This window comes from Rhodofomes roseus, assembly GCF_022264815.1.
Source record: "Rhodofomes roseus strain CIRM-BRFM 1785 chromosome Unknown C8Q71scaffold_37, whole genome shotgun sequence".
In the NCBI taxonomy this organism is placed as follows: Eukaryota; Fungi; Basidiomycota; class Agaricomycetes; order Polyporales; family Fomitopsidaceae; genus Rhodofomes; species Rhodofomes roseus.
This window is the reverse complement of record NW_025952993.1, coordinates 1-59,683: the sequence shown is the minus strand read 5'-3', so window position 1 is coordinate 59,683 and position 59,683 is coordinate 1. Positions and strand designations below refer to the sequence as shown.

Below are 59,683 nucleotides of genomic sequence, written 5' to 3'. Positions count from 1 at the left end.
GATTATGTAATGCTTTCTGATGTCTGTGGTTCAAACCCCCAATGTCCCCTTTTTTTGCCTTGATCTAAAACTAATCCAGCAGCTTAGAACTGCATACATGTATGCCTTAAACATGTAATACACTGACTTGGACAATGCATCTTTAGTGGATCAATAGTGTATCAAGGTACCCCTGTGATACACTGAGATCAAGCATGTCTTAAGTCAGTGCATTATAAGTGGATCAGTAGTGCATTAAGAATGCATCAAAAGACCTCTGTAATACACCAGGATTAGGCATATGAGCTGAGCAATGGATTAAGACTGCATTGAATTAGGATTAGATTAACAGGGGTACAAAAGTGTGTAAATCAGATCCAGGGTTTAATTCATTAATGAATGAAAGTAGATGCACTTAAACTGACATCACTGATCTGCGGCGAAAGCGCGCCTAGATGAAGAGAAGTTGCGAGGTTCGGTCTTCGAAGAAGGAAGGCGAAGGAGTTGTTCGTATTGGGTAGTGCGAACGGGGGCCATAGACGCGAAAGCTATGAGCTCGTCGGTCTTATCAGCCACTCTGGACATGAGGGCGGCGATGGTGCGAATGCTGTCTAAGGATAGGACCGTAGACCATGTGGGCGGGGCGTTGTGCATAACCGCCGCTATTTCATAGTCCGGTTCCTGAGGCAAGCTTGTAATGTGACGGTGGTACAGAAGACGCCGGTCGACGAAGTCCATGGGGAGCTCCTTCTCGTGGCCTGGCTGACGGAATCGTTGACCATCGTATTGAGTACGGAGTGACACCGTGAACTTGTGCGTGAAGAACTGCAGCTTGATTCCTTCGTACAGTTTCCACCAGTTCAACGAGTACATTTTCTGGGTATCGAAATCGAGGAGTTGCCACCATCGCTCGGCTCGTCCGGTGAATCGATCGGGAGCGGCGGCTCCCAGGTCCCTGGCCACGGACTCATTCTTCCTTGCTAGGTTGTTCATCTTGTGCAAGTAGATCAAGATCGTATTGAGACTTCCGTTCCATTCGGGGATGGAATCTCGAGAGATCTTTTGATCAAGACGTATACCAGTTTCCCTCGGGGCGGCGGTCTGTTGTATGACTATAGTGGGTCTGTATTCCGGAGCAGCTTGGGACGAGGTTGGCCCACCATAGGGAGGTTCTCCTCCCGGAGGTCCTCCGGAATTCCCGCTCGGAGGGTGACTCGGCGGACGACCAGAAGGGGAGCGACCATGGGGAGGAGTTCCTCCGCCATTGCCGTTTCCACCGTTGCCTCCTCCATCTCCTCCTCCAGGAGGGCCTCCAGGTCCCGAAGGGCCGCCTCGGGGGGGACCGCCTCCTTCGCGGTGAGACGAGTGTGAAGGAGATTCACGCGGGGATCCCTTTGGCGGTCCTTCGTCGTGATGGCTTGGGAAGTTCGACGCGGGAGGGACTTTTCCTCCTCGCGCAACGCTACCCGCTGAGCGAGATTCGTACACGAAGGTCTTAGTGCCCCCTGCCTCCTTCGACTGGTAAGTTTGCTCGTAGTGGAATGGAGGTAGGTGAGGAGGAACGTCGCGGAGAGAAGCAATGGGAGAAACCGTTCTCCAAGGAGGTCGAGGGGAGGAGGCCTGAGGCCGATCCGGGGGAAATACCGCGTCGTGTACGGCTTGAGCGTCCGCGGACTCTGGGAGAGCCACCGAGTGTCCGCGGAACCAATGACTTGAGGACCTGCGTTCCTTCGAGGGGCCATTTGAAGCGGACTCGTCCTTAGGATGATGCGGAGGGTCTTGAAACTGCACTCTACGTCCCGGGTCATCCGCTTCTGGGGGGACCGAGAAGTTAGGATTGGCGTGACTGGTTCGATGTGGGAAGCGAGGTCGCGTATCCACTGACGAGGGAAGTCGAACGCTCTCTTCCGGCTTGACCAGGGAAGGAGGCTCAGTGAAGGCCATGGACTGGGCGCGAGTGAGGTCACGTTCCACGCGTCCGGCAGAGGAGGATCGGGAAGACAAGATGTCGTCTTCGGCCATGGAGACGGAGGCTCCGTGAGCAACGGGCGTTACGAGCAGAGAGGAAGGGAGTCGACTGAATCGTTGATCGAAGGGGACCTGTTTGTTGGCTAATTCGGAGTCCAACCCCTGAGTCTTACCCAGACGCCTAAGCACCACTGATTGGTACTCGGGGGTCAGGTTAGGGTACACGTCCGGGTTGTCCAACCATTTATCGATCATTATCCGTTTAGAAGCCGAAGCTCGGACGTTTCGGCTGAAGTCCGAAGCAGTGGACCGAATGGAGTCGGGATAAGTCGTCCCAACGTGGAGGGCTCGCCTCTGGTGGATCAGAGCGATAGCTTTCGCACATCGATACTGGATGACTCGGAAGGAATCCCAGATGAGACCACGAGACGAGGATGATCTAAGTGCGCCCAAGAGGGAGTAAGCGTGATCCGCCTTCCAGAAACGGTTCTCGTTTTCGAGTTGTAACATCCGGGTCACCAGGGATTCGAGGCCGTCCACGATATAGTTGATACGGAGCAAAATCTTGGCGCGTACGTGAAATCGGGCGTCCTTGACTTCTTGTGTAGGCGCATCCAGTACATCGTCGTTGTCCAAGTCTTCAGCGAGGAAGAGGTTCGTTTCTTCGAAGAGAGTACGAAACCTTCCAGTCTCATCGGGAGCGCTCAGTTCTTCGAAAATGGTTTGAGCTTCCGCAGGCTTCCGTAGGTGGTCCTTGAATCGCCCTTTCCCGTCGACTAGGTCGCGAAGATGCACCTTATCGACAGCATTCTTGGCGGCTTGCTGGACTTCCTCCGTTGAGAAGGAGGGGTTGGTGGTGACCGACTCGGACGATGAAACCTTTGATCGCCAAGGAGTGGATGTAGCAATGGGAGGAGCGACCGGTCCTGTCGAGGAAGCCGCTCCAGTTCTTGGTGAGGAGAACCAACTCGGTGGCGGAGGGCCAGCCGAGAGTGGTGAGACGGGTGGGGAGTGCCGGGAGCTCCATCCCGGAGGCAGGGCCGTCTGAGAGCTATTGTCCGCAGGTCGAGGGAGCGGCGACTCCACGAGCGAGTGGGGTCTCGCGTCGCGGAGAGCAACCGGGGAGGAAGCAACTCGTGCTGAAAGTTCCTCCGGGACGGGGATCGTCCGCGGAGACTTCGGCAGTCCTGAGGGAAGAGCAGGTAACTTACTAGCGCTCTCCGTGTCTCGAACTTCCTCCGATTTGACGCTTCCCTTTCCGACTCGCGGCTCCGAGCTGGGGGTCGAGATTTGAGTAAACGGGGTGACGGACCCCGAGGGGACCACCGAGGGAGGTCGCGAGGGTCGGGAAACGTCACCGAGGAAGGATGTTCCAGCCGCTGGTGCGCGCATGGTCATAATGTCGGCCGGATGAAGGATAGGTAGGGGCTAGGGGTAGAGTAAAATCGATTAGACAGTGGACCGTTCCCCTGAGTGTCCACCAATGTGAGAGACGCTGGTTTCGTCAGCTCGCACTGGTAGGGAACGGGCTGTCTAAGCGAGGAGAACGTTGGTGGTCGCGACGCGACCGAGTCGTGAGAGGTCGTGAGGTCGTTCGCAGGCGAGGAGCCGGCGAGGAGCTGAGAGGACTAGAGAGGGCGAGGAGCCGTCGAGTCGCTCTAGCGGACGTGCGTGGGCGAGGAGCCCACGAGAAGCGGGTAGCCGAGCCTTGGCGAGGAGCCGGCGCGGGTTACGCTAACGTGCGTCGGCGAGGAGCCAACGAGAGGCTGGTCGTCAGTCTAAGGCGAGGAGCCGTTCAGACGAGCAAGCCGACGTGCGAGGGCGAGGAGCCCGCGAGATACAGTCGATCGAGCCTTGGCGAGGAGCCGGCGCGAGGATTGTGGACGTGCGCTGGCGAGGAGCCAACGAGTCGAGCGTGCTCGCGGCGAGGAGCCCGAGAGACGAGACAGCGAGGAGCTGCTCGGTTTGTCGAGGAGCGAGGAGCACTCTCGACGACAGCGAACTCCAGTTCGGACGGTGCGGGTATCACACGCGGACGAAGTGGTAGGAGTGTAAGAAGCTTAGCGTCTATTCGTTGCGCGTGCGCGAAGTGGCTGCACGCGCGCGCTTACAGTAATTACAGAGTAGAATACAGGAGTTAAATGTCCAGTAATTATGTACGTGCTACGAAGACGTGCGGCTCGCGATTACCGAAGGTGTTCTTGTAGATAGTAGTGTACGCGGACTTGACGCGTTCTACTGCATCCGTAACACCATGTCTCATGATTGCTTAGACCGTCTGCCACGCTGCACGCTGGACGGTGCGCGATTCAGAACTCAACGGCGGTCGTACATAGGCGGTGCCCAAGCCCTCGGCGCTCCCGGGCGTTCACAAGAAGTCATGCCAAACCTCTATCGGACAGTTCTGCGTCGAGCAGGAGTGTACGTACATGGGCCGTTCGCGTACAAAACATGTCGACACCACACCAACACAGCGCAGCACGACCTACACCCGTGCGGACTTCCCAACACACTCCTACCTCGACTCGCCCTCGTATCTCGACTCACAGCGGATTCTTACCTGTACCGCAAGACTCAAGTCACATCGAACGAGGCCTTTCACTGCGGAGCACTGCCATGTGGTGCTGGGAGCCGGTCCGCCATGACTCCTGTCCCACCCGCAAGCCATCAAACCGCCTGGGACGACCTGCAGCGAGTTCCCTGGTCAGCGACGTGGATTCCGAAGAAACGATCGACATCCCTCACCTGCACTCGTCGTCACATGAGCCCACGTCCGTCGCCCGCCGTCACCGCAGGGCGCGCTCTCCCGGTCAGCCCACCTGTGACGCACGGTTAGTACTTTGCATACGCAGCTCGCTCAGAGACAAGACTTACCGATGCTCTTCTGCGTCCTCAGCCCTCGTATTTGTACCTCGCTCGCCCGGGCTGCGTGTCAGCACGATGAGTCGCCGTGGCCCGTGCGCGATGTCTGTGGAAGCGAGCGCGCCGCCGCGCTGGCCCGGGCAGCGGCGCCCCACATCAGGAAAAGGGGGATTTCACTGACGGGTTCTGACGGTTGCTGATGCGCTAACCGAGAGTGACGCGAAATCATCAGATACCGTCAGCAGATAACATAGCCGTCAGACATGTCACACATAAGCTACATCTCATTGCTGAAGCACTGACGACTGAAGTGCTGACGACTGAAGTGCTGACGACTGAAGTGCTGACGACTGACATTCTGACTATGCTAATGTATAATGTGTGAATTCTAATACACATGTATTGTAGATGCTCGCCCGCCCGCCTGCTCACCCGCACATCGGGTGGCTACCGACGTAGAGTACGCTCACGCTCTTCCTCCTGAGAGAGCTCTACGCCGGCAGCGCAGCCGTACCCTCCCCCCTAGTCTACCCGATGCAAGGCTCAGCTCGCCTCTGGCATATGCCTGCCTGGATCACCTCACTCGCCACTCCCGCCCTCATCCCCGCCCCAGTATAGTTCGGCGCCAACACGCCCCGGGCCCTCCAACTCCTCGCCCCTCAAGTTCGCGTTCCATTCCCCCGAGTCACCGCGATCCAGTCCACGCTGGGCGCGCATGTCGCCTCTGTGGGGAATGTTCTCCCCAAGCGCGCGCGCAAACACTGTCCTACCCGTTCTCGTCGCCTGGCACGCAGAGCACGCAGTGCGCGCTTCCGTTCACGATGCCGTTCCCGGCGCACCCGCCACTCGCAACTTAGCGTGCACGGCGGGCGTCGAACAGGTTGATGTGGATCACAAGCGGGTTGAATTCCTTATGTCGCAGCACGGCGCTGTCGTGCCTGCGCAGACACTGATATCAGTTCCACAGATATGATGAGAGTACAGCTCACCGTCATTTTACACTCGCAATCTCGTCGTGCGGTCAGCGTGTTCTGCCCAGGTCTCCTCTCGCAAGGCCTCCACCCGTGCCACAATTTTCATCGCGGATGCGCTGACAATAAGCCGGGCGTGGCGGGCGAGGGCAGAGCGGGAGGGTGAGTGTGCATTGCGCGGGGAGACGAGGACAATTGCTGGCCTGCGTGGTGCAAGGAAGATCGAGACAGGCTGCCACGCCCAGGCAGGTCGCAGGTGCTTGTCCGTATCTGGCTCGCGCTGTCGATGCTTCTCCTTGTGCAGCGCGGGCGAGAGTGTGTACACACACTGCATCCTCAGCCTGCGCTTCCCCGCGTGCCGTGTTGCCATGCGTGTCAACAGTGTCGCACCCAGGGCTGGTGGGGAGCGTGGTGTCGTCAGCGGGGAATTGCGCGGGGTTAGACATGCGGCGGGGCCCGCGACGTACCCCCTGATATCACGCGCGAAGTTCTGACGGATGAAGACCGACACCGAGAGTTGAGGGCACGTCGTCAAAGCCAGGGCGCTCGAGGGCGAGGGAGAGGAACGGAAGGTCCATTGCCAGCAGTCACGCCCGAGGTTGGCGGCGAGGTATTGCCTTTGTCGGTGCCGGTGCCGGTGCTGAGGTAGATGGACAAATGGGCGGGGAGAGTGAGCCCAAGGATGCCGCTGTAGAGCGGGTCGAGTGTTTCCCCAATGACGGTCCACGGACGAGGCGGACGAGGTCGGCGAGAGCGTGGAAGGGTGGCAAGCGCGCGCGGCGTGTCGTGGCTCAGGCGCTTAGCACTCAACGCACTTCCTCCTCTACTGCACATCCGCCGCCCTCTCAACAGCGCTGCCCTCCCTCGCCTTTGCCCGACCGACCTCACCGCCATGTATACCAGCGAGTACGACTACCTCTTCAAGCTTCTCCTCATTGGCGACTCCGGTGTCGGCAAGGTAAGCCTCGTGCGCGTCCTTACGCAGTCGCCCTCAGAGTCACAGGTCACCGCCTCCACGTCGACATCCAAAACTTCGATACTGCGCAGAACATTGTACTGCGCACACACTGGACGCAACGGAACAGCAACACGGCGACACGGAACTGGAGGAGGTGGGGACATCGGAAGGTGCGTGCCGTTGTGCGCATAGACTGTGACGAGAGGTGAGTCTCTCTTTCACTGTCTTCTCATCTTCCCATTCACCTTCTCGCATCCTCTTACCCCAGCGTCCCACTCGCGACTGTGCGGGCTCTACATCCATAGCATTTGTCCGCCGCCGCCCTCTCCTCCTCACCGCCACTCCCCGCGACGCCCTCCTACGCACCGATGCTGTCATACCCGAATATCCCGCTGCCCGCCAGCACGCACCCGCCGACGTCCTGTCATGCCGCATCTGCCCTCGCGCACGTCCGCCGTCCGCCATCCTCCACCACGTCGCGTCGCTCTGCGTTTGTGCGCTATCGCGCGCGTCCGCCGACCAACATCCCCATCGCGTTGCATCACGCGCACCCGCACCGTCGCGCACCAGCCCGCGACGGGAGACTTCTGCGCGCTGGCGCTGGCCATTGACGCATCTCTCCAGTGCCTGGGAAACAAGATTCTGCTGAGGGGAGCAGGGGTGGGAATGGGATACCGAGGGCAAGTACGACGAGCAGGGTGTTGAGGGGTTGCTGTGGGCACGCAGGGCGAAGGCCCTGCGCGCAAACGTAACCAACGAGTGGACCGTGGGCAGGGATCGAGTGTGCGGGCGCAGGCGGGGTTCGAGCGCGGGCGCAGGCGGGCAGGGCAGACGGGTGGGAGGGCGGGCAGATAAGCACGACAACACACGCCGACCGCGGGTACGGTGGAGGCGGGCGAGCACACACATGCGACGACACACGGCGACCACAGCGCATAGTGGGCCCAAACAAGACCATGCCCTGCGGATGTCACGGGCAGGAAGACAAGGACCTGCGAGGACACAGACTGCGAGGGCGCGGATTGATGCACGGACGAGTGAGCACGCCAACAATGAGCACGACGGACAACAGCCCGACACGCAAACACTGCCGACGAGTACACCGAACGCGAACGGACAAGTCAAGTGGGAGCGGGAGCGGGCGAACAATGGGGCAGGGCGGACATGGACGAACACGTGCCCGTGGGGACGAGGTCGAGGCAAGCGTGGATGATGAGTGGGAGCAGGTGCGAACGAGTGTGGGCGAGAGTGGGCATGGACGAGCAGGCATCTGCCTATAGCACGCCTGCTCCTAGTACATCTGAATATATACTGTACACGCTCCTTGAATTGCACAGTGACCTGTTGACACAGCTCAGCCCGGTCATCATGATGCAGATACTATACTTGTGTGAATACTGACCGTAGGTGACGCGTTATATGTGAACTTGCTGATAGGTGACAACTGTCTGACGCAGCTGACGACATTGGTCCCACAATTCGGCCATCTTGCTGAAATGCGGCCCGCGTTGCTGATGCCTGATTCGGTGACGGAATGTGAAACTGGAATATCAGCAACGGTTACGGCCCGTCACGGCCCTTCACCGAAATCGCCGAAGTTCTGATGCAGGTGTGTGCTTGCGCGCGCGTCGGACGTGCGCCGTTGTTCTGCGAGATGCATGGTTTCATGCCGGGTTGTCTCGGGCGTACGCATTGATTGGAAGACCAGCCGCCGCCGCAAACTTGACACACTCGCCTCACGGGGACGCAGCTGCGAGAAGGACCCCTGCGCGGGCATGGGTGGTATGTGATCTCTCGACGGTCTCTCCACTGACCTCCCGCTCGACATAGATCAGCTTGTGAACGATGGTCAATGATGAACGAGTCGAACGCGCACATTGGATGTGCAGTACTGAACACGTTGGCCGGACCATGCCAGTGCGACGCGTCGCAGCGCAGCGTCGTACGATGTTGCGCAAACGTCTCCTTCCATGCGTCGCCACAAGCTCAGTGAATACAGTACTCGCCTCCGAGCCCGTCGTCCCCTGGAGCTCAGAACGCGAAGATCAATATTCACCAATCAAACATCCTCAATTTACGCTCTGCGCCGTTGCTCGCACAGAGCAGATACCCTCCACATGAAGAACCACGCTCCGGATCACGGATCGAGCCCAGTGGGCGCGACGAGGTGAGTGATACTGCAGTGTTCTGACACTGACGTTCCCCGTTATTCTTCGTTGGGCAGCAAGGTGCTGTGCGCGCGGCGAGCTGGGAGCCACGAGTCTGGACGATGACAAGCGCGAGGAGAGGGACCGAGTACTATTGCAGCAGTGGGCGTATGTCGCTCGAACCATTACCCATCGGCGTGTCGTTCGTGGGCATGCAATGGGATTGGCGGGGACGTGGTGACCGAAGGTGACGTGTCGGTGTCAGTGTTCACCGGACCGCATTGCGGTCGCGGTGAGTTGCTGCAGACAACTGGGCACGTCAAGCACGTTGCGCTCGAGGGCCGGACCGTGTAGATATAAGACATATGTACATAGCATCCCGATCTGTTGTCCAAAACATGACATGTCGAACTGGATGTCCGCGCGAGGGGCGATCTGAATGTGCGCCGCGTAGGTACAGAACACACGTACATAGAATCCCGGTGAATAGATGAATTGTGCTGTTCTACTACACATGACACGTCGAACAGCATGCGCCGCGCGAAGGAAAGACGACCTGGATCATGGCGTGCTCAAATGACATACACCGCAGTGTTTGTTGCAGCACCGGAGCGCGGCAAGGGAGACACGACGCCGTCCTCGTCCACGCTCAGACGTTGTGGGGAGACGCAAACGCAGCTTCCCGGTGTCTCTCGCAAGTCTCGAGGCGACCACATACCTCTAACCAGCACCTCCGCCTTCCAATCTTCCGCGTACGCCTTCGCCTGCCGTCGAGCTACTGCTGGCCACGTTTGTTCTGCGGGCACTGGTGATTATCCGGCCGCAAGGGACCCTCGTGCTACACGGTCGCGAATTTGGAGGAGGGAGTGTGCACCTGCACGTTGCAATCGCACGTCCTGTCGAGTCGCAAACGGAAGATGCGAGCACTCACCTGCTCAACCGCAGTGACAGCGCATCTGTGCCGTTTCCGACGGAGGGCGCATCCGTGCCGTTTCCGACGGAGGCACGCGGTCTCGTTTTCATTGGACAGAGGCGACGGGCAATGCAGTAACGAGCTCGTTGACTGAGCAAACGAGGAGGATACGACTCACTTTGTTGAAACGACGTTGAGCTGTGGAGGGTGCGAGTAAGCCAAGTCCGCGAGAAGGCTCACAGGGTGATGAAACAAACGCAATGATCGTTGTCGAGGGCTAGTGGACACCGAGTTTTGCGCTTTGTGTGGTTTGGCACTGACGAGCACGCGTACGCAAGCCAACGATGAAGTCAACGTCCAGTAACAAGAGACACCCCGAAGCGAGAGACGTACAAGGGAATTGGATGTCAACTAAAGAAACAACCGTACCGTAGACTCAGTCTCGCCGACGTCACGCGCAGGCCTCTTGCGTAGCCGTTGGAATTCGGTTCGTCCTCCATGCGTGCATGCTCAATTCTGTTCATTCTGTCATACATAGTAGGCTACATTCGGCACTACTCGTGCAGGTACACATTGTCTGATGCGACTGTGCGCACGAAACAAGTCGGACTCGTTCACAGGCGTGTCTTAGGCGATTGTAAGAATCGACAAGGGGCGAGATTCGGCCTTGCAGATTGATTCATCACACCCCCACGACATCGCTGCGAAGTGCCAGATAGGCTAGCCCAGGTCCGCAACGTTCACGAATGTGTTCGCCGTCGTGAGGGCATTCTCGCAGCAACTGTGGTCATCGTGTCAACACACGGCAGACGGTAGGATAGCCGTCTGCTGCATTCGCGAGCACGATACACGGAAGTACGCAGGCACCCCTAGCCGACGTGTAGAGTGAGATGATGCGGAGGCATGTATACGGTACGTCCGAGCGCAGCATCTGCACTCAGACACTCGGAAAACAGCCACAGCGGGTACTAGCCGAGTAACCCTCTCTTCGGACCTGCGCCGCGCCAGCGTGCCTCGGGCTTCTGGCTGCAGCGGGCCATACATCCGGAATGGAACTACAAACATTCCAGTTCGCCTGTCGTGTTGCATGGTATATGACGCATCCGGGAGACGACCCTACATCAATTGTGGTAGTCACTCACCAATATTACGGCCCTGGTTCAATGACCACATCTGCGCGCACCCCGATCGAGCCGTGCGATCGCATGTTGTTCGACGCAATCTGTCGAGCTCACAGACGCCCCGAGTGCGCGGTATCCCGTGTTGAACGTTGAAAGGCTGAGCATAGTTAAGGGCCCGACCGTCCGGCGCATAGGCTACAGTGACAGCTGTGCTCAGCCTGAGAGCGCACCGAGCGCGGAGAGTGTCGCATCGTTGAGACCGACTTCATATGCAAGTTGCAGAGCAAACGTAGGGATCACGCACTTGCACTTGAGCGTACTAGTGAGGCAGGACTCAGGAGCGGCGAGCCGCAATGTAGCAGTCAGCACCAGCAAGCCATTGCGAAGAGAGTGTCGACTAGAGAAATGAGCTGAATTTGTTTTCTTGCGAGGAAGAGATCCGAACGAGCGAGCAAAAGTGGAGGAATGAAGAGAGAGCAGCACTGTGGCTGAACTTCAAGTTCAACGCGCGTTGCGCCTCGCCGCGCTGAACCTGTGACCGTGCCGCCACCAACAGCGTCCAACGGAGGCCGCACGCTGTCCGTTGTGTCCACTTCAAACGCTGCTGCTTGCATACCGACACCAGCTCTCATGCACGCTCGCTTAGGGACTCGGGTCCCGCAGTATCAATGATATTCTACCGCGAGAATATGGCCTGTTCGAACGCTAATCGCGGACTCCACTTGCGCGGCCTCAGTGATACAGAGACTACTTCGACACTCGTTGTTCCGATGAATGCCATTGCGCTTTGTCTACATCTGTGTTTTGTTTCTACTATCCGGTCCTCACCATGGTCACAGCCCGGCGCATGCTCCATGCGACGGTGTCAATCGGCGAAGAAAAGGTTTATCGGTGCGATATCCGGTCAAGCCTACACGCATCGTGATTACTAGCCCTTGCCGAACTGTATGTACAGCTCGCTCATGTCCACTTTCAGCAGGCCACGTTACCATCACTCGCTCTAACACTTTGCTCGCGCAAATTTAGATTGTCTATGACGGGACGCATGCTATGGGCTTTCACATCCAATATTTCACGCAACAAGCAAAACGAAGACGCGGCTGCGGTTTGGTTGCGGAGGATGAGGAGGCGTATGGGCAGAATGAAGCTGGAGATGATAGATGAGGATCGCGAGTGTCTACTATGGTATGTGCTCCGTTCTACGCGTCTGTATCTGAGGAAGGCTGAGTGCTGATCTTCACACTACGACCTCGCCTGTAGCCCGCGACCGACACTCCCTCATTCGGCTCTGCCTACCCCCGTCCGTGTAACACTCCTGGCGGTACAACCAACCGACAGCGTGTCTCCCCGCCTGCGATCGCAAAGCAGGCATCAGCAAGGCAACTTTTGTGTGTGCTCCAACGACACTCACCAAGTCGACGTCGCACGCAGGGCCGATGAACACTGCGAAGTGCGATCTGGTCACTCATGTTCAGTGACGTCCGCGTCGCGGCCAGCGGGGATACAACGCACCTTCCCGTCAAGAGCTCGACACCATGGGCTCGTACGGTGGATGAGCTCATCTGTCAGATGCGGTTAGTAATCTCCCACTCGACCCAAGGACGCGACCCGCTGATGGTCACTCTGCGCATCCTCAGCATGGCCTTTATAGCTTGCTCGCGCATCAGTGCATTGTCGGCATTCAAATCACCGCCGCCTTTCGGGTGTCGCCTGTTCGTGCAATGTGCATCATGTCCGCGCGGAAGCGAGCGTGCGTGCCGCTGCGCATGTCAAGCATAGTAGCCTCGCCGGTGCCACAGCTCGAGACACGGGCGTAGTACGCCACGGCTCTGCTTTGTGCACGGCGCCATGCTACTGGCTCGATTGTGCAGTACGTGCGGTTTGATCGGAGAGAAGTGGTAATTGTTACGTTCCTCCCGAGCAGAGCTGGGAGAAGGAACAGCGTGGTTGTGCAGGAGCAATGTGTGCTGACTTGGGCATTGATTCAGGTCTGCCTGCGCAACCTCAATTCTCGATGAAGGATCCCTAGCGGCAAGCGGGTGCAAGGCCCAAGCACCACGATACACGAACATCCAAGCCAGACATATACTCTACGCAGGCAAGTGGAGCCAGTTGCGCTGCCTGGATGTATGATCAGGATGGGCGGCAACATTGTAGAGAGGATGCGGGCGACCTTCCATTCATCGTGATACGATCATTGCCTCCCATTGGTGACTCTCTTCCCCGTGTGATCATGAGCACTACGTTGCAGCTTACACGGACTTCTCATCTGTGAGCTGCTCATTGACGAGGCTGTCCCCAGAGTGCAAGCTTCCGCTGATGAGGATGTCCCTCTCAAGCAGCAAAGACAGCGCACATGTCTTGAGTGATGGGGTGAGTCCTGCCGCAGCGTTTCCCCGTTTGCTGCAGTGAATCGAGCGGCAAAAACTCGTGGGCAGCGGCTCGAGCAAGAAGCGAGCAGCGAGGTACAATTCCAGATGGACAACGGGGAAGGGTATGGCATCCGCTCTGAGTACACTCATTGAGCTATTGTTGAAGAGCATCAGTTGTACCGTCTCATACTTAGGACCTGCCCGATAAGATCATGGCTATGATTCTGTGGTGCGAGTAGGTTCCGGTGGCTATGATGATCACCACTTTCACCCCGCCACAGCAGGGATTGGCCACTAATCGGGTTGCAAGACACACAATCATCTCATATTCATATACCGGTTTTGGAATATGACATGCATGTTGACTCACGAATTGTGGCAACAGCTTGATATGCTAGTGGGTACCGGGTGTTCGTGGTTAGCCTGAGTGCATGTGCAAGCCGATTTATTCTGACGTGCAGCAGGTATCAACAGTATAAGTGTTGATGCACAGACTGGACGGACTCACTCATCCATACCCCCACTATGCCCCTCGGCTGCGCAACCGTCTAGCCATCTGCCCGCCGGTGACTGGCATTGCTCATCCGATCTCGGTGGCTTACTAGTCCCAGCCATCCAATTTCCGGCGTTGATTAGCCCGCTACGCGGTCAGCATAAAGTTCCTTCTCTAAGATTATGTATGTGTACTCACTGATGTCTTCCAGCCGCGCGCAATCGCTCCGTGAAGGTCACGTCGAAGAACAAAGTTGCGTGCAAGCTACTCGTGCTAGGCCAATAAGCTATACGTTCGCGGCGGTGAGTACCCGGGCTTTCCTGATATGGAAGTTGTTGACGCTCAGATGCTGTGGCACATTCAGCAACCGCAACGTCGACATGCTGTGCCCGAAGGTTTGGCCAAATTCCCGTGTGCTTCTCTGCTGTCTTAAGCAATGTCTAAGAGACATCTAGTTGGTTGAACGGGGATGTAGTACTACTGTAAGTGGGCCGCGTACTATATATGTCCATACAATCACTGACTGTCTTGACTTTGCGCGATGTCGTCTGTTCCCAGTGCGCGCACGGCGGTGCACGGCTGACCCGGGACTTTTGGTGTGTCTTCTATCTGTGGGAACAACATACAGTGTTCACAGGACGACCCCGCCATGACAGGTACGTCAATTGTAGCATGCGAAGAGTCAACGAACCACTGACCGTTATGGATAGTCCCGGAGGCTTGCTGTGTCGAAGCGCTGGGCGGCAACACGGTGAGCGGATTTTGCTGTGTGAAGCGTGAGTGACCAGCCACACATCGTCTCGGAGAGTACATACTCATGACTCTTCACTTAGCTTTGGTATATGGTCGTGCCTACGTAAATAATAGTATACTATGTGTTCTTCGAATTGTGTTACACGAGTTGTGAGCTGCGCAGGTCCCTAGCCTTGAGCGGTAGGTTGATTGTCGATGCGATAACAATGCCGTAAGCATCAGGATGACGGGTCGCTGCCGGCGAGATCTGCGCGGGACGTGTCTGAGGTATGGCATAATAGGTCACTGATCCCGCCCACTTATATGGCGCCTGTGCACGTCAATACACCGAGAAGACGAACCCACTAGGACAAAGGGCGACAAGTCATTCGATCCTCTCACTCTGTAAGTGGTCCCTGTGCTCGATGAACTTCTCTTTTGGTCGGCGGCAGCCCATACGAGGTATGCAGATGTCAGTATGATTTTCCATGCCTCTATTCATGTATTGTACTAGAAGTCAATCTGCCGTGACCAACTTGAAGTCTACATCAGGAAAATCCCATGTGAGAATCACAAGAAATTATCGAAAGTTTCAGGTAAAAATCGAGAATCAGGATCACTACTACATTATCTCGTTTATCTCAGATGAGCTTACCTCGAGATGTCGTCTGAGAAATAGCAACAATTATAGACAATGAACGCTCAATACAAGCACCTTTCACGCATTTGCACCTCATTTGTAGCTGATCTCATAGTGTTTCTCACTTATTATCCGGTCTATCTCTCATCTTTCTGTTATTCTGGGGATTTAGGAACATTGGATATATTGAATGTAACAGTACGACAATGTTCTTGTAGACTACGACTACTAGCGAGCCTGTACCTACATCCCTTCCCACTGGGTGTTGTTTGTCGAGCATGTTTGCACGCCGAGCAGTTGCCCTGCGTGGTCATGCTCGTCGTGCAGCGCCCGCGCCTGCTCATCCATACCCGTGCCCGCTGCATTCGTCCAACCCCACACTTGCCCCGCTCATCTGTTCATTCACGCCTGCACTCACTCCTACTCGGAGAGCCAGTTCCAGAGGGTATGTACATCCTCTTAGGCGGGAAGTCTTTGAGCGGCTCCCTGTACGTCCACCATCAGCAGAACTCACCACATACAGAAAGAGAACGAACATACACTTGTCACATCCTCACTACTCTTCTCCATCCGCCGACGCACCTGCCACTCCGCGCGGCGCGGGATCTATACATCGCGGCGCTCCTCGGGGTGCAGGCCCTTGAGCGACATGAAGGACTTGAACTCGGCGAGCTTCAGGCTGCACACGGACAGGTGGCCGTAGCGGCAGAGCGAGGTGAGCTGCTGCCCACAACTGTGTAGGCAAGTCAGCGTGGGTATCAAGAGCGAATGAGGATGGAGGGGAGGGGAGAGGAGGGAGGGGACGTACTGTTCCTGGAGAGAAAGTCGTCAAAGGGCGACATGCACCCGGGATGTCGTCCAGCGTCAGGTGCGCCTTGCGGAGGTACGCCTCCTCCGTCTCAAATTCTGTGTTTGACACGTTTGCTGTCTGACTTTGCGGTCGGCTTCAACAGCAGACGACTCGGGCTCGCACAGTGGGCGCCCGAGGTCAGTCTGCTGGTCCACGGCGGCTCCAGCGGGCGATAAGTGGGAGGGTGCGTGCTTCAGTTGGAGAAACGAAGCAGACGGGACGTATCATGATGGTCGACGATGGTCGGACAAAAGGGCTAGAGGTTCGCGTTGGGGCGGAGGCAAGTTGAAGGAGAAGGCAAGGAGGAGGGAGAGTCACACGGAATACATGACGTGGCGCCGAATTCGGGCTCGGCCGAGCAGTCATGTGACATGTTTCCCGCTGCAACGTTACTGGGTCGTTCTGAACTTCTCGTTCTCAGCCACAAAGTATGCAATGCACCTCCCATGTGCCCCCGCCCACCGCCGCCGCCAACGGACACGACAAGACGGTCGCGCGACGGTCGAGACACCGCCCGCCTCTCCCACGTTCAACCCGCACCACCGCATCCTCGCGTGCTGCGCGGCCGCCTGTCACAGACTACAGTGCCACGACCTGCGACAGTACTGCGCTGTCGTGTCCCCGCCGCTCCGTCACCGCGACGTACCGCCCGCCACCGCCCTCTGGTGAGTCGTCCCCGTCCCTTGTCCCTCTGCGCGTCGTACCCGCACCGCTCCTTCCCCGTTCGCGCGCCCTCTCCACCCTCTACATGCCGTGACGCGGCCTTGCCCCGCGCCCGCACCTCTCTCTTCCTCCCATCACCTTCCCTGCGTCACTCCCGCCATCCTCACTGCCGTCTCCGCACCTCTCCCGTCCTCCCATGCACGAACGCCATCGTCGCGGCCTCCGACTTCTCCGCGGCTACCCTCGCCTCTCGCACACCCTCGCTGCCTGCATCCTTACCTGCACTGCCGCCCTCGTTCGACTCGCGCCCAACACTGCTTCCGGCCTTGCGTGGGTTGGCATCTGCAGAGGCCTCCACTCATGGTCGTGACAATGGGTTCCACGACGAGGTGAGTGGCGAGACTGCACTGAGACACTGACTGTTTGTTCAGCGTGCCGGCACATCAAACATTCACTGGCAGCCTGCACGCACACCGAATGTCCAGCCCGCCCATGCTTCACGCGTCCAGCCCACCCATTCCTCACGACTCCAGCCCGTCCGCGCATCGCGCGGCGCATGTACGGACCACTCGCACACCCGACGTCTGGCTTGGCGCGTTCCAACAATATCCTCGCACACGTCGGACAGCTCGAACGGGCCTTCGTCTGTCTCGTGCGCCCCGGGTATGCCTCCACAGATGCAGCTCAAGCTCAGCATGCTCGATGAGCTCGCCGACGCTGCTCGTCCCGCCCACACACATCAGCTGTTGGCTCGCACGGTTCTGTGCCACCATCCTCATGGAGCCGTTTGTCTATCACTGGGTCGCTGCTCCTGACGGCGTGCAATCCAAACTGACCGTTTACTTATGCTGTTGTGGACCACGGCGAACGTGCCCCCCGCCTGCGCGCTTGCTGAGGTTGTTGTACATTACTATAGCTAATTATTGCAATCAAATTCTGTTGGCTCTCGTTCACATGGTTAGCATGCCCGAGTACTGGATGATAATCTCGTGTGATAGTGTCTCCCTCAGCATTTTCGGCGAAAAACTGCTTTGCAGCAGCTTGGACTGAGATTTGGCCTGATTACTAACGTGTTCTTGGGTGCACCGAGATTTCTCACTAATGTTCTCAAGTTTGAAGGTGATTCTCAACACTATGTATAACAATGTTCGAATTAGCACGAATCGCGCGCGCTTTCCACATTATTGGAATTTCTGGTGAAATTTGGTCAAATGCTCAAAGGGGGTTTTCCTGATGCTACTCGCTGCCTACTGCGGCTGAACTCCCATCGTGCAGCACCTCTTTCGCGGTGCAGTGTGGAGAAGCACACCGGGCCGAAGCAACAAGCCTTTGACTGCCTCAGTTCAGTTCGACGACCCGGTACGACAATGTAGGTATAGATCACCGTCCGGCGAGCGACAAGTTGTCACGGCCATGCAGGCAGGTACGTGGCTGATAGTGGCTCAAGTGTATCATCACGCTGACGTACCCGTTGTAGTGATCCGCTTTCCGCAAGCAACGGGCGCCGCCCGCTGTCCCGCTCTTGTACTATGTGCGTACTAGAAGGTCACCCTCACAGGTAAGTCTATGACGGTCAATCGCTCATTTGCATGTACTCACCGATCTGTGTCTGCGTGCAGTTTTTGCTGCACCTATAGCCCACTGCTCCGATTCCGCAACTCGATCGGTATATGTATATATCGGCGCCCCGTGAGCGCAGTTCAAGGCCGTCGCCCTCAGTCGGGGACTCCACAGCGAGAACGGCGATGTATATACAGAACGTCGTCCGGCGAGTGAGGTACTGCGGCTATCATGCTACGAGGTACTATCGTGTTCATTGCGAACCCATAGTACACCCCTCGAGTCGGCCGTGTTCGACAATGTATATACAGATCTTCGTCCCGCGAGCAGGGTGTTTGCAATGGTGCGGTGACAGTTGCGTTTGCGTGCACATGGATGACGGCTGACAATGCTCTGCAGGAACATCACTACCGCGCCATCTACAGCTCGGCGATTGCACACATCGCGGCGAACCGCGATCGATCTTGTCGTGTTCGGCGATGTATGTATATATCGACATCCCGCGAGCGGTGTCTTCATGAGGTAGGTGATCATCGCTGTAGCTCATGCTGCATACTGACAGCTGAATCCGATGGCCAGGAACGTCAATAGCGAGACCACTTCGCACGTCGACTCACTACAAGCTGCGCGTGCCGAGCTCATTGACGTCCGAGGCTGCGCTTCGCAACGGCCAACTCGCGACTCGGATGTGGTTGTCCCCGATCGGCAATGAGTATATGTATCGACGCCCCGCGAGCGGCATCACGGTGGACTGATGGGCAGCTGCTTCAGCGAGACAAGGGTAGCAGCACGGCCCGACTCGAGGAAGGTTCGTTATGCCATTTCCTGCGGTCTGCCTGCGCTGACTAACCATGGGCACATCATCTGGCGAGTTGGCTCGCAGCCGTACTCGTCAGCAGCCTTGCCAACCTCAAGGCGTCGGGCGGGACGTCTTCCCGCGAGAACATCGCAAGCTCTGCACATGGACAGAAGGTGCGTCGGAGGACTTGGCTCTTCGACGCTGGCACTGACTCTGTGCACGCGTCATGCGTCGGGATTCTATGGTTCGAGTTGTCAGTGTCCGAACGGCGGATGCTGCTGCGACTGTGGTACGTTGCTCGTCGTCTCTCTTTTACGGGCGAGGCTCACGGTGGCGCACACAGGGTTCAGGGGCAAGTATGTACTTGCCATACGCGTGCGGGAGACACTCGCCTCGAATGGGACGTGGGCCGAGCGAGGCATATGGCAAGGCTCAGGCTCTGCAACGTGCGCGGCAATTCACCCATGTATCGACGTCCCGCGAGCGGCGCGTACGACAATACGCCGACGTAACAACGTCCCGCGAGCGTGACATGCAGTTGGCAGACGAGCGGCCTTTGCAAGCTCGCCGCTGTCAGGGGCGGCTACTAACATGCGGTGAGTCGTCCCTTCGCGTGTTCACAGCCAGCAGCGGGTTAATTGCATGCATTGACACGGTCTATGTACAGGTACAGGCTCATCTGCGGACGGTAGTGACGGACTCACCTCAAGGGGTGTTCCCCTTTTTTTTGTTCTTGTCCAGACATGTACATACCGAGACCCGTTTTGCGAATGCACGAAAAGTACCCGAACCTCATAAACCGCGAGCTCCCTACGGGGAGGCGAATCTATGGCCAAAAAAACACCTTTTCTTTGCGGACTTGGGGCGCTTTCGCGTTTTTTGCCTTTCCCCAGCCAATCTCCGCCCCCCGTCGTAAGCAGCCGTCAATTCCCTGCGACGATCCCGCCCGTCCTCGCACGCCGCACTATCGGCCATCTCCAACGTACCATTTCTCTCGCTCTTCTCCTTCTTCGCGCGTTTCTTGTCCTTCTTCTGCTTCACGGTCGACAGACACCTTAGAAATGCCTCCTTCACCTGGTCATTGTGTCCGACCAGCTGGAACCCGTAACATCGCACGAGTAAGTGCCCATCCTGATACGCATCGCGCAGCGTCTGCATGATCGACGTCATCGTCTGCATGCTCGACCGCTGAATCGCTCCGCCGAGGACTCGCGGTGTCTGCTGCACGAGGCTATTGAACATCGTCTTCTACATCACTGTCAGAACCACGCAAAAGGAGGATCATCGCATGACACGGTACTCACGCTCTTCGACTTGTCGAGCTTGCACAGTTCGTCAAGCCGCATGATGGACATGCCCGTGCACTGGTAGGTCCCGCAGTAGTGCCAGGCGCCGCCCGCGGAGAAGCACATGTCGCGCGTCTCGCGGACGCGCGGCCACGCTTTGCATGTCTTGCGCTCCGCGGGCTCAGCCCTGGACGTGCCAAAGTTCCAGCGCTGGGCGGGGTACAGCACGACGCAGCGACTGAGGTCTTCGTACGGCGTCCAGATGGTCATGTCCGACATGCACTTCAGTACCTTCCCGGAGTAGCTGCAACAGTCGAATCAGCTCGAAGCTTGCCTGAGACGAGAACAAGATGCGTACGATACGCTGGATAGGGCCTAGTCATGATCAGTGATTGGTACTGAGATGTGATAACGAGGCTTACCAGTGTAAGTGCTTGCCATACCGCCTTCCCAGACACACTGACGAAGAGTTGTTCGAATTCCACAGGTGGGTCCGGTACGATCTTGTAGGGATCGGTCTGAAGGAACTCATTGATCTCGAACTGACAACCATCACAACGTGCGTCAGCCACTGCAGTCGTGCTCGTTGGACATACGGCACTCACGTCGCGGATCGACATGTTAGCCATCGAGGGCATATCAAGGTCATCGCCGTCTTCTCCCGGGCCACTCTCGGGGAGCTCGTCGTCGGACTTGGCATCTTCGGATCCGGATCCGTCTTCAGACTCTGAGTCGGACAACGTCTGGGCTTGTGTGGATGTGCGGGCCTGAGTGTAATCCTGGCGGCGGGATCAGACGCGTCGTCTTCTTGTATGTAGACAACTTACCGGTAGACGTGGAAGTCTGGCAGCCGGTGCCTTTCTCTTTGCCGGAAGCCTGGCTAGTTTGCGGACTTGCGTCGATGGAGGCGGCAATACGGGGTTTGACTGCCACGAGACGGATGTGTCAGATCTTGTAAGTGACTTTATTGTAACGAGACTTGCCGTTCGTGCTGCATTCGGGTCGATATTGTCTCGGATGCTTAGACGTTCGAGACCCTTTTGCGCTTCGTCATAGTTCTGCATGAGCGCGACTCGAAATCAGTCTCGGGAAGTCGACTAGTCCACGGGCGCACTCGCCGTACATGTTGAACATCAAGCTTCCGTTTCCTGCCTCGGTCTGGCATGACGTTACAGTCAAGATACCTAGATAATGTAGAGTCTGATGAGTGTGGTAAAGGCACGAGATGTTGGTAGAGCAGACTGGCAGGAGAGCTGTACATACCGGCGATTACAATTAGTGTGACTGGCAGAGCAAGGCTGGAGGTCAGTTACAATATTGATAAGGCTAGTCGTACGCTGACAAGGCGTACCAATTTGCTCAGAACGTCGCGCAACCTCAGGTTCGCATCCGCCTGAGCCTGTGAACAGCTGGTCGGTCTCGCTCAGGCAAACAAAGACAAGGATCGCCAGTGAATCGCAAATTAGCAGTGTAATAGCAGTGATCCACGTTCAATCATAGTCTCGCCACACTCGTGCGAGGGGTTTGTGTCGAACCTACGTTCAGTCAAGCCTTCGGCCGCCAACGTTCGAGCGAGTGGATCGAGATCGATTACGTCAGCCGTATTAGTGCCGGAGAGTGCCGGGAGCCATTCTAATTGAAGCGCAGGCGCTTGGCAGGCGCGCTCTTGCTCAAACCAGCTCAACTTGCCTCAAGTTCAGACCAACTTCACGTTTATCGTCGCGTCTTGCAGCAAAATGAGATCTACCTCGAACTCGGCAGGGGCAGCTACTAGGATGTTTTCTTGGTGACTCGTTTATCACTCGTGTTCGACCTTGCAGCTGAACGGGAGATGCAGTTGAATTCTCAGCAACCAATACCGACCGACCGCAGTCGGTCTGTGAAGCTTGAGGCAGGGCACAGGTCACCGCGCGAAGCCATTGCGATGCCATACCTTGCCATAACGCCCAGTATCTGGCTTTTCACAAATGAACGCAATTGTTACCGTCTAGTCCCAGGTGTTTCGTGCTGCCCAGTGTCTAACTGCTCCTGCAGGCCACAACAGCCTCGCACCACCCATGCAATGTCACCTACACGCATACAGTATCACTGCTATCTTGCTTCCTGCACTATACCCGGCGGGGAAGCCTATGTCGTATCCAGTGAGCCGTGTTTCCGTCTGGGCTGCTTGCCATGCTAAAGCGGTCATATCATATTCTGGCAGCACGATACATACAGTTCGGGAAGTAATAGTATTGCTTTCGCGACGGCGGACACCTCAAACTCGCCCGGCACCGCGAGACATGACTTGCAGGAACGCGCTATGTATTGAATGCGCAGCCAAGGCAGCGGTCTGGTGAGTCGTGGACGGTAAGTCCGTCAGGTGCTTGCTATGATCTCAGGCCCTTTACTTCATCAATCTCATTCGACCAGGGACGAGTGCGCCGGCGTGGCAATACGGTTGCATGCGCAAACTACACGGGAAATGCAGCTTACACGCTGCTTTGCGCAGACATTTGCCAAGCCCGGTATCGATGGATTCGTCCAGATACACGGCATTGTCAAGTTGCGGATGGTCTTCCATTCAGGTTCGACTGAGCGCGTGGTCTCCTGCCTCCCAGACGTTACGATAGCGAAGGATGACTTCAACCCGATAAGACCACGAACGCGGATGGAACGCTCGCTTGGAGGTACAACACTCATCCAGGACGGTGCGTCTGTACCGACCCTCTCTTCCGCGTTTTCTAACGTTGATTGACGATACCATTAACATAGCTACATATCCGAATCGTCCTCCACCATGCTTTCCCAATGGGTCAGTCTCCGATGGACGTTCCGCAACAAGAAAAAGACCGTGCTGCCCACGGAGGTATGCGAGCAGATCATCGATCTCATATATTGCGACTCGCCGGTTCCGATGGACCAGGAGACCGCCCGTGCGTTGAAGTCTTGCCAGCTCGTCTGCAAAGCGTGGTCCTACCGGAGCCGACACTACTTGCTACATACAATCATCGTCCGGGACGAGGCTGAGCTCCAGGCCATTTCCAGGGCGCTCTCGAGAAGTCGCGACCGCGCCGCTCGCGTTAGACAGCTCATTCTTGCGGTCAACCGACAGTCGGGGGTGCCGCTGGTCAGGGTCTTCTCGCTCACGCTGGTTCGACGGCTGCCCAATGTCAAGCATCTCTGTTTGCGGGGCATGGCGTCCCGCGACGGGCTACCGCGTCTTTCGTCCCAGATCCATCTCAAAGCGCTCACCATGCTCTCCTACTTCACCTCATTGAGCAGCCTAACCCTCCAAGACGTCACCTTCCCTTCCATCACCATACTCATTCGCATCTGTGCAGCCCTACACGCGTTGAAGACCCTTGAGTGCCAGGAGATCCATTTTGTCGATTGGTGCAACGTGTATATCCCTACCCGCCCTGCGTCTGTGTCTACGCTGGTCATCCGGCGCCAGCAGAAGCGTATTGGACACCTTCTCGCTGCTCTCGGGAACCTGACAACACTCGTATGCGACGGAGGACACGAACTCGAACACGACTACGCAGACGTCGTCAGACCGCCCGCCCCTCTTCGGCTACATAGCCTTCTTCTGCGGGGCATCTTGCTCTCTCCCGCGCTGGTGAACATGATGACCGCCATGATCGAGTTTGACCACTTGCGCACCCTCATGCTCGACGCGCACATGCGAGAGCTCACTGTCGTCCAGACGCTGTGCGATGCAGCAGGCCGCAGCCTTCGACATCTTGCCGTGAACGTCGATCTCGGAACTTGGCAAGAGTATGAAGGTAACAAGCGTCCGTAGCCTCCTAATGGATTACTACTGACGGTGTGTCGTCACTTTAGGCCCGTTCCCCGCCTTCGAAGCGAACGAGATGTTGCAGACGCTCAGGATTGCGTGTCGTCCTCGCGAGCTTTTGGTCACTATGATCTCCCATCTCTGCATACCCTCCCTTGAACAACTTACGATATGCATCTCGTCCCAACACGCCATGGATCTCGGCTTCGACGAGCTCGACCTGCCTTCTCTGGATGAAGTTGTTTCTTGCGCGAAGTTCGCACCGAAGCGTGTCGTCTTCGAGCTAGGATACAGCATCGCCGAAACTGAGCTTCAGGAACTGGAGACGGAACTTTGTGCTTACATGCCGAACGCAGGTGGCCGAGGTGCGGTACGGGTTAGACAAGGTTCGTACCTTTGCTGGTCTTTGGAGCACGCACTGACTGCCAGTACAGCTGCTATTGGTCTGGCATGGTGGGAGAGGGTTGGACAGCTTGTTGAGTAGCCGTGAGGGTGCTTGATTTGCGGTGCGTATGCTCTTCAAAGCAACCGTCTTCATCGCGCATGATGGCGGATGTCGGTCGTAGTAAGTTGCGCTGAAATCGGTTCTTCAATGAATATGAGCGGCATTCATTTCGCCTTTCTACATGGACATCGTCATAGCGATTTCTACGCTGTACATCATTGCACGACGTTCTGTTGGATTTGTTAGGGACGGACACTTTTGAGCATTGTCGTGGATGGTACTGTTGGATCGGCGCGACATGTATTGACTTCAGTAAAGAAAGGAGACATGCCTGGGGTCAACGTAGGAGAAGCAATGTGCCGTATATATAAGCTAGAGGTGCGGACTTGACAATGAATGAACCTCGGCGGCATCAAATTCCCAAAAGGGGTAGGTCCCACCACGCCACCTGCGAGTTGTGGCGTAGGGACGGTCACCGGGCCCGTAGGCTGCATTGACTCTGCCGCTGTGTCTAAGTTATCTCACTATAGCTTCACCTACACTGGTACAACTCCGAGAGCCGACCCACATGTCTAATGCCGTGGAATCTGCAAAGCTATCCTTGAGCCCGAACGCGAAGGGAAAGGCGAAAGAGAAGGACAAGCGGCAGAAAGGTGCGAACAAGCCTCAGACAGAGCGACTCAAGACCATAGTGCGCCGCTTGCCTCCGAATCTACCAGAGGACATCTTCTGGCACAGTGTGCAGCAATGGGTCACCGACGAGACAGCGCAGTGGAAGGCTTACTATCAGGGGAAGTTCAGGAAGCGGTGAGCATACCACGATTGTATCGTGCGCGTGTGTGGGATGCCAATCCTGTGTCCAGATTGAACAAGGAGAACATCTCTTCTCGTGCCTATATCGCGTTCAGAAACGAAGAGCAACTGGCGATCTTCAGCAGGGACTACGACGGTCATGTCTTCCGAGATAAAGCAGGTACGCTTGGGCGACTTCGCTTACCGGCTGGGACTCATATCTGTGGCTCTAGGGAACGAGTCCATCGCTGTTGTAGAGTTCGCTCCGTATCAGAAGATCCCGTCTGAGAAGAAGAAAGTAGACAACAGAGTGGGCACGATTGAGAAAGGTACGTATGTGTGAATCACACGGAGAGCGATGTTCATCCGTTCCGCAGACGAGGATTTCCTATCGTTCATGAAGTCGTTGGAGGAAGGAGGTTCTAAGCCAGTCGATGGAGAGACTCTCGAAACTCTGAGTGCGTCCCATCCTAGATCATCCATCGCGCAGACACGCTGATACCTCGCGCAGTCGCAGCCTCGCAACCGCCCCCACAACCCACCACGACACCCCTCCTCGAAGCCCTAAAGGCAGAGAAGTCCGCGCAGAAGGACAAAGAAGCTATCCTCCGCGCCCACGCGCACTACAAAGACCCCTCCGTCGTGGCCTCCGCGAAGAAGGACGACAAGAAGAAGGCCGCAGCGGGCGGCGGGGCGAAGCCCGCGCCCGCAGAACAGCCTCTCGGAAAGAAGGCCAAGAAGGCAGCCGCGAAAGCAGCTCAGCAACCCGCAGGCCCGTCGTCCGCCCCAGGGACGAAGGCGTCCGCGCCCACAAACGCGCCAGCGCAGGCGAAGCAAGCGCAAGTTCAACAGGCAGGCTCGCCGACGAAGACACCCAGGCCTCCACGGGAACGCCAGCCCAGGCCCTCTCCCGCCTCATCCGCAGCCCCTACCCCTGCCACCCAGCCTGGCGCGGACGCATCCGCATCGACGTCCAGTGATCCAGCAGCCCCGTCCTCCAGCCGACGACGCCCCGTCCTCGGGCTCGGTTCGCGCCAGTTCGAGGCGGCGCTCAGCGGCGCGGGCGTCAGCGGGCGACCTCCGCGGCGCGCACACGCCGCAGACAAGGACAAGGATAAGGGCGCCGCAGACGCGCCGACCGCCCCTGGCGACGCCCCGAGCACTGGCAAGACGAAGGAGGAGAAACGCGGGCCTCGCGCGGCCCCCGCGCCGCCGACCATCTTGCAGCGGGACGCGCCGAAGATCTTGACGCGGGATGGGGCGGCTGGAAGTGGTGGTGCGTCCGGTACGGAGGGCGCTGCTCCGGAGGAGGCACCTGGGGGATCTGGGGGTAGAGGTGGGAGGCGCGGTAGGGGACGAGGCCGCGGCGGTCCTCGCGGAGGAGCTCCTTGAAGGAGACGCAGTGAAGGTAGTCGCAACCGTTCGCTCATCGCTGAGTGCAGGGACGGCAGACACCGAGCATCCCTGAGGCTATACGCCTCGCCGCTTTCGAAACCCTCGATATGGACACAAGGATGGGGCCCTCGTGCCGGGTCGCCCGCGGCGAGACGAACTGGCACGAAGCGTCTCACTCTGTGTTCGCGTTGATGTAAGTCACTACGAGGTCGTCATTAATCGGCCCTTGGTTCACCATCACCATTGTCCGCTCCATATGGGCATGTCTATGTATATACGATAGCTGTCCGTCGTGTAATATTACAGTTGGAGAATACAATACAGAGCATCGGACGAGTGAAGCAGAGGACGTATCAGAGTGCAGTTCCACGCTCGAAACTCGCGCGAATCTCCGCTGTGTACTTGTCGTAGTACCGTGCAATCTTGACAGCGTAATGTGAGCAGGCGGGTCACAGAGAATGAGGATGCGTCGTACCTTCTTGTTGAACACACGGTTCCGCTCGTTGATGTAGGTAATGTCGCCCTCGTCCTCGTTGTTCCGCTTCCGCGAAAACTTGCTCTTCTTGTCAATACTACAACGCGTGTGAGTAGCATCGATGGAGGAGGATGAACGCGACGCACTCTTTGTTGATCTTGGAAACCACCCTATCAATAGCTTCCTCGCTCGGCTTGTTGTCCGCGTAGAGCAAGCTGTTCGCGTCGCGATAGAGGTTCTCAGCAGCAATCCGCTGCTGCTCGCTGGTAGGTGCGACCTGGACAGCAGCGTCAGCGCGGCTAGTCAATATTCGAACCACTAGGGCACTCACCTGCAAAGACGACCCTTGTCTCGGGTCGAACTGTGTCAGCGCAGAAGAGCTACCTCCCGCCTTAGCCAGCGTTCCCGGCGCCAGACCCAACGCAAGTTCCTTCTGCTTGTTGTACGCAGCAAGGTCAGGCTTGATATGGTCCAGGTCCTTCTTATACCGCTTCCGCGCGGCATCCGCGTCGTCTACCAACAGGACGTCAGAACCGGTCCACCTGCGATGCTGAACACCCGCGGACATCGCACGGCCAGAGATGCAACGTACTGTGGAACTCGAAGTCTGCCCTCCGCGTCTTGCGCGCCTGCTTCTTCTCCCACTCGTCGTTCTCCTCAATGGTCCACTCCCAGTTCTTGGACCGCTCGACGTCCTCGCCGCGCTCCTCCGCGTCCGCCTTGAGGCGCAGCGTCTCGGCGAGCTTGCGCTGTCGTTCGAGCCGTACAGCGTCGCGTGCCGTGGTCTTCGCCCTTGCGCTCTCTTCCACTACGGATGCGCGGTTCGCCATGGCGGCTGTATGCTACGCTCCGAGTACTAGAGTTAGATCACCCGACAGAACAACATGGGAGAGCTGCTCACCATCTTCTTGCGTAGCTGCTCAAGCTTCGCTTTCCGCTCGTCCATTGAGAGCTTGCTGCCCTCCTGTTCCTCGTCCGCCGGTGTCTCCGTGTCTGTCATCTTCTCGACGAAGTCTTCAGCTGCCTCCGCCACTTTATGTAGCGTGCTGCTGCTGGCTTTGGTTTGTGATGCCATTCTTTGCGATGCGGGAGCGATGTGGGAAGAGAGTGATAGACAATGGTGCTAGTAGTAGTACAGAACACAGCGGCAGAGTCAAAGCAGCGCGGCGGCCAGCGCCACAACTTGCAGGTGGCGTGGTGGGTCCTACCCCTTTTGGGAATTTGATGCCGCCGGGGCTTCCAGTACGTACTTGCTTACTTCCGGATCCCAGGCTATCCCAGGCGGTCAGGTTCATTCAAGTCCACACCTCTGACTTATATATACGGCACATTGCTTCTTCTACGTTGACACCAGGCTTGGCTTCTTTCTTTACTGAAGTCAATACATGTCGCGCCCATCCAGTACCATTCACGACAATGCTCACGCCCAGGTCATCGCAGAATCCGACGACTCAGATATCATGGACGAAGTGGTTCGGGCTCTCAGCATCGAACTCAAGAGAGCACGAGTGGAGTCGGATCGACTTCGCGCGGAGAAGGACAAGCTGCAACGTGAGTTAGACGATGCGCGTTTGCGATTGAGCGATGTCGAGGATGGGCGAGAGCAAAAAGTGAAGCGGGATGATCGTTCGGTAAGCTCGTTCGCCTCTATCCAGCGGAGCCTGTTGACTGAACGCCCATAACCTTGAGCTCTACGAGCAGGCTCGTCGAGAGATCGACAAACTTGTTCAAGAAAAGGACGAACAGAATGCGAAACACGTAGGCTTCTGAGTCTCAGGCGTAGCTTCTGACGTTCCCTGAGACTCATACACGTCTGCAGGTAAAGGAGATGGAGGATCTCGTACAAAAGCTCACGAGGCGAAAGGAGAAGTGCCGGAACGTCAAGGCCGCTCTCGAAGAGTCCCGAAATGTGAGCTGCCCTGCCTTCTTCCAGGCGAGACGACACTAATTCGTGGCCTCCATAGGCCCTAACTACACTTCGAAGTGCAGCTGCGAGCGCGATCGCCGAGCTCTCTGTGGACGGTGTCTCGACGTCTCGAAAGCGGAAACGTGAAGACGATGACGAAGGGCACCCCGAGACAACGGAGGGTGGATCGGAGGCCCGAGAGTCTCCTCAGAGTGCCAATGAACTCCTGGTTGATTACTCCATCTGGTCTTATGAACCCAAAAGCTGATCTTGACGTACGTGAGCAGGATCTGCGACAGTTCATGGGAGTTCCAGAGGGGGAGCCTTTGAGTGGCCCATCCGTGGATCATTTTGAGACATTTATTGGGACTCACAAACACTGGAGTAAGTTGATGTCGGTAAGTCAAACTGCACGTTATGCGGTTACCCAGATGATCATCCACGGAATTGCTCTTACATAGGCATTGACCGGGTGAGACGCATCGATCGATACCCGGGCATTGTGCTAATAGCATCATAGTTTCAAAATGAAGTTGTGCGCGCAGGACAACATCATCTGGTCGCACCGTTCATCCAAACGGTGCTTGTTTGTTTTTCCAGCCCATTCTTATTCCTTCAGTACCCAGGCACTTGAACTGCACGACTACGAGTCCTGGATGCGTCCGGGGGAAACCCGGGAACTATGTTGGTCAATGAAGAAAACCCACTACTATTGCGGAACTTTTAGGTGCAGTAACGTTGTAAACCTGCCGATTCAGGACGTAGCTGAGCTCGGGCTTACTGAGAAGGTAGGTGTGCGACATGATACATCAACGCTTTTTTGTCGCTAATGATTAATACTAGCATTCATTGCTTCAGAACATCGTCAAGCGGTCAAAAACGTATGGCGTCTTCGATCAGTTGAACACTGTTCTCTCCAAAGCGGACCTCCTTCGAGATTTACATCTTGACGGGACTTTGCTTGTGCGATGTCATGCATTGGAGTACGTCGATTGGAACAACCGAGTCAGCGACATGTTTGCTCGATTCGGAGATCATGCGGATGCACCTGCAGTCAAATCAAAGAAGAAAAAGAAGAACGGGCCCTCGAAGAAGAGCAAGCAGCAGTAACGAACGCGGGCATGGTGATGGCGACTTATGCTCTCCGCACTCCAAACGTCTGACTTTGTTATGTGCAGCGTGGCACTTCGGCCATCTGTCTAATCAAGCACGGACGCCTTGTCCTCTGTGAAATGTCGCCATATCACTCGTCGATCACTACTTTTGTCCTTGCCGTCGCAATCATGTTATCAACTCGTATATGCTATCGTCTACGTTGCTTTTCTACCACAGAGCCGCACGCCCAGAATTCAGCTGTTGATCGTAACCCGCGATAGTCTCGTTCTTGACCAGCGATCACTGATCATATCTTCCAGAGAATTGCTTACTCGCTGCGATGTGCGAACTACTTTCCATTGTAGTCACTGCCAATAGGAAGCTAGGACATCCACACAGTAGCTTTCCGAGCGGAAGACGCGTAAGGGAAGAGGACTTGAGGACTTGCCATCGCCGGTGAGTCATGGACCCGATCTCCGGGCACGTACAACGCTCACGCCATCGACACTCCGCGTTTGGGAGTTTGATGCACCCTGGGTCGAATCCGTGTACGTACTACCTTGACATCCGCGGCAGAAGCGCACCTGACCATACATAACTCTGACCCTGCATGCGCCGCTGCTCCTGCCGCCTTCCACGTCATGTCGCTGTCGCGCGGAAGCCATGGCAAGAACGTGGTGTCCGACTCGGGACTCATGGACGAGGTTTTAGAGTTGTGGGCAACGAACTCCGAAGGGTTCGTGAGGAAATGGAAGAGCTCCAACGACAAACTACCGGACGTGCGCGCGAAGCTGCAAGCTGTCATGGATGACGGCTACAATCACGTTTGGCGCATCGGCGGTGCCGGCGTACAACCGGCGTATGTTGTCCCTAGCAGGAATGCAGCCGACGAATGGTGTAAGTGGCGCGGTTCGCCGTACATTACCTCCTCCTTTTGGGATTGGATTTGATGGGCCGCCTGCCTTCTTACACGTACTACTTCCCGTCGCCGCGGAAGAAGCATTTCCCTGCCTATAAAGTTCACTACTCCTGCACAGATGGGCTGGCCGCGACCCGCTACTGTCTCTCTACCCCATCTACCGCGCTTCCCATCACCCTCGAAGTCTCAGCATGTCATCAGCCAGCAGTGGCCCTTGCGACAACCCCGAAGCGGGATCCGACTCCGATATCATGAGCGAAGTTGTTCGCGTTATGAGCAGCGAGCTCAAACGAGCTCGTGTGGAGCAGGACCGACTCTGTGAAGAAAAGGAACGACTGCAACAAGAATTGAACGATGCACACACTCAATTGTGTGTTATGAAGAAGGCACAGGAGCAACAATCCGAAAGACTGGGCGGCGATAGTGTAAGCTACCGTCTCTCCGAGTTTCCTGACCTTGGTTGAATGTGAACCTTTAGAACGCTAAGCGGTACGAGAAAGCGCTTCGCAAGATCGATAGACTGGTACAAGAGAGGGATGAGAATAAGGCCAACTATGTCAGTCATGTTCATTTACGCCGTGTCCCTTCGCCTCACATTTTGCTAGGAAAAGTCGTTGGAGGAGATGACGGAGAAGTTGACCAAGGTACATGACAAGTACAAGAATTCAAAGGCTTCGTTGCGGGAGGCAAGGACTGTATGTTGTCATCATGTCTTCGTGTCTTCTCCTTAGTACGTCACTGACTCACTCATACATGCCCTTCTGACAGGAATTGGATCGCCTTCGGGCTGCGACCGCTGTCGATGTTTCAAAAGTGCCGGAGACAGGTGAATCACATTCTCTGAAACGCAAAGCGCGGACGGAAGACGGGGAAACCCCAGCTCGACTCGACTCTCGTCATGGTACGAGGCTTAGAATTTGACTGAATAATATATGGCTCACGAACACGTAGTAACTGAACTGCCTATGCCCGCTGAAAAGCAGCTCCAAACTCTCACAGTGAGATTGTGACATATCTCTCTGATGGATTCTGAATGTTTTCGTAGGTTAGCTATGAAAAGGATCTCGCCAATATCCGACAGTTTCTTGTCATCTCTCCGGGTGAGACGCTCAAAGAACCGTCCTTGCAGCATTGTCAAATGCTGCGAGGAAAGCAGAACTGGGAAGCCTTGATTACCGTAAGTCGCATCCATAGATTAGGCAGTTGTGACAACGTCTTACATTAGTATGTACACTCCAAGAAGCTACGCAGTGTACAGTGAGTTTGATCATGATTAAAATGTCGTCGCAGAGCCGCTGACATACCAGCGCCGTTATTCCAGCCTTGATCGCACCATGAAGTACTGCGTAGAAGACAGCATCATCTGGTGTCCAAGTTCGTCCATGAGATGTCTCTTCGTTCATCCAGTACACTGTTACCAACCCGAGACGCATACTTTCCGGCCATTCGACTACAACGGTTTCATAAAGCCTGGAGAAACACGTGAGCTCTGCCTATCGAAAGGCGACACCAGCTTCTACTGCGGTACCTTCAGGTGCGCTGAGGCGTCTCACTTACGCACCGAGGACCTTATCCAGCTTGGAGTCGCTAATCAGGTAACACGCTCCATACGTATCGGACAATACGAAGCTTACCTCGTAGTCAGGATCGTCTGTTCGGTTACCTTGTAACCCGAGTGATGACATTGGGTTCATCCGTCCCACCGGCCGGTGGGGCATCCAGGTCGCGGCTCCTCCGAAATGCATATCTCGATGGAACGATCCTTGTGCGCTGCCATAGTATGGAATACATTGGCCGAAACAGCACCGTGAGCACGTTCTTCGTCCGATGCGCAGGCGACGGCTCTGCGCCAGGTCAACCTGTTGCCAACCTCACGCATAATGCGGGCGAGCGTCACAAGCGGGCGAAGATCGAAATACCTTAGGCTTCTACCCGGTCAGTTCAGTTGTGAGTTCATGCTTCGAGACATCTACTGAACTTGCTGTATCATGCAGGGCTCGTGCAGCGAATCCGGCTGCCACTTTGTACGCGATGCCATCTTCATCTGCGTCCTCCATATGCTCGGACGACGTCGTCTCAACCGTCTGCTGACTTTGTTGTTGACACCTCCCCGTACTTGCCGACGTTCTATGTAGGGTCGATATCGCTGTAGCGTACTGCATCGTGATCCGTCGCAGTTATATTGATCGTTAATCCGCATTCACTGCTTCCACGGCACGCAACGATTCCAACGAGCCCCAGGCTCTTAAGGAGATCACTGTTACTAGTCGTGCTGCAGCACCTGTGCCGCGGATAGTACGGATGCACTGGAGAGTCTGAGCTCAAGCTCTATGTATGAACAGTAGCTCTGGTACTACGAACTTACTTATTGGAGTCTGGCACACAGATCGCGATTCGTAGATCATACAAGACGGAGTTTGCCGCCATCGGCTGCTAGCAGCTGACGCGAACGGTTGAATCAATGAATGGAACAGCTCCTGCATCCTCGGTGCTATCCAGACTGTACATAAGTTAGCAGTACTGGTTCAATACTCGGACTGTGCGCCGCTGGTCTTGTCATTGCTCGGCTGTCTCTTGGTCATTGCTACTGTCCTTCCCTGGTTCTGGCGATCAGCGAGCGATGTCCGACACGCAGGATGGCTCTGATTCAGACGCCCTGTCGAATGTGATCGTCCGAGCATTAGGAAGGGAGCTGAAGCGGCTGAGGGCGATTCATCGTGACGCAGAAGCTCGGATTCATCATCTAGAGACTAAGGTCGACGACGTCGAGAACAAATACGGTGACCTAGTTGCCCTCAGTAGCGATCATCTCGAGACCAGTCACCAAGCCGCATTGACTAGAACCGCTGGTTTGGAAGCCAGAAATACCGAATTGGAAGGCGAGAACATGCGGCTGCAGCGAGAGCTTGACGACTCACGCAGGGCATTACTGGAGAGGTGGATAAAGGAGGAGGATGCAGAGCCGTGTATTTTAGCTGCAGGATCGGTGCGTATGTTGCATGAGTGTTCTTCGCCGAATTGCTGACTGACGTGGTTTTCGATTCAGCCCTACCAGCAGGTGAAGAGGGCACTGGATGATTCCATACAACAGAGGGAGGAAGAGAGGCTGGAACATGTGATTGAAGGGTTCACTATGTCCGTTCGACCTCATAGTAACCGTGATTTTGCACCAGTCCCGAGTCGTCAAGATTCTTCAAGACGACCTATCCGAAATGGAAGGAAAACGGGATCATTTAACGAAGGCACTAGCTCTGGCCAATCGAGTGAATGTGTTGCAGCTCTGTTATTTGAGTATCTGTTGATCGGTTTGTAGGATTTGGACGCGATACGGTCGCGATATCCCCGCAAGGTGGTGCCGGTCAATACCTCCGACAGCGAGTCATCCAGTGACGATGAACGAGCGGCGGAGGTCGTCAAGGACAGCGTATCCAACATAAGAGTCTTTGCAGCGACGGCATTAGCTGACGACTCTGATGATGATGAGTCAACGTCCGACGGACTACCGTCTGACAAGTCATCAGAGAAGGACGAAGGGGACGGAGAAGATGAAAACGAAGACGAAGAAGACGAAGACGAGGAAGACGAGGAAGAGGGCGAGGGCGGAGACGAGGACGAGGAAGACGACGAGGAAGACGACGCAGAGTATGAAGGGAACGGTATCAATGTCATTCTGCGTTCTGCTGTTTCTCAGCTTGAGCTGACTGTTGGCTCGGTAGCAGGTGCAAGAGAGTGGTAGTTTTGACCCATCTCAGATCCTCGAAAGCGACGTCCTTGACAATACTGGACAATTCATCGAAAAGTGGCGCCTGATAGTTCGCAGCAATCCTAGCGGTCAAGCCTTGCAATATCTTCGCAAAGTCGGTCTTATTCTGTCTGATAATGCTTGACATACTGAAATCACTCGTTACTTTACTCAGGTGCTGCCCTACCCGTCGTATGTCCTTGATCAGTCTAAATCTCAGTTGCTGACCTCAAGCTATCAGTCTGCTGGACCATGCCTGGAGATGCACTCACGATGAGATCATTTGGTCACCCGCGGAAACTCAATGTTTACTTGTGTTCCCTTTTCAACATTATGACGTGGCGTCTCAAGGGATCACGGACATGCCAATTGACAGCCGGATCTACAACCATGAGACGCATGAGTTCTTTCACAGGATGCAGAGTCAGTGGTTCTATCGGGGCACATTCAAATGCGTAGGCTGGTGTACTACGTCGTTCCAAAATGTCAAGGACTTCGCGCGGGGGCGAGTGAGTAAAGCTCTGGTCCCTCCCAGGGCCAGTTATATGACACTGATAAGGAACAGGCTAATGTCATGAACACCATCATCCAAAGGACAACAGGAACCAGTGACCGCGACCCCAACCTTAGCGTCCGGTCCGTGTATCTGAACGAACGGCTCGATGTCGTATGCTGTGGACTGGTCAGATTAGGCACGAATACGGACATCGAGCGGACAATAGGCGCATGCAACCGTGACTTCGAGAGCAACGTGCGCAAGCGGCCGTCACACAACACAGACAACCGGAGCAGGAAGAAGCGTAAAGTATCCTGATGCCTATGCAAGGTATGTATCCTCGATTCAACGCACAAAGGTCACGACTGAGCACATGGTATGACAGCCTCATTGACACGGAATCATACCTTCAATTGATAATTGCTTATCGTTGCTTTGTTTGGCTGTACACTTGTTATCGCTCTCAACGCATTCCTCTAGTACTCGCATCCAACACCGCACCGTACGACTTAATTCATGAATACCAAATCGAGGCGACCGTCGTTTCATTACGAGACAGATGACATAGATAATTGAATGGCAGCAATAGTCCATGGTTTGACGAGGCTCTGAGGTTCAGATCGTTCTCCAGTACATTAGAATCAGTACCGCGTACTACACACTACTGTATTGTCGCAAGTTGAGCTGGATATTATTATGAGTTCATGATCGGGAGCAACCTAAACGATCGCCGGCCAGCGTACGTACCGTACAGTTCAGATCATATCGGGAAATTCAACGCTCGATGATTGATTCCATCAACGCCACCGTACAACATTCCTTTCACTGTACCATCGGTTTTGTCCAGGCATCTTACCTCTGAGTACTTCGTATACATGCTCCGAGCGCGAGGAAACCGTCGCGACGACTCTGCCAACCTGGCGCTGTCGAGTGAGGTTGTCCGCGCCTTGGCGAACGAGCTGAAGAATCTCAGGAAGAAAATTGCCCGACTAGAAGACAAACAACGACACCTAGATGCTAAAGCTCGCGACGCAGAGACCCGTAGCTTGGATCTCGAGAATGAGAACAATCTCTTGAAGACACGTTCAAGAGAGCTGCAAGTGAGGAACAGCGAAACGGAAGGGGAGGTCGCTCGCCTCCAGCAGGAGCTAGACGACACACGAAAGAGCTTACAAGACGCTCGAGTGGGGGTCAACGCCGAGCAACGGAATATTCTGGATGCAGTCTTACGTCCGATAGATGGGGGAGAGTCTGTAAGGTAGGGCTTCTAGGGTCGCCGGATTTCTTGCTAATACATGTTCAAACGGGAAGCTCGAAGTCGGACAATGTCAAACAAGAACTCAACGAGGCTCTGACTCAGTCGATGTCAGAAATGCTCGATAATGTGAGTGGTCACGTCGTTTGTTCTGATGATCACTACATCCTACTGGACATGTCATTCGTAGATCCCCGTCACGGTCACTGTAGCATCCTCCTTGGGTGGACAGCTCATAAAACCGAGGGAATGTAAGCCGTTGAAGGAGGAGTCGAACAAATCTTCTCATGTAAGTTCGGAAATCTCAAGGTCATGCGTCTTGGATTCACCTGCGATACTCTCAGATTGTCAAGGTTGAGTGCGATGACAATCTCGACCGTACCTTCGAAACGTCTCGAAGGATCTCAGGTAGCGTAGCACTCAAGCGTGAGTCGAACGAGCAGCAGAGCCCACGTCGCAAGAAGCAGAAGATAATACTGAACGACTCTGATATCCCGAGTCATTGAAAGGTTTGTGACCATGATTTAGGGCGACTGCCGCATTCCACTCACGCAGACCATCCAGTATGTCCATGTCAGCGCTGAACAGCCTAGTAGTCGACTCTGTCGAGCCTGGAGTCAGCCCGCCCGTTTGTGTGAGGCTTGCCAGTGAGCTAACTCTGGACGCCTATTATTTTTCGTACTTTGTACCTGTTCATGAACACCTTGGACATATCAACTTTGCTCTATGTGTACGTGTGTCGTCTTGCGTACTAGGCCGTCATCAACCTACGCGTTCCGCTAGCACTCTGTCCTAACTTAACTTACACTCAGTTGGTCTACATAAGGATGATTACGTCAGATGCTGGATGGTTCCGCGGCGGCTTTTGGGCGGTTGTGTCGCGCGCATGCGCATGGTCAATGAACTCGAGAACGGGACTCACTACAAGTTGGTGGACTCACGTTCAATCGCCACGCTTGGGGGGTCGTATGTTGATTCCAATCATCTCTGCGCACTTTGCTTCCACTTCCCGACGCTCATGGTCAATCGTATTCTAATTTCTGAGCTGCCAACCCTCAGACCATGTCTCGCCACGGTGACGGTGCAAGCCGCAACGAAATGGACTCGTCTATGATGGCGAAGGTACAGGCTATGGTGGACAACTCGCTAGCAACGCTGAAAACGAGGTGAGTTGTCGGCGACATCGCGATGTTGACTTACAGCCCAATATGATGCGGAACGTAGGGTGAACGACCTCGAGACTAGATGCGATGCGATGGAATTGTCGTATCGTAGGGTCCGCAATAGCAATGCTGAACTCAAAGCTGAGAACACGCGGCTCCGGAGAGAGCTGGATTCTACGCGGAAAAGCCTTCACGCCGCCGTGATCAAGCAGGAGGACATGGAACGGAGAGTAGGCGGGTCATCCGTGAGTCGCTGCGTCAGTTGCTCCAATGGGACTCATTGACCACTGAAACGGTCCGGATGCTACAGCGTCACAGCGGACCCAAAGAAGAGCTAGACGACGACCTCGACTGGAGGGTGCTCGAAGGCCTAGACTATGTGAGTGATTGCGCATTACATGCACTGTCAATCGACGTGGATGGTCCTCGCAGAGCTATACCATGGGTGTGCAGCTCTCGATGAAAGCGAAAGATGAAGAGACGAACGTAGACTTGGGGCAAGCGTCGAGCGTAGGTGCTCTCAACTGCGATCTATCCTCCACGTAGCACGCTCCTCAGCTATTGTCAGCCCAGGGCGTTTCTTGCCTCGAATGATTCCTCCGATGCTGGCTCTGATACTGAAGAGAACGCTAGCCTCCCGAATGTCAATCAACATAGCAATGCCCGCTCAAGCTTGAACTCCGCAAGCGATGAGGTCCGCCCTCTTATGCTTTGCATCGACTTGTCTATGGCTGAACTACAATGACTGATCGCATGACAGCAGTCCGCCCGCCGACATATATTTGACCCGAAGCTATTCCTTGACGGAGAAGTGCTGCACAATCGACCTAGTGCAGAACCCAGTACACCAAGATATCCGTATTCTACTTTCAACGATGTCAGTGCTCGCCTTCGCCTAGGGAACTTGTGTCATCTCACTTGCAATGTGTAGATCTTCGGGAGACTCAAAGCCTCGTATGCCGCCAACTGCATGCGCAACGTTTTCCCTACTGACTGTAGCGAAAGCGCATACAACGACTATGGCCGCCTACACTTCAACAAGACAACAAGTATTTGGTCGCCAACAGCCGACCGATGTTTGTATTTCTTCCCGCATCAACGATACGACGCGACCAGTCAGACGTTCTCCGACGCTCTATGCGGGTCCATGGCCCGCGGCGAGATCCGCGAGTGCTTCCTCGGCAGAGATGAGGGTACGTGGAGCTATTGCGGCACCTTCGAATGCACCGGCGTGTCGTACATGTACTACGGAGATTTCATCGCGTTCCAGAGAGACCGGGTGAGCGTCGTCTTCGCGTGGTTGGTCTTCCCCGTTGGCACTCAGTACACAGCCTTTGCTTCAGCCCGGCCTTGTCGAGAGAATCATGTCGAAAACATTGCTCAACTGCCCCGCCGAAGTTGGTGAACATCACCGAGAGCGTATCTTGCGCGACGATGAGTTGGTCGTCGGCTGCTGCGGGCTCGTGAAGACCGGACATGATGTCGACATCGAGCGTGCGCTGGGGGCACATAGCCAGGCGTCGAGCCCTCACGCGCTCAAGCGCACGTCGAGTGAGAGCCAGAGTGGGAGCAGGAAGATGCAAAGGCAGTCTACCACATCCAGTGGTACGTGATTACAATACATCGCTTGACGAGTAGCCTAGCTGACACAGGGTTTACAGACGGACGAGCCTGATGCTCCGCACTACTTCCGATAAAATTGATTATTCATTCATTATATCACCGTCTCCTGTCAACGCTATCTCGCTGCTTTGTATCTTGATATTTCCGTGTCTATACGCTCTGAAATCTGCTGTCATTTCTTAGCACTGTTGCATTAAGCATAGTCGTCCGCACCGCGCCGGAATGACTTGAGTTCGCCGCATACAGAATCACCAGTTCAATTACATCTACGTGAGTAATGCTGCCGGTCGCGTATACTGATGTCACATACCACTGAGCAATTCTATCCACTTAGATCATATAGATACGTTTTGACTAGAAGTGGTCGGCGACTCGGCGTGCGCAGTCGACGGGGTACACAACTGTCAAGACGGTAAGTGCGCTGGTGCTGAAGTTCGCTGTCCCCGAGACTACTATTTTGTCAATCCTAGAGAGTACGCAAGCGATTACGCGCGCCGCTACTATCCTGCATGCGGCGGCGGTGTCAGAGGCCGGGGCGATCGCGACGCGCACGCCACTACCGCGACAGAGATCGGATCGGGGGCTCCCGCGGTGGCGCGGCCGTGGTTGACAGAGTTTTTGACGTTCTACATTTTACAACGTGCTGGCTCTCATCGTCGCTCTGTTCTTCTCGACTCATTTCGCTCTGGTTCTTTCTTGACTGTTAGCTACCGGCACCTTCACTTTGATGCCCGCGAACCAAGCTTCCGACTTGGTGCTGTCGAATGAAGTCGTCCGCACCTTAGCTAGCGAAGTGCAGAGGCTTCGGGGCAAGGTCGCCGAATTAGAATGGGAAAGGCACGGCTTGAACGCCAACACACATGGTGCTGAAGCTCGAAGCCATGGAGTTCAACAGCAATTTGACGACATGAAAATGCTCTTCGATGCAAGGATCGCAGCCTTTGCGGAGGAAAACTCCTGTCTTCGGCAGGACTTGGAAGCTACGCAGAAGAAACTACAGGCTGCGGAAACCAGCAGGAAGGACCTGCGGTCAAATTATGCGAAGTGCGGTTCTTTTCCCTTGATCGCTGGTTCACCTAGCTACAATGCGAAGCCCTCCCGCAGAGTCAAACTAGACCTCAGCGAGAGATCAAGTCAAATGATGGCTCAACGACTCGAACACGCGAGTTCTCGTCTTCCTACCGTCGTACCTATGACTGATTTAGACGCATATACCGTAGGGATCTGTCGTAGACAAGTTGAAAGAGCGAGTCTCCGAGTTGACAGAAGAACTAGCACGCAAGCAAGTGAGAGTAAAACCTGAGCTCGACCAAGATGTGCGTCATACACGCGATTGATACTGTATTGGCGTTAACCCACCCATGCACAGCCGGTGAGGATTCCCGCTGCGAGAGCTAGAACCACGAGTGCACAGCAATCCGCCATAGCAAACTTAGGTGTTTCGTTGAGCAGTCTTTCTGGTGCCATATTCACGAGACAACCTGCGGAGCCCAAGAAGGAACAGGATGAGTTGATGCTGCACACGCTTAGTGAATCCGACGTAAGTCGTGCTGCATAGCCCTCTTCGGATGCAAGTATTCACTGTGAACGTTCCATGCCAGTTAGTCACTGGTGGGCTTACCGCCACCCAGAGTCCGGCTTCCGAGTCGGGGTCAACTTCGTTTGCTGAGGGGTCTGCTAGGGACCGTTGTCCTATGTTTGGCACCACACGGCGCGCGCCGCAGATATCGCAGGTGTTTGGAAATTACAGCCTCAGACCCCGGGCCCCCGTGCGACTTGCGGACACACTGGCAGCTTCAAACACGTGTGGATGTAGTGTTAGTCGAGGTATGTTCCGCTGGAAACCGTTACTCATTGCTACGCTGACAATATTGACCATATCCCCGACGCAGTGTCTTCAAATCGCCTCGCACACAAGCGTGCATCAGACGATCACCAGAGCGGCAGTCGCAAGAAGCTGATGCTCCCAAAACCGTCCACGATGTGGCTCCATAGCAGTTGAGCGTCAACTGTCAGATGGTGTAGGCGTGGCCGAAGTACTCTGTGGACGATGTTCTCTACTCTGCCCATACACTTCCTATCCCCTCGTCGCTATGATCCTGCTATACGCCCCTCCCGGGCCAATGTTTTCGAAGTGTTCCAATCCTCGATGTTTCACGCGAAACTGTTCGTCATATGGCGCGTATTTGTTCACTATTGCTCTTGCTGACTGTTGACTATAACATGCGACCAGTATCTTGATGTGTCCCTTTCGCTTCGTGAGTTGACCAGCGATGATGGCTGACGGGCTGACGGTCTCGCCGGACCTCTGCCTTGGCAGGGAGTTCAATACATAGCGTTCCCGTAGGCTTCAAGTCCGAGGTAGGACGGGTACTTCAGAGGCTTCTTGAGACACCCGGCTGAGGTTACTATGGGCAAGGATATGCGACTCAATCGAAGAATACGTTGAATCATCCGCATACGCAATGCCAAGTGCATGCTACAATTCTGGTCACAACGGCACCTACATAGTGTCAGACTCGGGCGCGACACGTGTCGAGATTCCGCCACAACCGCGACAGAGATCAGATCGGGAGCTACCGCGACGCGTCAAGCGCGGCCACGGTTGACATTGAGTGTTCACAACGTACTGACGATCGTCGTCGCTTGATCCTTCTCGACTCCGTTCGCCCTGGCTCTTTGTTGACTATTAGCTCAGGTTAGCCGGCGGCTTCACCTTGCCCCATCATGTCCGCGAGCCAAGGTCTCGACAACCCACTGTCCAACGAAGTCGTCCGCACCTTAGCCAGCGAACTGCAGAGACTTCGGAGCCAGGTCACCGAACTAGAATCGGAAAGGCTGGAGCTGAATGCCAGAGCGCGTAGTGCTGAAGCTCGGATCCAAAAGCAATGCGACGACATGAAACTGCGCTTCGATGCAAGGATCGCAGGCCTTACAAAGGAAAATGCACAGCTTCAGCAGGACTTGGATGTTGCGCAAAAGGCCGCGGCAGCCAGCAAGAAGAGCCTGCAGAAGAACATGCGGGCGAACTCCAAGAAGTGCGATTCTTGTACCTTGTCTACTGGTTCACCTAGCTACAATACCAAGTCCTCCCACAGAGCCAAACGAGATCTCGACGAGAGATCACGTCAAATTATGGCTCAGCGGCTCGAACACGTGAGTTTTCTGAATCGTATCATCCCCATGCCTATGAGATAATTGGGATGCATCCACCGCAGAACTCCGTCGTAGAGAAGTTGAAGAAACAAGTCTCCGAATTGACGGGGGCACTGGCACGCAAGCAAGTGAGGGTAGATTCTGAGATTGACCACGATGTGCGTCATACAGGGGATTGAAACTGTATCAGCGTTGACTCACTTATGCACAGACGGTGAGGATCCCCACAGCGAGAGCTAGTAAAACCACGAGCGCGCAGGTATCCGCCGCAGTAACTCGGAAGGGTGCTTCGCTGAGCAGTCCTTCCGGTGGCATGACCCTGACACAGGCTAAGGAGGTCAAGGAGGAACAGAATGAGGTGAGGCTGCACACGGATCATACAGCTGGCGTAAGTCGTGCCGTCTTGAGATGCAAGTATTCACTGAAAGCGCATGTCAGTCACTGGCAGCCAGTGGCCTCACCGCCAGAACCCGGGTCCCCGTGCGACTTGCGAACACACTGGCAACTTCAGACACATTAGGATGTAGAATTCGTCAAGGTATGTTCCGCTGGAAATAGCTGTTCATTGCCACGCTGACAATCTTGACCATGTCCCGACGTAGTGTCTTCAAATCACCTCTCACACAAGCGTGCATCAGATGACGACCAGGGCGGCAGCCGCAAGACTCGGAAGCAGATGCTCGTAAATCCGTTCACGCTTTCGCGCCATAGCAGTTGAGCGATCACTGTCAGATGGCATAGGCGTGGCCGAGGTGCTCTGTGGACGATGTTCTCTTCTTCGCCCATACACTTCCTATCCCCACGTTGCTATGATCCTGCTCCACGCCCTTCCCCGGGACAATGCTTTCGAACTGCTCTGATCCACGATGTTCCATCCAAACTTGCTTGTTATATGGCGCGTATCGCCGTGCTTACTTGCTCTTGCGTCGGACGGTTGACTGTGGTGCAGTAGTCGTCACAACTTGAACCGACGAGCAGAACCACTTGAGGCGCAGTTCACCGGAATCTCCAGCTTCGCTGCATAGGCACAAAGTTACGATCCAACGGTTCAGCCCAGAGTAACTACGGTAACGGTGTCAACTAGACCCGGGCCTTCATCTCAACGTCAGTTCGAACCAATGATGCAGTACCGCACTCACACCCCGTTCACGCTTCTTAGCCTCTGTATCAACATACTATCCGGCAAAGTCCCTCCTCGTCCGCATCACGCTATGATGGCCGCACATAGAACATTCAGTTATCCATGTCAAGAATACTTTGCCGCCCGAGCGTGCTCAGTTTGCAAATCCGGTGGCACTCACACAAACCGTCCACACCTTCTATCGAGCGGTGCGTCGGGATGACGTCTGCGTACTAGTGGTGTTCGAGTTCGCGTCCTACATCACAAACGAGTGTTTTCAGGCTCCCTAGAGCAGCGAGAACTCCACTGACTTGGGCGCGACACGCCCGTCGAGTTTCCGCCACAACCGCGACGGAGATCAGATCGGGGGCTACCGCGACGCGTCAAGCGCGGCCGCCACGGTTGACGTTAAGCGTTCACAACGTACAGACTATCATCGTCGCTCTATCCTTCTCGACTCTGTTCGCCCTAACCCCCTGTTGACTATTAGCTTAGGCTAGCCGGCAGCTTCACCTCGACCCATCATGTCCGCGAGCCAAGGGCTCGACAACTTCCCACTGTCGCATGAAGTCGTCCGCGCCCTAGCCAGCGAACTACAGAGACTTCGGGGCAAGCTCGCCGAATTAGAATCAGAAAGGCAGGGTTTGAATGCCAGAACGCATGAAGCTGAAGCCCGATGCAATGAAGTACAAAAGCAGTATGACAGCATGAAGCTACACTTCGATGCCAGGCTCGCAGATCTTGAAGACAAGAATTTCCACCTTCAGCAGACCTTGGATGCTACACGGAAGAATCTACGGGCTGCAAAAGACTGCAGGAAGAGCCTGCGATGGAACCTCAAGACGTGCGTTTTGTTTCCGTCGACCACCGGTTTCCGAATTACCTACTAGTCACAATACGGAATATTCCCGCAGAGCCAAACGACGCCTCGATGAGAAATCACGTCAAGCCATAACTCAACGACTTGAACTCGTGAGTTTTCCTGCTCTTCCTATCACCAGTGTGCTTATGAACAATCTGAATGCATTCACCGCAGAACGCCGTCGTAGACAAGTTAAATGAGCGATCCTCCAAGTTGACGGAGGCACTGGCATGCAAGCAAACGAGGGAGGATCTGAAATCTGAAATACGACAAGCTGAAGCTCGAAGTAATGAACTACAAGTGCAGTATGACGACCTGAGGTTGTACTTTGAAGCACGGCAGCCTGAGGCGAAGATCGAAGAACTCGAAAAGGCGAACTCCGGCCTTCAGCGGGAGCTGTCTGATGTATGGAAAACCCTACGAGCTGTCCAAGCCCGCAGTGAGGATTTACGGGCGAACTTAAAGCGGTGCGATTCTCCATACTTGACTGATAGCTGACATGTGAACTACTTCTCGCAGAGCCAAACAAGAACTTGACGAGACTTCGCATGAGACAATGGCTGAACGAGTTGAACACGTGAGTACGCTGAAATGCTGACCATGTCGTGCCGTTCAACGACTGAATGCATTCTCGGTAGGGTTTCGTCGTGGACATGTTGACTCAGTGGAACTCTGAGCCAGTGACGGATAATTGTCAGCAAGTGAAGTTGCAAGAGGCAGAGCTTGACCAAGATGTGAGTTGTACATACTAAAGACACGTTCATCGTCGACTCAATTCTGACCACCTGATGTAGTCCGCGCGATTTCCTTCTGGAGATGAACACATCATCAACCCGTCCTCCAGAACGCAGTCAATACGTGCAAGCATGCGCCCGCGCCCGCGCCTGGCAGCGAGAACTTGAACACAGTTGAACCATCATGACCGTCGGAAGACGTAGGCGCATTCAAGTCGCTCCGAGAGAATCAATGATGTCCTTAACTCTACGCGACACGTGTGTCACAACATCCCTTCATCGTTATGGTTCTACAATGTGCTCATCCAATCGCTCTATCGAGTCATGCCAATATCTGCTAAATGCTTACTATACGTTTCTCATCGCCTCACTGAGTCTTGTTCTTGCTATCTGTTGGCTATCACTGCGTACCACCTCGTTACCAGTCGTCGTCGATTCAAGACGAGATGTAGACCTTGAAGCTTGAAGACCAATGCTTGTTTTCAGGTATATATTGTTCTCCGTATACATTCGGAAATGCGAGTAGACCCGGAGCAGATCATACGAATGGCCAGTAGCGTATTGATATTTACGTAAAAACTCGGGCACGGTGGCGGAGGAGGAGGAGGAGGGGGGTCCATTTAGCCACCGGCCGATAAAGTGGTAAGCGCAGTCGACCAGGACGACCACCGACCTCATTCGGCAGAGCGACCTGCCTCGGTCCACCTCTCACTCTGAAGACAATTTGCTGCCGAACGCACGAATCTGAATCATTCTGAGCCTACTTCTCTGTATATCTTGAGCTTCAGCGACGACGTTCGACAACGGTCGGCGCCCAAGGAGACTGAGCTGCCGCCCACTGAGGCCTGAATCGTGAGATCGCTCTGAGTCACTCTGGTGCCGAGGACAAGTTGCGCGCGATGTTATTCTAGGCTGTCCTGCACTTAGGTCCGAACACCGACCGGATTGATTAGTACTATCCGGAGGGTAGTGCAGGTCTCGGTGACGAGTTCACAAAGCCAAGACGTTCAGGGCGGATCGCACATCGTCTTTTCCAAGACATCTTGGCGAGCAAGGAGCAAGAGGTGAGACATGGATGTCGAAGCGTGCGTACAGTCTACTCTTGCTAGACATCGTGCACTGACCAGTGTCGACGTTAGTTTCCGCAAGGCCGGCTACCAGGCGATCGACAGGATCTGCGACTTTTACTACTCGCTCCAGGAGCGACCGGTGGTTCCGCCCGTCCAGCCAGGATATCTCCTCAAGCAACTTCCAGGTGAGTACGATTTCTGCGTCTCATAGCCAGTCAACCGATCGCAGACACGAAGACGCACCTCCGGAGGAAGGCGAAGACTGGAACGTCATCGCAGATGACTATCAGAAGCTCATCCTTCCAGGTACGTATGTCGCTCTCAGGTCTGTTCACTCAATCTCACGCAAACACGTAGGCCTGACGTTCTGGCAACACCCGAACTTCTACGCGTACTTTCCGACAGCATGCACCTTCGAAGGTATGCTCGGCGACCTGTACTCGACGAGTACGCCTAACCCGGGCTTTAACGTGCGTGTACCTCCCCATTCTTCGTTTCTTGCATTCTGAACCTCGCAATAGTGGACAAGCAGCCCAGCATGCACGGAATTGGAAATGGCCATGATGGACTGGTGCGCCCGGCTCTTCGGGCTCGCCGACCACTTCCTCAACAGCTCTGGCACTGGCGGCGGAGTGATCCAGGTCGGCACCGCGTCTTTTTAACCTTCCATTATCTCACCCTCTCATCACGCTTCTCCAAGACAACCTCATCCGACTCCGCGCTCGTCGTGACCGTCGCCGCACGCTCGCAGTACACGCGCAGGCACCCCGACGCGAAGCTCGAGGACCTCCTCCTGTACGTCACGACCCAGACGCACTCGCTCGGCGTCAAGGCGAGCCTCGTCCTCGGGCTCCAGTGCCGCGTCCTGGACGTCAAGCCTGAGGACGAGTACGCGCTCCGGGGCGAGACGCTCCGCGCCGCGCTCGAGGAGGACGTTGCGCGCAGGAAGCGTCCGTTCTTTTTGAGTAAGTGGATTTGCTGGTGTGGGTGATGTTCGATCTGACGTTCGGGTCGGTAGTTGGTACGGTCGGGACGACCTCCTCAGGCGCGATTGATCGTCTCGACGAGATCGGTGAAGTCCGTGAGTGCATCAGCTCCACGATATATGCGGCCGTCCTTAACCATGCGTAGTGAAGGACTACCCTGACGTCTGGCTGCACGTCGACGCCGCCTGGGCGGGTGTAACTCTCGCGTGCCCCGAGTATCGCGACGTCTCGCGGCTCAAGGACATCAACACCTATGCGACGTCCGTGGGGACGAACCTTCACAAGGTACGCGCATATATGCGGCTTGAACGGGTCGCGAAGTACTCATGGCTACGCTAGTGGGGCCTCGTCAATTTCGACGCAGCTCTGCTTTGGGTCAGGAGCCGCACGGACCTTACGGACGCGCTAGACGTGACGCCCGAGTTCCTGCGCACCAAGCAGAGCGAAGCAGGTGCGTAATGCAAGGATTGCGCATGGAAACGACGTGCCTGATGTCTATTAGGCGCGGTTATTGACTACCGCAACTGGCACCTCGGGCTCGGGCGACGCTTCCGCTCGCTCAAGGTCTGGTTCGTCCTCCGGAGCTACGGCGTGAAGGGCTTCCAGGCCTACATCCGACGGGTCAGTCTACCCACCCCTTACCTGCCATCCGCGCTGACCCACCGTAGTGCATCGAACTGAACGAGTACTTCGCCTCCCTCGTCAAAACCTCCCCCTCCTTCGCGCTCGTCACCCAACCGTCCTTCGCCCTGACGGTCTTCCGCGTCGTCGCGGACCCCACCGCGCTCGGGCTCCCCGCCCCGCTCGGCCCCGACGCGCTGAACGACCTGAACCGCGCGTTCTACGCGCGGGTCAGCGCGCGCGGCGAGATATTCTTGACGCAGACACAGCTGAACGGTACGTTCTGCGTGCGCCTCGCGGTGGGCGCGGAGCGCACGCGGAAGGAGCATATTGATCGCGCGTGGGCGTTGATACAGGAGGAGGCGGGGATTGCGGTGACACTGCGTGAAACTTTCGATCCTTCGAACGAAAGATTGAGAAAGAGGTATTAATCTTCCCACGATATTTCGACCAATAAGATTGAGAAATCTGGTTTAAAACAATAACATGAACCTCTGGGAAGTGATTGTTGAGAATGGATACAAGACAGATTGTGGACTCAAATGTCTTCAATCCCTCTATAATAGTCTGTTGCAAGTGATTGAGTTGATGGAATAAGATACTGCCCCAATACAACACACTCCCATTATTCTAGAAGGATAACAGACAAATCTGGATATTGCTGTCTTTGACATTTATGTAACAACTTGCTGTGGATTGTGAACATGAGATTAGAGACAATTCAAGCTGCTGGGTCTTTAAAATTTCTTGGACAAGCCTAGAAGAATTGTGGATGAGCTGTGGCAAAACAACCATGCCAGTGAGAGCAGATACTCATAGGCATAAGTCATGGCCTTTTTATTCCTTTTCTGAAATCTGACTACATGAAGGATTGATAACATGTTTTCTATCACCATTTGTACATATACAGCTGACAAGTAAGAGAGAGATGAGTAACTGATCGTGAGAGATGCTTGCCTCAACACAGTTTCAATACTTTGACAAGTTTTCATCTGCAGCAGGTTTTCAACAATTCATGATTCATAATATCACAAAGAGATCAGAAAGCATTCTTATCAATGTGATCTTCCATCATATGTCTCAGATAGTTGGACAAGGATTGAAGAACAGAACTAGGAGGATTGCAAACAGATTGTCACACTTGGTGTGACAATCCTTTTGCAACAAAGCAGATATGAAAGTATCAGAAACCAATCACAGTCCTGCTTGCACTATGCATATATATGGCTACATAGCTGTACAGACAGCCATGCACAGATGATGAATTCTGAAGGGACTGTGATTGGTTTCTGATACTTTCATATCTGCTTTGTTGCAAAAGGATTGTCACACCAAGTGTGACAATCTGTTTGCAATCCTCCTAGTTCTGTTCTTCAATCCTTGTCCAACTATCTGAGACATATGATGGAAGATCACATTGATAAGAATGCTTTCTGATCTCTTTGTGATATTATGAATCATGAATTGTTGAAAACCTGCTGCAGATGAAAACTTGTCAAAGTATTGAAACTGTGTTGAGGCAAGCATCTCTCACGATCAGTTACTCATCTCTCTCTTACTTGTCAGCTGTATATGTACAAATGGTGATAGAAAACATGTTATCAATCCTTCATGTAGTCAGATTTCAGAAATCACTGGCATGGTTGTTTTGCCACAGCTCATCCACAATTCTTCTAGGCTTGTCCAAGAAATTTTAAAGACCCAGCAGCTTGAATTGTCTCTAATCTCATGTTCACAATCCACAGCAAGTTGTTACATAAATGTCAAAGACAGCAATATCCAGATTTGTCTGTTATCCTTCTAGAATAATGGGAGTGTGTTGTATTGGGGCAGTATCTTATTCCATCAACTCAATCACTTGCAACAGACTATTATAGAGGGATTGAAGACATTTAAGTCCACAATCTGTCTTGTATCCATTCTCAACAATCACTTCCCAGAGGTTCATGTTATTGTTTTAAACCAGATTTCTCAATCTTATTGGTCGAAATATCGTGGGAAGATTAATACCTCTTTCTCAATCTTTCGTTCGAAGGATCGAAAGTTTCACGCAGTGTGAAGGAATGGGCGGATGCGATTGCGGGGGCGGGGAGGTGATGGATTGTGAAGTGTGTGAAGTTGTACTGATGTTGTATTGAAGATTGGGCAATAGGATTGCCTCAAATCACGTCCAGACGTCGACTGCGACTCTGCGGGCCATTGTGACAGCGCCGCGCCATAGTCTTTCGACGCATCTTGGATGTGGGATCACAACTTAGTCTGGCTTGCTGTTTATCAGCCTAGGCATAGTGACCGCCGCGCTAGGTATCGTCTGGGTGCGTTCAAGATGGTCTCCCATCGAGGGGGCATATGAACATTAGTCCAGTGTTGTGCTGTTTACACTGATGTTCGCAGACATCTGCCCATCGGTTGGCGCCTTAACACGCCGCAAGGGTGTTGGTGTGTACCAGTCTACCGTGCATTGCAATTGCCGGTCGTACACAGCACTTCGGTACGTTCCTTGACTTTTACCGCATCGTCGCTCTCGCTTACATTCATTCAACGAGGTTCTTTATCTTCAGTCCCATAGTATCGTCGTGACTCGTGACTCTGTAGCACGGGCAGCCACCGCGGGGCGAGGGACAGGAACGCGTGACGTCACGCCCCGCGCGCCTCCTCACGCGTCACCGCCAGCCACCCTGCGTCATAAAGCGTCCCGCCCCGTTCGCCCATGCACCTCCCTCTCCCACCAATCCTGCACGCACTGTAACGACCTTTTACGACCACTTTCCCTCCTCACCCCCTGTATTTGCACGCACGCACGACGATGGGCCTCTTCAAGTCGAGCACGTCGGGCAGCACGTCGGAGGACCCCGAGACGCGCCAGCTCGAGAAGATGATCGCGACGGAGGCGAAGAACGAGCAGAAGACCGTCGACCACGCGCTCAAGGACCTCTCCAAGCTCGAGAAGACACACGACAAGTCTCGCAAGGTGCGCTTGCGTGTGCTAGGGCTGCGGGTGGGCGGGCACTGATGGGGGCGGACAGGCGGCGGATAAGGCGCAGCATATGTTGGACAAGGCGGTCAAGAACGAGAACGACACCGCGAAGGCGCTGAACCAGGCGGAGCACAAGCACGACGATGCGATCTCGTCCCAGCGGAACGCGTACAAGACGCTCGAGGTGCGTTGTGTCCGCTCTTTCTGTGCAGCCCTTGTTGATCATGGGCTCTCGGTGTGCAGCTGAAGCGGCAGCAGGCGGGCCACCTTGAGCAGGACCTGCAGCAGCGCAAGGCCTCGGTCGACGAGGTCCAGCAGAAGAAGGCTGCTAGTGATGTGAGTACGCCGTTCTTCCTTCACTTTCACCGCGGGCAAACCAGGTTTTTCGGGCTCCGAAGATGCTAATAACATCGGTCCTCCATGGGAACCTTTTCGGAGAGCTTGACTGACTCCGAAAATGCTCCCGCATTTCTCATGTTCGTAGCATGTTCGCCGAAAACACGCATGTTTGGCCTCCGAACATGCTGAAATCGGCTGAAATGCATCATGTTCGCAGCATGCTCTGACAATATTCGGAGTCCGTAAAGGTTCCCAGGCGGGACTGATGTTCGTAGGGGTTTACGGAGTTGGAACAACCTGGTTTGCCCGCGGTGTTTCCGCGGTTTCGTCGTTGTCGTAGCGTCTGTCGATTGTCCGTGTGAGTCAATCAACGATGCGTCGAACGGTTCGCTCCGTCCGGCTTGTGGTGCACGCAGCCGGCTGGTCCCATCGCCGTCTCCTTCTGCCTGCACGACCACTTCCGTCCACGCACTGACACCTCTCGATAGGCCGTCCGCGAGTCGAAGCTCGCCCAGATCCATCAGCACGCGGCTGACCGCGCAGGCAGCCGCGCGGGCTCCACCGACCTCTCTGCCGGCCCCGCACACGCTACGGACGGCGCCGCGCAGACAGCGGGCACGGGCACGACGGGCGTAGATGCGGATGGGACGGGCATCACGGGTGGAAGCAGGGCGTAGGCGTGGATGCGGCCTCCGAGTTCGATGCGTTGCTTGGCTTCTGTACCGATTTAGTATACCATATGCTCCTGTAATATCATTTCTTGTGTCTAAGCTTATGACTGTGCTCGATTCGCGTTCGTAGCTCTGACGAAGTGCGGGAGGCTAAGTAGCCCGCTACCTCCACACTTGCCTTATCCGCACGCGCACCGGAGCCCGGACGAGCAGCGCGACCCGCCCGGCGCGCCTTGCACTCTGACTGCGACTCTGCGGACATGTCCGTGCTCTCTGCCCGCATTCTATGTCTCAAGACATAAGCTCGAGAGGACGAGTGCGAGCGTTCTGACAACGAAGTATTGCTCCGAGGCGCAGAGGTGGGTGCTCGTGCATCCCTTTCCCAACATACGTTGACTCTAAGTACCGGTCTCAGGCTGTGGCACGCATCGACTCCGGGCCACCTCACAGAAGCCCCAGATATCGCCCTTACTATCACACAAACACTCGCGCTGCTCGAAGACACCGTTTCGGCGCGCGCTGAGGCGACGGAGGGACGACTCGGATGTACACGAACGCGGCCGCGGAGAACGCGCTCGGGACGCTGGGCGCGCTCTGCTGGACGGTGCAGCTCGTCCCGCAGATCTGGAAGAGCTGGCGGACGAAGTCGACGGAGGGGCTCTCCCCGTGGTTCGTGTACGTCCTCTCACTCCCCATCCCCGTCCCCGCGCTGACTCCTTTCCTCCCCCTCCCCTGAACCCCGACCGCTGTGGATTGTGCGTCGCGCAGGCTGCTGTGGGGCGTCGCCGCGGGGTTCATGGGCGTGTATGCAATCGTGCGGGACCTCAACGTCCCGCTCGTCCTCCAGCCGCAGCTCTTCGGCTCGCTGTGCCTCGCGGCGTGGGCGCAGTGCCTGTACTATGGCACTGTGCGCTGCCCACGCGCGGTGTGCGGCGCGCTGTATGTGGCGGCGCTCGCGGCGTTGGCGGGGTTTCAGGTCGGGGTGGTGTATGCGGTGCGGGTGCGTGGAGTTCCATGGATGTTGAGTGAGGGAGGGGCTGACGTGTGGTAGCCGGCGTATGAGCGGGGGGAGGGGCGTGCGGTGGAGGCGGTTGGGATAGTATCATCGGTGACACTCTCGCTCGCACTCTTGTACGTCCGTTCGCTCTGCCCGTTTACACTGTTTGGCTGGCTCACCGCTCGTTCTCCTCCTGTCGCCCGCGGCGCAGCCCACAGTACTACGAGATCTACGTGCACCGCGAGGTCGTCGGGATCTCCGTGCCGTTCATGGCGATCGACATGCTCGGTGGCGTCCTGAGCGACCTCTCGCTTGCGTTCAAGCCCCCGCCGTTCGACGCCGTCGCCGCGCTCAGCTACTCGCTCGTTGTCGTGCGTCGCTCCGCCCTCTCACGTCACCTCGGTGCTGGCGTGCTGACCTCGCTGCTGCAGTTCTTAGACGGGCTCGTCCTCCTCGCGGCGGCGATCCTCAACCCGCTCGCGAAGCGACGCCGCAAGCGTGCCGCTGCCGCATCACTGGCGGCTCCTGCACCCAGGGAGCTCGCCAGCGATCCAGAGAGCCTACCTCGGTCTCCGTCGGCGGGCAGGGATGCCGAGGCGGTTACGCTGTCGACGAGGGCGTCGTTGCGCTCGAGTAGCAGTCGCCCTTCGCCGGGGGATGCGGATAGGGATGCGGAGGAGGGGTGAGTGCGTGGAGGGTTGGGACGGGTTTTGTAGGTAGACTAGAATGGTGTGGCTGCTTTTGCTCAGTGCTGGTTGTCGCGCAAGCTGACTTTGGTCGTAGGCTGGGTGCGGGGGGACGCTGCAGTGATGTATTACAAAGTTCGGCGCTATCTGAAACCACTGTTGGCATGAAACGGGTTCAATACGAAGATGACACGTACTTCAAGACGGAGGGTGAACCTGCTTTGGTTGTTGCAGAAGGGATTCCGGACTCAACGCCTTCGCTGCGCTCAGCTACTCGCTCGTCGTCGTACGTTGCCCTCCTTTCTGCTCCGCCCTCTCACGCCTCCTCGGCGCTGGCGTGCTGACCCCGCTTCTGCAGTTCTTCAACGGGCTCGTCCTCCTCGCTGCGGCCATCCTGAATCCGCTCGCGACGCGGCGGGGGCGGCGGGCCGCTGCTGCTGCCTCCCCCTCCGTGGCTCCGGACGAATGCGAACACGTCGAGGATCATCCCCAGGCGGGCCGCCGTGCTCGTTCTAGACTCTCCGGAAGCTCGATACGGTCGGGTACGGTCCAGGAAGCGGAGCCGTCAGTGGACGGTGGGCGGGAGACTTGTGTCGCTACACAGAAGGGGCGGACATAGTGTTCGAACCATAGATGTATGTTCATTTCCTCGTATGACCCGCCCGCGTTGACATTTGACTGCAGATAGACTCGAGACAAAGGACACTCTTTCGACGTACGGGTATGAATCAGTGCTTTAAGATGTGTTAGTGGGGGCATGGTGATGCAATCCGAGTGTAATGTGTGCAGACGTCTCTGGTTCGATGCGTGAGTGCCTCACGCCGGAGTTACGATCAGTACCGAAGGCACGCGCTGATAAACGAGCATGGTACATCCGGAGGCCGTGCAAAGACTGAACTCTGTCAGCATGGTACTTGGGTTCCCGTGAGCCTCACCGGACCAACTTATGGACACCGTGTCAGTGCACGAAAGGGAGTTGTTCTTTGCGGGACAATTTCGGAGCGTGGGCCCAATCCAATGGTGTTCTGGCGCCGCCACCGAATCTCCAAGAGGCCGCCAACAGCGACGGCCTTGCCTTGTCCTGCTTCAATTACAAAGCCCCCGCTCAAGGCGAAACGAGTGCTAGTGCCCAGCGATCGCGAGGAGATCGTCGTCACGGATCTATGGTCCGGCGGTGGCCTGAACTTCCGAGGTCCACGCAAAGCCTCTCTAGAACTTCAAGGTTTGGGTCATGAAGGGGAGGACGCGGATGTACTTCGAGGGTATCAGCCCTGTCTCTGCATAGTGCGCGGCTTGAATACTCCGCTGCGCGGTCGACCACACAACTATTCGGAAACAAACTCAGTCCGGCTGCTTGTTAAACCTGCATTGGAAGTGTGTCCTTCTACACGCGACATAGACCACTGAAACCCTGTTTAGGGTTCCGATTGCTCGTACGGCACTAGGATATGTTGTACCGTTCCCAGTGCGTTGGATTCGAGACTGATGTGACTGTCAAACAGGCTGTGTCATTTCAATATTATCAGAGCTTGCACAGCAACCATTTAATCAGGAGCGGCTAGTCGATGACGGTCTCGTTTTGTCCCAGTCCCCCGGTACGCACTGCTTACACCGTTGTGTGGCTGTGGCAGCATAATCGCCGCGAACTTGCTCAGGCAGATTGGATCCGAGGCAGTAGAACGGAGTCCCGTCGTACAGTCTGCGTCGGTACCTTCAAGATGTGCGGGGATATGTCTGGTATTACTAGAAACTACGCCGGACTGTTTGGATGTTGCTGCAAATGGTCCTGCAAGGAGTGCATAACTGCGTCACTGAAGACGAGTACGCGGTCCAGAGCACCGCCGTGGTGCGTGAATGTTCGACACTGTTGTCTGTACCAGCATCTGATATCGAAGCAATAGAGGCCAGTCCTAGTCTTTTGTGTCCAGTGGCAAGCCTCCGCAACGGCGATGGAGCTGATTAGTCTAGTATGCCATCTTCCGCATCCTCGCAGTCTTTCTGGATGTAGTGACACACTTTTGACAGGAGTACACACACCATTTTCTTCGTTCCTCTGCAATGCGGTGTTACAGAACCTTGTACAACAACAGAAGAGGTATTCATCCGCTGCCAATCGGAAGTGAAAGGACAGACGCTGAGTGCCGTTATCATTCGCACAGGTGTAGGGCTATGAGCGAGACCCTGCGTCTGCAAATGCGCGTGCTCCAGTCATTTCTCTGTACTTGGGTTCAAATACTTTTTGAGGGTGATGAGCCCGTTATCAGCGAAATCCTCCTGGATGCACCTGTCGCCTCTTGTGCGGTCGTCTTTCATATTAATGTACCGTTATAGCACCACGAACTAGCGAAGATGTGATGCTAATTTCCGTCTATTGCTGCCCACCCATACAGGTCGAGGACCACCAAGAACCGATCAACTCCGAGGCCTGGCAACCATAAGAGTGTCGCTATCACCTCGGACATGACCAGTGCTGGCATTCTCCCCTATCGCAGGTATGCTAACTACTACCTTGGAACGCGCAGCTTAGAGCACAAATCTGATCCAGATATACACAGATGCAACACATTGCCGCACACAATGAGGGACCAGCTGCGTTTGGGATCGATCCTGGATCCCAAATTCGAGGCACGAGTGTTCCTGGCGAACTATGCGATCGAATCATCGATGCCGTAGGCTACGGGGTCCGTGAATGGGACTTTGTGACGTGCCGCGATTCGTTACGGGCATGTTCGCTTGTCTGCAAAGCATGGCTTCCCCGCAGTCGGATGCATCTGTGGACTACTGTCACGCTCTGCGGGCGGAACGAGCTTCAAGCCCTTTCCCGTGTTCTGACTAAATACAGCCACTGGGGTAACAATGTCTTCGAGCTCAACATAGACATCGACGACGCTGGCTGGCAGACATTCCCTTTACTCCTCGCTCACAAGCTCCCTAGAATGGTGCAACTCCGCTTGCAGGGCCGACGGGAACACAATGGCAATCTGCTACTACGACCACTTCATTTCTCCGCGCTTTCTACGTTCACCTCGGTACGGACGTGGACGATCTCTGGTATCACTTTCCCGTCCCTGACGACATTCATTCGGTTATGTGCGGCTTTTCCACGTCTGCAGTGCCTACACTGGACCGAATGGAGACATTGCGCGGTTCCTTCCGCTCCTCTCTACAAGGCTACGTCCGTCACAAGATTTCAGATCTCCGACGTCGCGCTTCCATCGTTGTCTGCGTTGGGCTATGTGCTCATATCACTGCCTAGTCTTACAACGCTCATATGCGAATTCGTCAGTTGGGACAATGACGGAAGCAGCCTCCCATTTACCCCATCGACGACAGGATTGCTGCACATCCATGACTTGTCGATTCGCGATATGGACTTCTCCGAGGAGCTCCTCGATGGATTGCTCACTATCATCGACCCCAAAGCTCTTGACACACTCCGCGTCTTTCCCCGGTCAATGGATCAGATCCAGAATGTTGGCAGACTCTGTGATAGAGCGGGCCCTTCGCTACGACACCTGTTCATCGGCGATACATCAAAGATGTCAGTCGGCGCGTCGAACTATCCAAGTAGGTATCTCTGGTGTTCCAACATCCCATCACCTGTACTGTACTGACAAACAACACATCTTCTTTCAGACCCGTTCCCGGGTCTATGCAACAACATAAATATTAAGACACTTCGCTTCGAAGCTTACGGACGCGACCTTCGCTGGTTATCGCTGGCGGTTGAACACTTCCAGCTTCCCTTCCTGACGAGGCTGATTGTCATGAGCAACTGCCCATTCAAGCTGCGGAAGCTGCACCTGAGCCAACTCGATCGTTGCGTCTCTCGTATAGGATTCAATCCTGGGGAAGTCGTCTTCGAGATTTACTCATACCAGCTGGAGCGATTGACTCGTATGTTGCCCGAGATCTCGCGGATGATGGTGAAGACATGTTCCCGCGGTGCTCTACGGTTTCAGCCAGGTGTGTCTCATTCCATTCCCGCCAGAGTCTCTGTTAACTCGATGTCTCCATAGGACCAGAGTGTGAATGGTGGGAGAGATTATGAAGAAGGTGAAGAACTAGGTTACGTGCCCTGGTCGTCCTTTTGTGGCTGATTCCGTCCACCAACGCGTGTACATCATCTGGATTCACGCTTTCTACATCTTCGTGTTGCTAGTCAAATTGCGGTCCTCGTCTCTGGTGTGTTCAACTCGACTGTCGAGCTACTGTTACGACGCGTCGACGCCCGACGCTCGATGCAAGATAACCATGGGCGTAGGTAACGATGCACGTCCGCTCTACCCGTGTACCGAGCTCTGCTCACCCCTCATTTCCCTCCTAATGCTCCCTCACCTTATCTATCCGCGGATGAACTGCCGATGTCCGCGTCGGAGCCCTCAATATTATTACGAAATCTACGTGCACCGCGAGGTCGTCGGGATCTTCGCGCCGTTCACGACGATCGACATGCTCGGCGGCGTCCTGAGCGACCTCTCCCTCGCGTTCAAGCCCCCGGCGTTCGACGCTATCGCTGGCGGCTCAGCTACTCGCTCGTGGTCATACGTTGTCGTGAACGAGATCGTATCATACTTTGCTCTGGAATGCCAGTGAGCGAGCGCAGAAAACAAGAACAGCAATAAGACACGCAATCTCATTGAGGTTCGCGTGATTACCCCGCAAATCCAGCACCTTAGCACGACGGGCAACGAGCTGCTGCACGAATAACAGGACTGGCCAGTCCACTCTCATAGGATGTCAGCAACCAATTAACTGTACACGTAGCGTACTTAGCACACGGCCACTCGCCTCACCATAGCGCGTCACCGTATTCGTACTCATCCCCGCTCGCAGGCCCGTCGTCGCCGTGCACGCTCTCCTCGTCTCCATAGCCAAAATGCTCCACCTCTTCGTCATCCCCGACCTCGACCTCGACCTCGTCGTCCCAATGTCCTTCGATTGGCTCGACAGGCGCACCGGAGTGCTCGTCGCCATCCTCGGAGCCCGCGAACTCGTCGTCGTAGAGCGGAAAGTGTCCTTCGTCCGCGACGTCATCCTCGTCAGAGTACACGTGGATGGGCGACGAACTGCACACGAGATTCCGCGAGACGGAGCCGTCATCTCCGTAGATATACCTGGCGTGAAGAGTCTGAGATATCGGACGTTGAGTCTAGGTGGCGAAACCTTACCGTTCCCTATCGGCTACTGCGTTCGCCAGACCGTCATCACTACAAGAGAAGGTGAGTACTGATCGAACCAAGACAGCATCACAACGCACACGCACCTGCCTGAATCCCCGCCGTCGTCTTCGCTTGGCGTATCCTCCTCCTCATCGCTGTGCACGACGAACTGACTGCGTCGCGCGAGAGCGGACGGCACGTATTCCCCGCCGTCCTCCTCCTCCCCATCCTCCTCTCCCGCACCACCGTCGTCAGCGATCCCATCTTGATCATCCGGGGGTGGACTGGCTCTCGGCCACTCTCCCGTGAGACCCTCCTCCGCACCCTCGTCGTCAATGAAACTGCTCTCGTACCCAGCTTCGTCGTCCTCGCCCTCGCCCTCGCCCTCAGACCCGCTCCCAAGGCCGCCAAAGAGGCGAGTCCTCACGACGGGCATGAACCCCTGCACGAAGCCCTCCTCGTCGTCCACGTCCGTCACGTCTCCCTCGTCCCCATCCCCATCCCCATCCTCCTCCCCGTCCTCGTCCCCCTCCCCATCCGCGCCACCATGCGCCCCCGCGCCCCACCAGAGCCCCCTGGGCAGCATCCCATCCAGCCACCCGACCATCCCCGCCCCGTCCTCCCCGTCGCTATCCGACTCGTCCCCGTCCCCGTCCTCGTCCCACGGGTGGTGGAGGCGATGGCGGTGCCCAGGGTACACCCGCCCGCACGCAGAGCACGTCCCGTCCCAGATCTCGTGCCCGCAGTCGATGCACCGATACACTCCGCCGTCCTCCGCGTCGTGCATCCCCAGCACGGAGTGCAGCGCCGCCTGCGGAGGGTCCGCGAACCACAGCGGCGCGCCCGCGGGCGCAGGCACAGGCTTGCGGAAGACGCCGTCCCAGGGATCCGCGCGTTCGTCTGC

The 59,683-nt window shown here is 55.5% G+C and overlaps 21 protein-coding genes across 21 annotated transcripts; 17 read left to right on the top strand and 4 right to left on the bottom strand.

Moving 5' to 3' along the window:
* Positions 1-405: 405 nt before the first annotated feature.
* Positions 406-3,339, bottom strand: C8Q71DRAFT_863122 (uncharacterized protein; the record flags this gene model as incomplete). The annotated part of the gene is made up of 3 exons (XM_047928123.1): positions 406-1,080; positions 1,140-1,793; positions 1,861-3,339. The coding sequence occupies 3 exons, from the start codon at positions 3,337-3,339 to the stop codon at positions 406-408; spliced, it is 2,808 nt and encodes a 935-aa protein (XP_047773006.1).
* A 13,092-nt stretch (positions 3,340-16,431) lies between these two features.
* Positions 16,432-17,564, top strand: C8Q71DRAFT_789822 (uncharacterized protein). The gene has a single exon (XM_047925279.1). The coding sequence runs from the start codon at positions 16,453-16,455 to the stop codon at positions 17,086-17,088; it is 636 nt and encodes a 211-aa protein (XP_047773005.1). The 5' UTR covers positions 16,432-16,452; the 3' UTR covers positions 17,089-17,564.
* A 1,127-nt stretch (positions 17,565-18,691) lies between these two features.
* On the top strand, positions 18,692-20,116 carry C8Q71DRAFT_400487 (uncharacterized protein). Its single transcript, XM_047918324.1, has 5 exons — positions 18,692-18,751; positions 18,809-19,037; positions 19,113-19,201; positions 19,287-19,317; positions 19,379-20,116. Exons 2-5 carry the CDS (start codon positions 18,938-18,940, stop codon positions 19,942-19,944), a joined length of 786 nt encoding a protein of 261 aa, XP_047773004.1. The 5' UTR covers positions 18,692-18,751; positions 18,809-18,937; the 3' UTR covers positions 19,945-20,116.
* Positions 20,020-21,953, bottom strand: C8Q71DRAFT_789811 (uncharacterized protein; the record flags this gene model as incomplete). The annotated part of the gene is given in 10 exon segments (XM_047925278.1): positions 20,020-20,276; positions 20,333-20,618; positions 20,673-20,689; positions 20,737-20,856; positions 20,920-21,093; positions 21,142-21,240; positions 21,298-21,372; positions 21,438-21,598; positions 21,666-21,918; positions 21,932-21,953. Coding segments are annotated over 8 exon segments (1,070 nt in total), but the record flags the coding sequence as incomplete, so codon positions are not given.
* An 865-nt stretch (positions 21,954-22,818) lies between these two features.
* C8Q71DRAFT_400356 (uncharacterized protein) lies at positions 22,819-24,898 on the top strand. The gene is made up of 5 exons (XM_047918323.1): positions 22,819-23,004; positions 23,069-24,081; positions 24,140-24,478; positions 24,527-24,598; positions 24,659-24,898. The coding sequence occupies exons 2-4, from the start codon at positions 23,094-23,096 to the stop codon at positions 24,574-24,576; spliced, it is 1,377 nt and encodes a 458-aa protein (XP_047773002.1). The 5' UTR covers positions 22,819-23,004; positions 23,069-23,093; the 3' UTR covers positions 24,577-24,598; positions 24,659-24,898.
* A 122-nt stretch (positions 24,899-25,020) lies between these two features.
* Positions 25,021-26,721, top strand: C8Q71DRAFT_825020 (Smg-4/UPF3 family-domain-containing protein; the record flags this gene model as incomplete). Its single annotated transcript, XM_047926270.1, has 5 exons — positions 25,021-25,344; positions 25,401-25,510; positions 25,563-25,658; positions 25,707-25,787; positions 25,820-26,721. The coding sequence occupies exons 1-5, from the start codon at positions 25,106-25,108 to the stop codon at positions 26,719-26,721; spliced, it is 1,428 nt and encodes a 475-aa protein (XP_047773001.1). The 5' UTR covers positions 25,021-25,105.
* A 197-nt stretch (positions 26,722-26,918) lies between these two features.
* On the bottom strand, positions 26,919-28,399 carry C8Q71DRAFT_400328 (SYF2-domain-containing protein). Its single transcript, XM_047918322.1, has 6 exons — positions 28,101-28,399; positions 27,792-28,041; positions 27,531-27,712; positions 27,346-27,476; positions 27,200-27,296; positions 26,919-27,146 (listed from the first exon to the last, which is right to left on the bottom strand). The coding sequence occupies exons 1-6, from the start codon at positions 28,272-28,274 to the stop codon at positions 27,078-27,080; spliced, it is 903 nt and encodes a 300-aa protein (XP_047773000.1). The 5' UTR covers positions 28,275-28,399; the 3' UTR covers positions 26,919-27,077.
* A 32-nt stretch (positions 28,400-28,431) lies between these two features.
* C8Q71DRAFT_400271 (uncharacterized protein) lies at positions 28,432-29,747 on the top strand. Its single transcript, XM_047918321.1, has 5 exons — positions 28,432-28,830; positions 28,889-28,957; positions 29,019-29,108; positions 29,164-29,577; positions 29,626-29,747. Exons 1-4 carry the CDS (start codon positions 28,585-28,587, stop codon positions 29,371-29,373), a joined length of 615 nt encoding a protein of 204 aa, XP_047772999.1. The 5' UTR covers positions 28,432-28,584; the 3' UTR covers positions 29,374-29,577; positions 29,626-29,747.
* On the top strand, positions 29,480-30,405 carry C8Q71DRAFT_400266 (uncharacterized protein). The gene is made up of 4 exons (XM_047918320.1): positions 29,480-29,577; positions 29,626-29,893; positions 29,964-30,229; positions 30,284-30,405. The coding sequence occupies exons 2-3, from the start codon at positions 29,633-29,635 to the stop codon at positions 30,213-30,215; spliced, it is 513 nt and encodes a 170-aa protein (XP_047772998.1). The 5' UTR covers positions 29,480-29,577; positions 29,626-29,632; the 3' UTR covers positions 30,216-30,229; positions 30,284-30,405.
* A 1,247-nt stretch (positions 30,406-31,652) lies between these two features.
* On the top strand, positions 31,653-33,405 carry C8Q71DRAFT_789788 (uncharacterized protein). The gene is made up of 9 exons (XM_047925277.1): positions 31,653-31,675; positions 31,725-31,813; positions 31,874-32,020; positions 32,071-32,117; positions 32,165-32,296; positions 32,360-32,376; positions 32,441-32,714; positions 32,765-33,054; positions 33,114-33,405. Exons 4-8 carry the CDS (start codon positions 32,085-32,087, stop codon positions 33,041-33,043), a joined length of 735 nt encoding a protein of 244 aa, XP_047772997.1. The 5' UTR covers positions 31,653-31,675; positions 31,725-31,813; positions 31,874-32,020; positions 32,071-32,084; the 3' UTR covers positions 33,044-33,054; positions 33,114-33,405.
* Positions 33,406-33,500: 95 nt separating this feature from the next.
* Positions 33,501-36,065, top strand: C8Q71DRAFT_789784 (uncharacterized protein). Its single transcript, XM_047925276.1, has 9 exons — positions 33,501-34,105; positions 34,166-34,234; positions 34,293-34,382; positions 34,433-34,783; positions 34,839-34,976; positions 35,037-35,053; positions 35,103-35,370; positions 35,427-35,687; positions 35,743-36,065. Exons 1-8 carry the CDS (start codon positions 33,740-33,742, stop codon positions 35,673-35,675), a joined length of 1,548 nt encoding a protein of 515 aa, XP_047772996.1. The 5' UTR covers positions 33,501-33,739; the 3' UTR covers positions 35,676-35,687; positions 35,743-36,065.
* An 83-nt stretch (positions 36,066-36,148) lies between these two features.
* On the top strand, positions 36,149-37,453 carry C8Q71DRAFT_789778 (uncharacterized protein). Its single transcript, XM_047925275.1, has 5 exons — positions 36,149-36,615; positions 36,669-36,741; positions 36,803-36,901; positions 36,957-37,121; positions 37,177-37,453. Exons 1-4 carry the CDS (start codon positions 36,233-36,235, stop codon positions 37,116-37,118), a joined length of 717 nt encoding a protein of 238 aa, XP_047772995.1. The 5' UTR covers positions 36,149-36,232; the 3' UTR covers positions 37,119-37,121; positions 37,177-37,453.
* Positions 37,454-38,533: 1,080 nt separating this feature from the next.
* C8Q71DRAFT_400112 (uncharacterized protein) lies at positions 38,534-39,820 on the top strand. The gene is made up of 4 exons (XM_047918319.1): positions 38,534-39,054; positions 39,119-39,380; positions 39,437-39,668; positions 39,733-39,820. Exons 1-3 carry the CDS (start codon positions 38,746-38,748, stop codon positions 39,448-39,450), a joined length of 585 nt encoding a protein of 194 aa, XP_047772994.1. The 5' UTR covers positions 38,534-38,745; the 3' UTR covers positions 39,451-39,668; positions 39,733-39,820.
* On the top strand, positions 39,792-41,562 carry C8Q71DRAFT_400023 (uncharacterized protein). Its single transcript, XM_047918318.1, has 7 exons — positions 39,792-39,810; positions 39,869-40,442; positions 40,503-40,560; positions 40,619-40,714; positions 40,768-40,938; positions 41,000-41,225; positions 41,291-41,562. The coding sequence occupies exons 2-7, from the start codon at positions 40,126-40,128 to the stop codon at positions 41,398-41,400; spliced, it is 978 nt and encodes a 325-aa protein (XP_047772993.1). The 5' UTR covers positions 39,792-39,810; positions 39,869-40,125; the 3' UTR covers positions 41,401-41,562.
* A 423-nt stretch (positions 41,563-41,985) lies between these two features.
* C8Q71DRAFT_911775 (uncharacterized protein) lies at positions 41,986-43,705 on the top strand. Its single transcript, XM_047929147.1, has 6 exons — positions 41,986-42,436; positions 42,497-42,554; positions 42,617-42,712; positions 42,766-42,942; positions 42,993-43,092; positions 43,157-43,705. Exons 1-6 carry the CDS (start codon positions 42,126-42,128, stop codon positions 43,270-43,272), a joined length of 858 nt encoding a protein of 285 aa, XP_047772992.1. The 5' UTR covers positions 41,986-42,125; the 3' UTR covers positions 43,273-43,705.
* Positions 43,706-43,991: 286 nt separating this feature from the next.
* C8Q71DRAFT_789760 (uncharacterized protein) lies at positions 43,992-45,865 on the top strand. Its single transcript, XM_047925274.1, has 6 exons — positions 43,992-44,518; positions 44,589-44,646; positions 44,711-45,003; positions 45,056-45,113; positions 45,175-45,270; positions 45,331-45,865. Exons 1-6 carry the CDS (start codon positions 44,199-44,201, stop codon positions 45,436-45,438), a joined length of 933 nt encoding a protein of 310 aa, XP_047772991.1. The 5' UTR covers positions 43,992-44,198; the 3' UTR covers positions 45,439-45,865.
* A 14-nt stretch (positions 45,866-45,879) lies between these two features.
* On the top strand, positions 45,880-48,784 carry C8Q71DRAFT_843621 (pyridoxal phosphate-dependent transferase). The gene is made up of 11 exons (XM_047926569.1): positions 45,880-46,355; positions 46,410-46,525; positions 46,578-46,646; positions 46,698-46,810; positions 46,862-46,981; positions 47,041-47,305; positions 47,359-47,421; positions 47,472-47,611; positions 47,666-47,777; positions 47,829-47,947; positions 47,995-48,784. Exons 1-11 carry the CDS (start codon positions 46,342-46,344, stop codon positions 48,376-48,378), a joined length of 1,515 nt encoding a protein of 504 aa, XP_047772990.1. The 5' UTR covers positions 45,880-46,341; the 3' UTR covers positions 48,379-48,784.
* Positions 48,785-50,605: 1,821 nt separating this feature from the next.
* Positions 50,606-52,054, top strand: C8Q71DRAFT_789754 (uncharacterized protein). Its single transcript, XM_047925273.1, has 4 exons — positions 50,606-50,918; positions 50,974-51,108; positions 51,168-51,260; positions 51,752-52,054. Exons 1-4 carry the CDS (start codon positions 50,754-50,756, stop codon positions 51,938-51,940), a joined length of 582 nt encoding a protein of 193 aa, XP_047772989.1. The 5' UTR covers positions 50,606-50,753; the 3' UTR covers positions 51,941-52,054.
* A 48-nt stretch (positions 52,055-52,102) lies between these two features.
* Positions 52,103-53,732, top strand: C8Q71DRAFT_399847 (PQ-loop-domain-containing protein). The gene is made up of 7 exons (XM_047918317.1): positions 52,103-52,293; positions 52,350-52,609; positions 52,703-52,934; positions 52,986-53,065; positions 53,143-53,302; positions 53,363-53,660; positions 53,715-53,732. Exons 2-6 carry the CDS (start codon positions 52,479-52,481, stop codon positions 53,615-53,617), a joined length of 858 nt encoding a protein of 285 aa, XP_047772988.1. The 5' UTR covers positions 52,103-52,293; positions 52,350-52,478; the 3' UTR covers positions 53,618-53,660; positions 53,715-53,732.
* Positions 53,733-56,117: 2,385 nt separating this feature from the next.
* Positions 56,118-57,770, top strand: C8Q71DRAFT_399834 (uncharacterized protein). Its single transcript, XM_047918316.1, has 4 exons — positions 56,118-56,646; positions 56,731-57,184; positions 57,254-57,583; positions 57,637-57,770. The coding sequence occupies exons 1-4, from the start codon at positions 56,173-56,175 to the stop codon at positions 57,666-57,668; spliced, it is 1,290 nt and encodes a 429-aa protein (XP_047772987.1). The 5' UTR covers positions 56,118-56,172; the 3' UTR covers positions 57,669-57,770.
* A 639-nt stretch (positions 57,771-58,409) lies between these two features.
* C8Q71DRAFT_727976 (uncharacterized protein) lies at positions 58,410-59,679 on the bottom strand (the record flags this gene model as incomplete). The annotated part of the gene is made up of 3 exons (XM_047921909.1): positions 58,410-58,734; positions 58,789-58,827; positions 58,884-59,679. Coding segments are annotated over 3 exons (1,160 nt in total), but the record flags the coding sequence as incomplete, so codon positions are not given.
* Positions 59,680-59,683: the final 4 nt, after the last annotated feature.

Bases quoted from the DNA above. Each gene is read 5' to 3' on its own strand.
- C8Q71DRAFT_399834 (XM_047918316.1), top strand. From the start codon at position 56,173: ATGCAACACATTGCCGCACACAATGAGGGACCAGCTGCGTTTGGGATC. The intron at 57,185-57,253 runs GTAGGTATCTCT...ATCTTCTTTCAG, and splicing joins CGGCGCGTCGAACTATCCAA to ACCCGTTCCCGGGTCTATGC. The intron at 57,584-57,636 runs GTGTGTCTCATT...ATGTCTCCATAG, and splicing joins TGCTCTACGGTTTCAGCCAG to GACCAGAGTGTGAATGGTGG.
- C8Q71DRAFT_789784 (XM_047925276.1), top strand. From the start codon at position 33,740: ATGTCCGACACGCAGGATGGCTCTGATTCAGACGCCCTGTCGAATGTG. The intron at 34,235-34,292 runs GTGATTGAAGGG...ATTTTGCACCAG, and splicing joins AGGAAGAGAGGCTGGAACAT to TCCCGAGTCGTCAAGATTCT. The intron at 34,383-34,432 runs GTGAATGTGTTG...ATCGGTTTGTAG, and splicing joins CACTAGCTCTGGCCAATCGA to GATTTGGACGCGATACGGTC.
- C8Q71DRAFT_789788 (XM_047925277.1), top strand. From the start codon at position 32,085: ATGCCCGCTGAAAAGCAGCTCCAAACTCTCACA. The intron at 32,118-32,164 runs GTGAGATTGTGA...ATGTTTTCGTAG, and splicing joins AGCAGCTCCAAACTCTCACA to GTTAGCTATGAAAAGGATCT. The intron at 32,715-32,764 runs GTAACACGCTCC...CCTCGTAGTCAG, and splicing joins AGCTTGGAGTCGCTAATCAG to GATCGTCTGTTCGGTTACCT.
- C8Q71DRAFT_400487 (XM_047918324.1), top strand. From the start codon at position 18,938: ATGAGTATATGTATCGACGCCCCGCGAGCGGCATCACGGTGGACTGAT. The intron at 19,038-19,112 runs GTTCGTTATGCC...GTTGGCTCGCAG, and splicing joins CACGGCCCGACTCGAGGAAG to CCGTACTCGTCAGCAGCCTT. The intron at 19,318-19,378 runs GTACGTTGCTCG...CACAGGGTTCAG, and splicing joins CGGATGCTGCTGCGACTGTG to GGGCAAGTATGTACTTGCCA.
- C8Q71DRAFT_843621 (XM_047926569.1), top strand. The intron at 46,982-47,040 runs GTCGGCACCGCG...CGCTTCTCCAAG, and splicing joins CTGGCGGCGGAGTGATCCAG to ACAACCTCATCCGACTCCGC. The intron at 47,306-47,358 runs GTAAGTGGATTT...TCGGGTCGGTAG, and splicing joins GAAGCGTCCGTTCTTTTTGA to TTGGTACGGTCGGGACGACC.
- C8Q71DRAFT_911775 (XM_047929147.1), top strand. From the start codon at position 42,126: ATGTCCGCGAGCCAAGGTCTCGACAACCCACTGTCCAACGAAGTCGTC. The intron at 42,555-42,616 runs GTGAGTTTTCTG...CATCCACCGCAG, and splicing joins TGGCTCAGCGGCTCGAACAC to AACTCCGTCGTAGAGAAGTT. The intron at 42,943-42,992 runs GTAAGTCGTGCC...AGCGCATGTCAG, and splicing joins ACACGGATCATACAGCTGGC to TCACTGGCAGCCAGTGGCCT.
- C8Q71DRAFT_400356 (XM_047918323.1), top strand. From the start codon at position 23,094: ATGCTTTCCCAATGGGTCAGTCTCCGATGGACGTTCCGCAACAAGAAA. The intron at 24,082-24,139 runs GTAACAAGCGTC...TCGTCACTTTAG, and splicing joins AACTTGGCAAGAGTATGAAG to GCCCGTTCCCCGCCTTCGAA. The intron at 24,479-24,526 runs GTTCGTACCTTT...CTGCCAGTACAG, and splicing joins TGCGGTACGGGTTAGACAAG to CTGCTATTGGTCTGGCATGG.
- C8Q71DRAFT_399847 (XM_047918317.1), top strand. From the start codon at position 52,479: ATGTACACGAACGCGGCCGCGGAGAACGCGCTCGGGACGCTGGGCGCG. The intron at 52,610-52,702 runs GTACGTCCTCTC...TGCGTCGCGCAG, and splicing joins GGGCTCTCCCCGTGGTTCGT to GCTGCTGTGGGGCGTCGCCG. The intron at 52,935-52,985 runs GTGCGTGGAGTT...GACGTGTGGTAG, and splicing joins GGGTGGTGTATGCGGTGCGG to CCGGCGTATGAGCGGGGGGA.
- C8Q71DRAFT_400023 (XM_047918318.1), top strand. From the start codon at position 40,126: ATGCCCGCGAACCAAGCTTCCGACTTGGTGCTGTCGAATGAAGTCGTC. The intron at 40,939-40,999 runs GTAAGTCGTGCT...GTTCCATGCCAG, and splicing joins ACACGCTTAGTGAATCCGAC to TTAGTCACTGGTGGGCTTAC. The intron at 41,226-41,290 runs GTATGTTCCGCT...TCCCCGACGCAG, and splicing joins TGGATGTAGTGTTAGTCGAG to TGTCTTCAAATCGCCTCGCA.
- C8Q71DRAFT_789754 (XM_047925273.1), top strand. From the start codon at position 50,754: ATGGGCCTCTTCAAGTCGAGCACGTCGGGCAGCACGTCGGAGGACCCC. The intron at 50,919-50,973 runs GTGCGCTTGCGT...GGGGGCGGACAG, and splicing joins CACACGACAAGTCTCGCAAG to GCGGCGGATAAGGCGCAGCA. The intron at 51,109-51,167 runs GTGCGTTGTGTC...CTCGGTGTGCAG, and splicing joins ACGCGTACAAGACGCTCGAG to CTGAAGCGGCAGCAGGCGGG.
- C8Q71DRAFT_400266 (XM_047918320.1), top strand. From the start codon at position 29,633: ATGAAGTTGTGCGCGCAGGACAACATCATCTGGTCGCACCGTTCATCC. The intron at 29,894-29,963 runs GTAGGTGTGCGA...TCATTGCTTCAG, and splicing joins AGCTCGGGCTTACTGAGAAG to AACATCGTCAAGCGGTCAAA.
- C8Q71DRAFT_400271 (XM_047918321.1), top strand. From the start codon at position 28,585: ATGTCGCGCCCATCCAGTACCATTCACGACAATGCTCACGCCCAGGTC. The intron at 28,831-28,888 runs GTAAGCTCGTTC...CATAACCTTGAG, and splicing joins TGAAGCGGGATGATCGTTCG to CTCTACGAGCAGGCTCGTCG. The intron at 28,958-29,018 runs GTAGGCTTCTGA...ACACGTCTGCAG, and splicing joins ACGAACAGAATGCGAAACAC to GTAAAGGAGATGGAGGATCT.
- C8Q71DRAFT_789778 (XM_047925275.1), top strand. From the start codon at position 36,233: ATGCTCCGAGCGCGAGGAAACCGTCGCGACGACTCTGCCAACCTGGCG. The intron at 36,742-36,802 runs GTGAGTGGTCAC...TGTCATTCGTAG, and splicing joins TGTCAGAAATGCTCGATAAT to ATCCCCGTCACGGTCACTGT. The intron at 36,902-36,956 runs GTAAGTTCGGAA...CGATACTCTCAG, and splicing joins AGTCGAACAAATCTTCTCAT to ATTGTCAAGGTTGAGTGCGA.
- C8Q71DRAFT_400112 (XM_047918319.1), top strand. From the start codon at position 38,746: ATGCGCAACGTTTTCCCTACTGACTGTAGCGAAAGCGCATACAACGAC. The intron at 39,055-39,118 runs GTGAGCGTCGTC...CCTTTGCTTCAG, and splicing joins TCGCGTTCCAGAGAGACCGG to CCCGGCCTTGTCGAGAGAAT.
- C8Q71DRAFT_789822 (XM_047925279.1), top strand. From the start codon at position 16,453: ATGTGCCCCCGCCCACCGCCGCCGCCAACGGACACGACAAGACGGTCG.
- C8Q71DRAFT_789760 (XM_047925274.1), top strand. From the start codon at position 44,199: ATGTCCGCGAGCCAAGGGCTCGACAACTTCCCACTGTCGCATGAAGTC. The intron at 44,519-44,588 runs GTGCGTTTTGTT...ATATTCCCGCAG, and splicing joins CTGCGATGGAACCTCAAGAC to AGCCAAACGACGCCTCGATG. The intron at 45,271-45,330 runs GTGAGTTGTACA...CACCTGATGTAG, and splicing joins AGGCAGAGCTTGACCAAGAT to TCCGCGCGATTTCCTTCTGG.
- C8Q71DRAFT_400328 (XM_047918322.1), bottom strand. From the start codon at position 28,274: ATGGCATCACAAACCAAAGCCAGCAGCAGCACGCTACATAAAGTGGCG. The intron at 28,042-28,100 runs GTGAGCAGCTCT...CTCGGAGCGTAG, and splicing joins AGCAGCTACGCAAGAAGATG to CATACAGCCGCCATGGCGAA. The intron at 27,477-27,530 runs GTGAGTGCCCTA...GCTGCTGTCCAG, and splicing joins GACAAGGGTCGTCTTTGCAG to GTCGCACCTACCAGCGAGCA.